The sequence below is a fragment of the Engystomops pustulosus genome, chromosome 8 (assembly GCF_040894005.1).
Source record: "Engystomops pustulosus chromosome 8, aEngPut4.maternal, whole genome shotgun sequence".
NCBI lineage: Eukaryota > Metazoa > Chordata > Amphibia > Anura > Leptodactylidae > Engystomops > Engystomops pustulosus.
This window is the reverse complement of record NC_092418.1, coordinates 105,498,590-105,570,678: the sequence shown is the minus strand read 5'-3', so window position 1 is coordinate 105,570,678 and position 72,089 is coordinate 105,498,590. Positions and strand designations below refer to the sequence as shown.

The 72,089-nt window shown below is 51.7% G+C and overlaps 1 protein-coding gene and 1 pseudogene across 2 annotated transcripts; both read right to left on the bottom strand.

Moving 5' to 3' along the window:
• Window positions 1-37,262: 37,262 nt before the first annotated feature.
• LOC140076168 (uncharacterized) lies at window positions 37,263-40,936 on the bottom strand (annotated as a pseudogene).
• Window positions 40,937-62,282: 21,346 nt separating this feature from the next.
• C1QL2 (complement C1q like 2) lies at window positions 62,283-71,258 on the bottom strand. 2 transcript variants are annotated; one of them, XM_072122173.1, is made up of 2 exons: window positions 70,570-71,258; window positions 62,283-62,892 (listed from the first exon to the last, which is right to left on the bottom strand). In XM_072122173.1, the coding sequence occupies exons 1-2, from the start codon at window positions 71,152-71,154 to the stop codon at window positions 62,713-62,715; spliced, it is 765 nt and encodes a 254-aa protein (XP_071978274.1). In that variant the 5' UTR covers window positions 71,155-71,258; the 3' UTR covers window positions 62,283-62,712. The 2 variants fall into 2 exon arrangements, with proteins under 2 accessions (XP_071978274.1, XP_071978275.1); XM_072122174.1 differs by having other exon boundaries at window positions 70,621-71,258.
• Window positions 71,259-72,089: the final 831 nt, after the last annotated feature.

Sequence of the window (72,089 nt, the reverse complement as noted above, 5' to 3'; positions counted from 1 at the left end):
TGTACTGCCCCTACAACTCCATGTATAGCTATGTACTGCCCATACAACTCCACTTATAGCTGTGTACTGCCTCTACAGCTCCACGTATATCTGTGTACTGCCCCTACATCTCCACGTATAGCTGTGTACTGCCCCTACATCTCCAGGTATAGCTGTGTATTGCCCCTTCAGCTCGACGTATAGCTGTGTACTGCCCCTACAGCTCCATGTATAGCTGTGTACTGCCCCTACAGCTCCACGTATAGCTGTATACTGCCCCTACATCTCCACAAATAGCTTTGTACTGCTCCTACAGCTCCATCTATAGCTGTGTACTGCTCCTACAGCTCCATGTATAGCTGTGTACTGCCCCCACAGCTCCATGTATAGCTGTGTACTGCCCCTACAACTCCACGTATAGCTGTGTACTGCCCCTACAGCTCCATGTATAGCTGTGTACTGCCCCTACAGCTCCACGTATAGCTGTGTACTATCCCTATAGCTCCATGTATGGCTGTGTACTGTGGCTGTAGCTCCTTGTATGGCTGTGTACTGTGGCTGTAGCTCCATGTATGGCTGTGTACTGTGGCTGTAGCTCCCTGTATGGCTGTTTACTGTGGCTGTAGCTCCCTGTATGGCTGTGTACTGTGGCTGTAGCTCCATGTATGGCTGTGTACTGTGGCTGTAGCTCCATGTATGGCTGTGTACTCTGACTGTAGCTCCATGTATGGTTGTGTACTGTGGCTGTATCTCCATGTATGTCCATTACTTCTCCTATGGCGTGGCTATCAGCCTGAAGACTTATCCAGAGGTCCTTTTCCGAAGGGGGCTCTGACTCTTTTTGAGGAGTAGCTGGCGCTGCCTCTGACGGTAAGGAGTAAACTCTCTGGGCATCTTGACGCACAAACCGGGCATAGAACGCTGGCATTTCCACATCTTCCCACTGAGCATCCGTGGAGGGTCCCTCCCACTGGTCAGGGAGACGTGACAGAGCGTCGGCGTTGTCATTGGTCTTACCAGCCCGGTACTTGATAGTAAAGTTGAAGTTGGCAAGTCTGGAGGCCCACCGTTGTTCCAGTGCTCCAAGACGAGCGGTGTTCAGATGCGCCAAGGGATTATTGTCTGTGAAGACAGTGAAAAAGGATGCAGCCAGGTAGTCCTTGAACTTTTCGGTCACAGCCCAGACTAAGGCCAGAAACTCCAACTTGAAGGGACTGTAGTTCTGGTCGTTTTGCTCCGGTTCTCGGAGGGAACGGCTGACGTAGGCTATGACCCTTTCAGTTCCATTTTGGAGCTGGGATAGTACAGCCCCTAAGCTTTGATTGCTGGCATCGGTGTATAGGGTGAAAGGCAGATTGTAGTTTGGATATCCCAACACCGGAGGCTCAGTCAACCGTTGCTTGAGCATCTGGAAGGCAGCTTCTCGTTCGGCCGTCCACTCAATGGATACTCGGGAACGTTGGCTCTCTTTTGGCAGGCCCCTTAGGAGTTCTTGCAGGGGAGCCGCCAGCTGGGCAAACTTCGGGATAAAACGCCTGTAATAACTGGCAAATCCCAGGAAGCTTTTGATGTCCCATATGGTTGATGGGGTAGGCCAGTCATGAACAGCTGCAATCTTCTCTGGATCTGGCTCAATTCCATGAGCGCTCACCACATGTCCCAGGTACTTGACGCTAGGTTGTAGCAGGTGGCACTTGGATGGCTTGACCTTCAACCCATGTTGGGTCAGGGTTTGGAAGACTTCAGCCAGATGGTGGAGGTGGTCTTCATAAGTCTAAGATGATGATGTCGTCCAAATATAGCAGGATGGTCTCGAAGTTGTGATGACCCAAACATCTCTCCATCAGCTGTTGAAATGTGCCTGGGGCGTTGCATAGCCCGAACGGCATGTTGTTGAACTCGAACAGGCCCATTGGGGTGGTGAAAGCCGTCTTCTCTCTGTCTTCCGGCGCCATGGCCACGTGCCAGTAGCCACTGGTCAGGTCCAGGGTAGAGAAGTAGGCAGCTGACCCTAGGGCTGCGAGGGATTCCTCGATTCGAGGCAGAGGATAGGCATCCTTGTGGGTGATATTGTTGATCTTCCTATAGTCAACACAGAATCGAAGGGTTCCATCCTTCTTTTTCACAAGGACCAGCGGGGCAGCCCATGGGCTGTGACTTTCCCGGATAACGTTGGCTGTCTTCATCTCTTGTACCAGCTTCTTCACCTCTTGGTAGCGGGCTGGAGGTATGGGCCGGTATCGTTCCTTGATAGGAGGATGAGAGCCAGTAGGGATGGTATGTTGGATCAGGGTAGTCTGCCCAAAATCCAGTGGGTGTTTGCTGAAGGCCTGATGGTGCTTCATAACGACATCCAGGACACCTTGTACTTGGTCTGCAGGAGTAAAATCGTCGTCTCCAATATTGAGCTCAAGCCACTAGGATTGCTCGGCAGGCTCACCTTCAGCACTTTGCTTCAGTTCCAACTGTTGTGAGGCAGACAGAGAGGTTTCCACCAAGTCTTCAGGATGGACGCTGAAGAGAATGGCTACGGCTTGGTACTTTCTCAGATCCACTGGGGAGTCTCCCACATTTAGTAGTCGAATGGGTACTTGTCCTCGGGATACAGTGACTAGGCGCCTGGCGGCTAGAATAGGCAGGTCTTCATCAGCTGGTAGAGGTTCTACTATCGCCTGGTAGTCTTGACCTTGGACGCCCATGCAGGCTCGACACCATACTAACGTCTCAGTCCCAGGTTGAAGGCGGACAGGTTGGGGATCCTTGATCCGGGCTCTGCAGATTTCTCCATTAGGGCCAGCAAAATTCTGTTGCGCTGCTAGAACCTGCATAGTCTCCTGAATTACCTTCCGGGAACCGTTGGGCACTGTTGTCAAGGAGTCGTGGAGAGCCTTCAGCACTTCAGGGTAGCAGTTGCGGAGGACATTGGTACCCAGTACCAGAGAGAAGTTACCGTTTTCGGGCACTCGTGTCACCACTACGCCCTGTCTGGTTAACTCAGTGTCTCCAATGGTGAGTGTGGGCTCCCAGTAGCCGCGGATGGGTACGGGTTTTCCGTTCGTAGCTATAATGTTCAAGTAAGCCTTGGGAGGCTGGACTAAGGATGCTCCTCCTCGGCATTTCTTGAAGGCAGCACTCCGGAGGGTGGTCACTTGAGAGCCGGTATCAATTAAGGCCGGTAGGGTAACTCTGTTGATGGTTACATGAACCATGGGGCGAGTCCCCACGAACCTGGGCATCCAGTTGGCATCTCGGGGACTTACAGGTTCTTCCCTTGGAGGTCGTCCCTTAGCTCCAAGGGTTTGTCGTTTAACTGACGACATCCATCCTCTTCATGCCCATATTTACGGCAGTAGCTGCACCGCTGGTGGGGTTCCTTCTGACTCCAGGTGCTTAACGACTTCGCTTCTCTTGGGTGCTGTTTGGCCAGGGAGTCACGAGGGGTAGCTGACTGTACAGAGTTCTCTGGAGGTTTCCTCCTCATGGCGGAGGCAGTCACTTCCAACTGGGTCAACCGATCGAGTATTTGATGCAGGGTGTCCGCCAGATTAGGGACATGTCCTGCTAAGCCAGCAACTTCCGTAGCCGCAGGAGTAGGTGATGTTGAGAAGAGATGATCTTTAGTTGACAGCTTTGATTTCTATCAACAAGTCCATTAATTAATTGTTCCCTCAGGGTTTGGTCAGAGGTTTCAGCGTCTTTGGGCTCAAACGGGTTATGGCCTTCCATGTCTCCTGTAGGGAGAGGGAAAAGTCTCTGAGGGACTCTTGGGACTTCTGTCTTTTCCCGAAGAATTGCTGCTTCAACTCTGAGGCAGTACACTTGCCAAAGGTGTTGTGCAGCCAATCAAGAATTTGGACCACATTCTGACGCTGTTCTCGGGGCCAAGACTTGACTCCCCGGAGAGCTGGTCCTTTCAACTGCCCGGTTAGGATGCCGACTTTCTGTTCCTCTGTGAACGGGTACAGGGCGAAGGTGGCTAACAACTTGTCTCTGAATTCAGGGAGAGTGTGTGATTCTCCTTCGTAGTGGGGTACCCAGGGGGCCCCCAGATAGTAGGGCATAGTCAGAGGCATCATGGTGGGGGTCACAGGGACACTAGCTGTAGCAGGGCTGAAGGGACTCTCTGGAGGACTTAACATGCTCCGGTACCCTGAGGAGGGACCAGGGGACGGGACTTGCTCCAGTCCCGTATCTTCGTCCTGGGCGGACATGACTGGCTCAGCTGAGGGAAGTCTACAGGGTTACACAATGTCCGCTGCTATGGGTGATGGCCAGAATGGGACGTGGGCAATAACCTAGCGTCAGAAACAATCTCTACCCCCCTTTAATTTCCCCAGCGGTACTCACTCAGGATCAGCCGCGGTGACAGGACAGCTCCGGTGCATGAAGGACTCCGTTCCCGATGTCCGGCAGGCAGCAGGGGCTCGGTGATGCTCAGCGGTGTTCTCCTCCAGTCGCAGGACACGTGCGCCGGAACTCCGGATGAGGCGCACGCTGCTGGCAGGCTTCAGGCGCGACCTGCGCCGAAATCCAAGATGGCCGATTAACCCTCTTCGTTGCCGGCGGCACACGCTCCAGCTCCTCCTCCACTCACGCAGGGGGCGGAGCCTAGTGACGACTCTGGAGTTCCCGCCAGTGAGGATTTGGCGGGCTGGAAATACTTACTGCGCCACACGCCTCTGAGGTAAACGCTTCAGGCGCAGCAGTGCCGGATGTAGCAGAGCTGACAAACTTCTTTGCAGGGTTTAACCTCTTGAGTGCTGGAGCGGAGCTCGACAGCACGTGGCAGCAATATAACACAGTTCAAAGTAGTAATGCACACAATCACTTGGGCCTAAACCCGCAGCAGGGTTAGACAGCACAGTCTTTGTAATAAAGTACAGTCTATAGTGACAGAATAAGGCACAGAAGTAAATATCCTGTTCGAAGTGCCACTTGCAACATCCCCCACCGGGGCCTAGTCTTTTCTTGGGGCCTGGAGTCAGCCAGGGCCCGCAGTACCTGAGTGGCTGGCGGTTGCGGCCTAGGCACGCTAGTGTCACGGTGCTTGGTATGGGGAACCGGAGGGCTGTCCTATAGCCTGGCAGGTCTCCAGCAGGGTGGTGTTGGCAAGAAATTATTAGGAAGAGGCTGCTATAGCGGTTCTCCCTGGTGCAACCTTTTGGTGTCTAGAGTATGAGTCTCTGTGTGGTGGACAGGGTGTCTATGATGATGATGGCAGCCGTTGTAGCAGGGACCAGGCGGAGGCAAACGTTGAACAAAAACAACTTACAGTTCTTTATTGGAACCGACAGGAACCGTAGCAACGTGCCTTAACAGGATGGTGGAGTGCTGGAGATGTAGTTGGAGGGAGCCACAGGATGTAGATCATCAGCCTGGATGCAAAGGGCAGGCTGAGAGTTAGCTGTGTCCTGGAAGGATGCTTCAGCTTTATCCTGGATTGCTTCAGGTATCACCCTTAAAGGTAGGATGATACCCCTTTCCTCACTAACTAGCTATTAGCTCCACTCTCCAGGCAGGGAGCTGGCTCACCTGCTCTTGGTCTGGTGTGCTAGCTGCACTCCTCTGAGTTTCTAATCTGAGAGAGTGAACTCTCTCCTCACACTGCACTCTCTTCTGAGAGAGAACTGACTTCACTGGATTCATTCCAGTCTTCTTCTGCTTCTAGAAGTTTCCTGACCAGATGTTTTGTTACTCCCACTGGTCAGGTGGTGGCTACTCCTCCAATTACATCTCAGCTCACAGGCATAAGGTGTAACACATGTGATTGGCTGACACATATGACATCACACAAAACACTTAACTCCTGCCTTACCAGGCAGGTTCTACCACTGCAGTGTTCCCCTGTGTTATCTAGAGACTATGTAGTGACATGCTGTGGGGCTAATCAGACCCTACACAGGCTGCAAGCTACATGGTGGGACGCATTCGCAAACACAGCTCTGCCTTACATCGGCGAGGGTGTTGCATATGGCTGTGTACTGCGGCTGTAGCTCCATGTATGGCTGTGTACTATGCTGTAGCTCCATGTATGGCTGTGTACTGCTCCTGTAGCTCCATGTATGGTTGTGTATCTCCATGTATGGCTGTGTATTGCTCCTGTAGCTCCATATATGGCTGGGTGTTGCTCCTGTAGCTCCCTGTGTGGCTCTGTACTGTGGCTTAAGCTCCATGTATGGCTGTGTACTGCGGCTGTAGCTACATGTATGACTGTGCACTGCGGCTGTAGCTCCATTTATGGCTATGTACTGCTCCTGTAGCTCCATGTATGGTTGTGTACTGTGGCTGTATCTCCATGTATGGCTATGTACTGTGGCTGTGGCTCTATGTATGGCTGTGTTCTGTGCTGTAGCTCCATGTATGGCTGTGTACTGTGGCTGTAGCTCCATGTATGGCTGTGTACTGTGGCTGTAGTTCCATGTATGGCTGTGTACTGTGGCTGTAGCTCCATGCATGGTTGTGTACTTTGGCTGTAGCTCCATGTAAGGCTCTGTACTATGGCTGTAGCTCCATGTATGGCGGTGTATTGCTCCTGTAGCTCCATCTGTGGCTCTTTACTGCGGCTGTAGCTCAATGTATGGCTGTGTACTGCTCCTTTAGATCCATGTATGGCTGTGTAGGGTGGCTGTAGATCCATGTATGGCTGTGTAGTGTTCCTGTAGCTCCATGTATGGCTGTGTACTGCTCCTGTAGCTCCATGTATGGTTGTGTTCTGTGCTGTAGCTCCATATATGGCTGTGTACTGTGGCTGTAGCTCCATGTATGGCGGTGTACTGTGGCTGTAGCTCCATGTATGGCTGTGTTCTGCTCCTGAAGCTCCATGTATGGCTGCGTACTCTGGCTGTATGTGCATGTGTGGCTGTGTACTTTGGCTGTAGCTCCATGTATGGCTGTGTACTGTGGCTGTAGCTCCATGTATTGATGTATTCTGCTCCTGTAGCTCCATGTATGGCTGTGTACTGCTCCTGTAGCTCCATGTATGGCTGTGTACTGTGGCTGTAGCACCATGTATGGCTTTGTACTGTGGCTGTAGCACCATGTATGACTGTGAACTGCAGCTTAGCTCCATGTATGGCTGTGTACTGTGGCTGTAACCTCAATGTATGGCTGTGTACTTCGGCAGTAGTGCCATGTATGGCTTTGTACTGCTCCTGTAGCTCCATGCATGGTTGTGTACTATGGCTGTAGCTCCATGTATGGCTGTGTATTGCTCCTGTAGCTCCATCTGTGGCTCTTTACTGCGGGTGTAGCTCAATGTATGGCTGTGTACTGCTCCTTTAGCTCCATGTATGGCTGTGTAGGGTGGCTGTAGATCCATGTATGGCTGTGTACTGCTCCTGTAGCTCCATGTACGATTGTGTACTGTGACTGTAGCTCCATGTATGGCTGTGCACTTCGGCTGTAGCTCCATGTATGGCTGTGCACTGCAGCTGTAGCTCCATGTATGGCTGTGCACTGCTCTAGTAGCTCCATGTACGCTTGTGCACTGTGACTGTAGCTCCATGTATGGCTGTGTATTGTAACTGTAGCTCCATATATGGCTGTGTACTGTTCTTGTAGCTCCATGTATGGCGGTGTGCTGTTGCTGTAGCTCCATATATGGCAGTGTACTGTTGCTGTAGCTCCATGTATGGCTGTGTACTGTGGCTGTAGCTCCATGTATGGCTGTCTACTGTAACTGTAGCTCCATGTATGGCTGTGCACTGTAACTGTAGCTCCATGTATGGCTGTGTACTGTGGCTGTAGCTCCATGTATGGCTGTGTACTGTAACTGTAGCTCCATGTATTGCTGTGCACTGTAACTGTAGCTCCATGTATTGCTGTGTACTATGGCGGCTGTATCTCCATGTATGGCTGTGTTCTGTGGCCGTAGCTCCATGTATGGCTGTGTATTCCTTCTGTAGTTCCATGTATGGCTGTGTACTGTGGCTGTATATGCATGTGTGGCTTTGTACTTTGGCTGTAGCCTCCATGGATGGCTCTGTACTGCTCCTTTAGCTCCATGTATGACTGTGTACTGTGGCTGTAGCTCCATGTTTGGCTGTGTACTGTGGCTGTATCTCCATGTATGGCTGTGTACTATGACTGTAGCCCCATGTATGGCTGTGTACTGCGGCTGTAGCTCCATGTATGGCTGTGTACTGCTCCTGTAGCTCCATCTTTGGCTGTGTACTGCGGCTGTAGCTCCATGTATGGCTGTGTACTGCTCCTTTAGCTCCATGTATGGCTGTGCACTGTGGCTGTATCTTCATGTATGGCTGTGTACTATGACTGTAGCCCCATGTATGGCTGTGTACTGCGGCTGTAGCTCCATGTATGGCTGTGTACTGCTCTTGTAGCTTCATGTACAGCTGTGTACATGCAAGTGTGGCTTTGTACTTTGGCTGTAGCCTCCATGTATGGCTGTGTACTGCTCCTTTAGCTCCATGTATGGCTTAGTACTGTGGCTGTATCTCCATGTATGGCTGTGTACTATGACTGTAGCCCCATGTATGGCTGTGTACTGCGGCTGTAGCTCCATGTATGGCTGTGTACTGCTCCTGTAGCTCCATCTTTGGCTGTGTACTGCAGCTGTAGCTCCATGTATGGCTGTGTACTGCTCCTTTAGCTCCATGTATGGCTGTGTAGGGTGGCTGTAGCTCCATGTATGGTTGTTTACTGTTCCTGTAGCTCCATGTATGGCTGTGCACTTCAGCTGTAGCTCTATGTATGGCTGTGCACTGCGGCTGTAGCTCCATGTATGGCTGTGCACTTCAGTTGTAGCTCCATGTATGGCTGTGTACTGCGGCTTTAGCTCCATGTATGGCTGTGTACTGTAACTGTAGCTCCATGCATGGCTGTGTACTGTGGCTGTAGCTCCATGTATGGCTGTGTACTGTGGCTGTAGCTACATGTATGGCTGTGTACTGTGACTGTAGCTCCATGTAGGGCTGTGTACTGTGACTGTAGCTTCATGTACAGCTGTGTACATGCAAGTGTGGCTTTGTACTTTGGCTGTAGCCTCCATATATGGCTGTGTACTGCTCCTCCAGCTCCATGTATGGCTGTGTACTGCTCCTTCAGCTCCATGTATGGCTGTGTACTGTGGCTGTAGCTACATGTATGGCTTTGTACTGTGACTGTAGCTCCATGTATGGCTGTGTACTGCGGCTGTAGCTCCATGTTTGGCTGTGTACTGTGGCTGTAGCTCCATATATGGCTGTGTACTATGGCTGTAGCTCCATCTATGGCTGTGTACTGTGACTGTAGCTCCATGTATGGCTGCGTACTGTGGCTGTAGCTCCATGTATGGCTGTGTACTGTGGCTGTAGCTCCATGTATGGCTGTGTACTGAGGCTGTAGATCCATGTATGGCTGTGTACTTTGGCTGTAGCTCCATGTATGGCTGTGTACTGTGACTGTAGCTCCATGTTTGGTTGTGTATTATTCATGGCATATACATATGGCGCAGTCTCTGGTGGGCTTCGATGGGATAGGCCAGTGATGGCGAACCTTTTGGAGACAGAGTTCCCAAACTACAACCAAAATCCACTTATTTACTGGGAAGTGCCAACGTAGCATTTTAAGCATTAACTTATTGCTACCTGTTCTTCCACATCTTTCAATCATATCGCCTCTGAGGCAACCAATACCGTTTATAGAAGGGGGGCAAATTCAGACTCTTGTTGTAGCTTCTCTCCAGGGTCTCTCTGTAGAGGTAGAATGGTTGGTACAGCAGGAGGACCTCCAAAGATGTTGCAGTTCTGTCAACATCTTTTCACTTTTCCCACAGTTCCCATCAGCCAATAAAATAGCACTAAAATAGCGACATCTTTCAAGTCGCCTGGGACTGCAGGAAGATTTGGAGGATTTGGTTCTATTTGGTGAACTCTGTCCTGGGATGATGGTCTGAGTGCCCACAGGAATGTCTCCGAGTGCCATCTCTGGCACCCATGCCATAGGTTCGCCACCACTGGGATAGGCAATCATCAGGTCAGATGTTCTAGGGTGATTTTTGCAGGGCTTGTGGCAATTCACGAGTTTGATGGAATCTAATATGGGGTTGCACTAGGAAAGGGCATGATGGAAGCTTGGGCTGCTGTATGTGGTGCAGTGGTTGCACGCTACAAGGATACAGGGGGGACTACAGTGAGTCTCCTAATGAGCAACCACCGCTCGCTCATGGAAACTGGGGTGCAAACTGAGAAGGAAGACAGGTCAAAGCATCTGCTACCGGAGTCTGATGGTGCGAAGGGGAGTTTGTATTGCTTGTCCTTTGGGGGCTCAATTAAAAAAGTAGTGTGGGAGACGATTTTGAAAAGTGGGGAAAAAGAACCCCAAATGTTGCTCTGGGCGCTTCTGATATTTATACACCATGTGGGAGGCACATAGGACAAATGGTGATTATGCTTGGCTTAAGTATGAGGAGCATTTCAGCCACAGGATGATGGTACAGCCATTTTTGCAGTGGGATCACAAGGACAATTCCTTTGTAGATGAGGATGATGTCATCTCCCAGGTTGGCAGGTTGTGGGGGGCAGTTATCACCTCTTGTCTCTTCAAAATGGGGAGACTTTAAGCACAATGATCCCTTGGCTAGAGAGGTACCCAAATAGGGGAAATGCGTTACTACTGTGGAAGGGGTTTAAGGATGGTTTTAGGATTCAGTTTCCGGAAAGTCGGAATCACTCGGATCGTCTGGTGGCACGGCCCCTAACTATTGCATGCAAAACAATCCCAGTGCATACACTTATTATATACCTGTCCAAGCTGTGTAATCCCCTGAAAAAAGTGCATAGTCCGACGAAAGTGTGGGGTAGATATGATATATGTGGGGGCACAGTGTGGTCAGTTGTGGTGTGAGGGGTGTATATGATATATGTGGGGGCACAGTGTGGTCAGTTGTGGTGTGAGGGGTGTATATGATATATGTGGGGGCACAGTGTGGTCAGTTGTGGTGTGAGGGGTAGATATGATATATGTGGGGCACAGTGTGGTCAGTTGTGGTGTGAGGGGTAGATATGATATATGTGGGGGCACAGTGGGGTCAGTTGTGGTGTGAGGGGTATATATAATATGAGTGGGAGCACAGTGTGGTCAGTTGTGGTGGGAGGGGTATATATGTGGGGGGCACAGTGTGGTCAGTTGTGGTGTGAGGGGTATATATGATATATGTGGGGGCGGCACAGTGTGGTCAGTTGTGATGTGAGGGGTAGATATGATATATGTGGGGGCACAGAGTGGTCAGTTGGAGTGTGAGGGGGATATATGATATATGTGGGAGTACAGTGTGGTGTGAGGGGTATATATGATATATGTGGGGGCACAGTGTGGTGTGAGGGGTATATATGATATATGTGGGGGCACAGTGTGGTGTGAGGGGTATATATGATATATGTGGGGGGGCACAGTGTGGTCAGTTGTGGTGTGAGGGGTATATTTGATATATGTGGGGGTACAGTGTGGTCAGTTGTGGTATGAGGGGTATATATGATATATGTGGGGGTACAGTGTGGTCAGTTGTGGTGTGAGGGGTAGATATGATATATGTGGGGGCACAGTGTGGTCAGTTGTGGTGTGAGAGATTTATAATAAATCATAAAGATCATCAATGAATAGAGTTTATATTTAATAAGTTATTGGTAATTCTGGTCTTTGTGTAGAGTTTTGATCCTTATCTTTATGTTGTGGTGATGCTGTAGGTTGTAGCTTGGAGGGATCATTTGCACACAGTGCTCCCACAGTAGCCATTATGGTAACAGTGCTCCCATCATAGCCAATATACTAACAGTGCTCCCGATGTAGCAAGCACAGTAACCATTCCCCTACAGAAGCCAATATAGTAAATGTGCTTCCACAGTAGCCAGTAGAGTGCCCCTAAAGTAGCCAGTAAAGTAGAGTGATTCTAAATTAGCCAATATAGGAACAGTGCCCCTATAGTATTCAAAACAGTAACAGGATCCCCACAGTAGCCAATATAGTACAGTGCCCCAGCAACAACAATGCCCCTATAGAAGCCAATATAGTAGTGGGTGCACTCAAAGTAGTCAATATAGTAAAAGTGCTCACACAGTAGCCAATATAATAACATTGCTCCCACATTTATCCACTACAGTAACAATGTCCCTACATTATCCAATACATAAACAGGGTCCCTACAGAAGCCAATATAGTAAGGGTGCTTCCACAGTACAGTATAGTAATGGGGCCTCTACTGTAACCAATATAGTAAGGATGGCACTAAAGTAGCCAATATAATAACAGTAGCCCTACAATATGGAATATTGTAAAAGGGCTCCCACATAACCCAATGCAGTAACATTACCCACACAGTATCCAATACAGTAACAGTGTCCACACAGTAACCAATATAATAATAGCGTCCCACAGCAACCAATATAGTAACAGTGCCCCTACAGAAGCCAATATAGTAACAGTGCCCCTACAGAAGCCAATATAGTAACAGTGCCTCTACAGAAGCCAATATAGTAACAGTGCCTCTACAGAAGCCAATATAGTAACAGTGCCTCTAAAGTAGCCAGTATGGTAACAGGATCCATAGTAGCCAGTATATTGACAGTGCTTCCACAGTAAGCAATCTAGTAAGTTTCCTGCCAGTAGGCATGAAAGCAGAGTGCCCACACAGTAACCAATATAGTAATAGGCACCCCACGGTAGCCAATTTGTCTATGAAATCCCTGCAGCAACAAGATGGAGTCATCTCAGCTCCCATCATGGAGCAAAGGCTCTAGAATCCTATGGGCCAACAGTGGACTGTGAGGGTCATGTGACTCTTGAGTGTTAGGGCCCACCTGAGGATTCTGGGGTCCCCTCATTGCCAGTCGATGACTGCACATCAGGGACAGTAATGGCACTGGGGGAGCCCTTCAACACCCACTGGAGAGTCAGGAGAACATGTCAAGGAAGATGTGCAATATATAAGGATGTGACATGGATGAAGGGAGTATAGGACATCCAACAAGGAAGGATAATCATGGATGATGAGAGTGATTGTGCTGCTGTCAGGGATTGCTTATGTTAATGAGATGGGATTTATGCGGCTGAAGTTCTCTTTGCTAATCACCTCCATCATACACACAGGACAAGCATCAATTATTTATCAGGTCTGGACGAGTCAAGTTCAAAACGAATCATTTCCTGTGAAGAGAATATTAATTACCAATCATCACATGATGCAGATCCTTAACCCTTAGCGACCAGACAAAAGCATTAGGCCGGTCATGTCTATAGAGGATGTGGTGTCCAGGATCAGTTATGTCTATAGGGGATGTGGTGTCCAGGAAAGGTCATGTCTATAGAGGATGTGATTTCCAGGGGCGTTCATATCTATAGGGGATGTGGGGTTCACGACTGGTCATGTCTATAGAGGATGTGATGTCCAGTACCGATCATGTTACACGTCTATAGGGAATGTGGGGTCCGTTACCGGTCATGTCTATAGAGGACGTGATGTCCATGATCGGTCATGTCTATAGAGGATGTGATGTCCAGGACCAGTCATGTCTATAGAGGATGTGATGTCCAAGACCAGCCATGTCTATAGAGGAAGTGATGTCCAAGACCGGTCATGTCTATAGAGGATGTGATGTCCAAGACCGGTCATGTCTATAGAGGATGTGATGTCCAAGACCAGTCATGTCTATAGGGGATGTGATGTCCAAGACCAGCCATGTCTATAGAGGATGTGATGTCCATGATCGGTCATGTCTATAGAGGATATGGTGTTCAGGACCAGTCATGTCTATAGAGTATGTGATGTCCAGGACCAGCCATGTCTATAGAGGATGTGATGTCCAAGACCAGTCATGTCTATAGAGGATGTGATGTCCAAGACCAGCCATGTCTATAGAGGATGTGATGTCCAGGACCAGTCATGTCTATAGAGGATGTGATGTCCAGGACCAGTCATGTCTATAGAGGATGTGATGTCCAAGACCGGTCATGTCTATAGAGGATGTGATGTCCAGGACCAGCCATGTCTATAGACCAGTGATTTTCAATCTTTTTTGAGCCGCGGCACACTTTTTATACTTTGAAAATCCTGGGGCACACCACCAACCAAAATAGCACAAAATGACACTAAAACAATCATAAAAGACCTCCCTTTAATAATAAAAAAAAAACCCTAGCAGCCTCCCTTTACTAATAAAAACCTCTAGAGGCCTCCCTTTACTAATTAAAAGACCCTAAAGGACCTCCCTTTACTAATTAAAAGACCCTAGCAGCCCCCCTTTACTAATTAAGAGCCCCTAGCGGCCTCCCTTTACTAATTAAGAGCCCCTAGCGGCCTCCCTTTACTAATTAAGAGCCCCTAGCGGCCTCCCTTTACTAATTAAGAGCCCCTAGCGGCCTCCCTTTACTAATTAAGAGACCCTAGCGGCCTCCCTTTACTAATTAAGAGCCCCTAGCGGCCTCCCTTTACTAATTAAGAGCCCCTAGCGGGCTCTCTTTACTAATTAAGAGACCCTAGCGGCCTCCCTTTACTAATTAAGAGCCCCTAGCGGCCTCCCTTTACTAATTAAGAGCCCCTAGCGGCCTCCCTTTACTAATTAAGAGCCCCTAGCGGCCTCCCTTTACTAATTAAGAGCCCCTAGCGGCCTCCCTTTACTAATTAAGAGCCCCTAGCGGCCTCCCTTTACTAATTAAAAGGCCCTAGAGGCCCCCCCTTTACTAATTAAAAGGCCCTAGAGGCCCCTCTTTACTAATTAAAAGGCCCTAGAGGCCCCCCCTTGACTAATAAAAAGCCCCAGCCTCCCTTTACTAATAAAAAAAGACCCTAGCTGCCTTTCCTATACAAATAATAACCTTATATACTTACCCTTGATGTCTTCTTCCGCGTACCTTCACTCCTAATGGCGATCCGCCCACCTTCTGTAGCTCCTGCGTCAGGTCACGTAAGTCACGTGACCAGAGGCGCACGGTGCAGGAGCTACAGAAGATGGGCGGATCGCCGTCACGGGGCTTGTAGATAAGTATGGGGCAGAAACACGGGGTGCGGCGGCAGCACTTCACCGGGGCACCATAGTTTGGGGAAATTTTCCCGCGGCACACTCAACCATGTGTCGCGGCACACTAGTGTGCCACGGCACACAGGTTGAAAATCACTGCTATAGAGGATGTGATGTCCAAGACCGGTCATGTTACACGTCTATATGGGATGTGGTGTCTAGGATCGGTCATGTTACACGTCTATATGGGATGTGGTGTCTAGGACCGGTCATGTTACACGTCTATATGGGATGTGGTGTCTAGGATCGGTCATGTTACATGTCTATATGGTGTGTGGTGTCCAAGATCGGTCATGTTACATGTCTATATGGGATGTGGTGTCTAGGATTGGTCATGTTACACGTCTATATGGGATGTGGTGTCTAGGATCGGTCATGTTACACGTCTATATGGGATGTGGTGTCTAGGATCGGTCATGTTACATGTCTATATGGGATGTGGTGTCTAGGACCGGTCATGTTACACGTCTATATGGGATGTGGTGTCTAGGATTGGTCATGTTACACGTCTATATGGGATGTGGTGTCTAGGATCGGTCATGTTACATGTCTATATGGGATGTGGTGTCCAGAACCAATCATGTTACACGTCTATATGGGATGTGATGTCCAGGATCGGTCATGTTACACATCTACGGGGGGTTTAATCCAGGATCAGTCATGTTACACATCAATAGGGGATGTGTCGGCCAATACCGGTCGTGTTACACGTCTGTAGGGGATGTGATGTCCAGTACTGGTCATGTTACACATCTATAGGGAATGTGGGGTCCAGTACCGGTCATGTCTATAGAGGAAGTGATGTCCAAGATCGGTCATGTCTACAGAGGATGTGATGTCCAGGACCAGCCATGTCTATAGAGGATGTGATGTCCAGGACCAGTCATGTCTATAGGGGATGTGATGTCCAGGACCAGCCATGTCTATAGAGGATGTGATGTCCAGGACCAGTCATGTCTATAGAGGATGTGATGTCCAGGACCAGTCATGTCTATAGGGGATGTGATGTCCAGGACCAGCCATGTCTATAGAGCAGTGGTGGCGAACCTATGGCACGGGTGCCAGAGGTGGCACTCGGAGCCCTTTCTGTGGGCACCCAGGCCATCACTAGAGAGGACTCCAGATATCTTCCTGCAGTCCCAGACAGCCCAGGACTTGCTGTGCGTAGAGCTATTTTAAAGTGACAGTGCTACCTGGGACTACTCGAGGAGTGGGAAGGTGTTGTGACTGAGCAGGGAGTATAAATCACAAATAAAATTTCTGTGTTGGCACTTTGCGATAAATAAGTGGGTCTTGGTTGTAGTTTGGGCACTCGGTCTCTAAAAGGTTCGCCATCACTGCTATAGAGGATCTGATGTCCAGGGCCAGTCATGTCTATAGGGGATGTGATGTCCAGGACCAGTGATGTCTATAGAGGATGTGATGTCCAGGACCAGTGATGTCTATAGAGGATGTGATGTCCAGGACCAGTCATGTCTATAGAGGAAGTGATGTCCAGGACCAGTCATGTCTATAGAGGATGTGATGTCCAAGACCAGTCGTGTCTATAGAGGATGTGATGTCCAGGACCAGTCGTGTCTATAGAGGATGTGATGTCCAGGACCATCCATGTCTATAGAGGATGTTATGTCCAGGACCAGTTATGTCTATAGAGGATGTGATGTCCAAGACTGGTCATGTTAGAAATCTATATGGGATGTGTTGTCCAGAACCGGTCATGTTACATGTCTATATGGGATGTGATGTCCAGGATCGGTCAGGTTACACATCTATAGGGGGTTGTGAAGGGGATGTGAAGTCCAGTACTGGTCATGTTACACGTCTATAGGGGATGTGATGTTTAGCACCGGTCATGTTACATGTTTATGGGGCATTTGGGGTCCAGGACCTCAGATACACCTGTGGTTATAATAATGACATCTCTCTGACAGTTTTGTTTTTCTTCTGCTGAAGATTCCGGCAGGAAAATTAGGAATTCCTTGCGGCTGTCACTTCTCTAACATTGGGGAATCAATCTCCATCTGCAGACATCAGCCGCCTGGATAATGATCCTGCTTCAGGATGGATGGAAAAGATGTCACAGTGTAATGACACGCCTGCGACCCCTCACACTACGACAATACATCATTACACTGGGGACTGAGAACTAAGCGGAGTGCAGGTGTGTGTGCGCCCCCCATGACATCACAGGGGAGTCTCCCATAGCGTAATAGCGGAGGCCAGGGATGGACGCCATAAAGCCGCATCCACATTACATCATACGCTGCGATGGCCTTGCTCACATACACTGCACTCCCCAAGCCGACTGCGGCATCTTTGGATTTTGCATCTCCTACTAGATGCCACATCTACCTAAAGGACGCCACCACTGCCCTGCGCATCACCATGGGCACGTCCGGTGTACACAGCAGGAGCTTTCCAGACATAAGCGCAGAGCAGGTGTGAATGTAGTTGTATAACTTATCTAGGGGATGAATTGTACTTCCTAGTGGCACCATCTAACATCCAGTGCCATCCAGTCAACACATCCCTTTTAATATTTGGGTCAGTATAATCATAAATACTACATTTATATCGTTGGGTTATACCCTCAACATTTTTAAAATACTTCTGCAAATAAAATAAAAAATGTATATCCCCATATCCCGCCACCCAGAGCTTCTTCATACGTTGCTGTATAGAGCTGGGTGAGGGCTCTCAATTACATGTAGTTGAGAAAGGCTTCAGTTACAAGCCGAAACACGTCCTATTGTTACTGTGATGCGGCTGTTCTGATGCACAAATAAATCTACTTTCTTAAGAAGACAACGAGTGCCGGGACTTCAATTTTCTGAACTATATATCGGCTCGGTCCAGACCCTGAGCACCATTGGAGCTGCGGAGTGCAGTCTACCTTTATTGATCTAATCCAAAATGTTAGTCTCTAGACGTGGAGAAGTTCTGCTCGGTGACGTCACCTCGGGAAGGTCACTAAACCAACACTTTTCGAAGACTTCTTCCTCAGGTCATGTCTCCTTGCTTGGTGAGTGACTTATATAGACTTCTGTTGTCGGGTTCTATTGTTAGTGGAATTAGAAAGCAGAATGTACTGGGCAATATGGATCCAAGCACAGTAAATTCTATGTACATTCTAGGACCTGATTAAAAACGTGAACTTTATTTAAGTAAATGTGCCCCTATATGTTCTAACAAGTACCTCTATAATATCCAAGGAACATAGGAGGACATCTCTGTAACCAGCAGGTATTGCCTTCTATCGCTGACTCCATTCCTTTGAGTCCATTGGCAATCCCTTTATATCAGGTTTGGGTTGAGTTGTTATGTCGGCTACTTGACGTTATCATCAACTCTTTGGGTGCTGATATGTTTGCAAGGCTACATTAGTGATGTCTGTGTGTTGTGGTTCTCTTTTGTGGCTGGCACAGCCAATATTATTTTTTTGAACATATGAACCAACATCATCATATACAAAATTCTCTCTTTTTTCTATACATTCTACTTGCCATTATTATATTTAATAGTCAAATATCTCCTCCAATGGCAGATCTTCATGTAGGCGTTATGGGCAGTCGATAGGGCTTTTGGCTTGCAAGGGGCCCACGCCCACCCATACCCAGGCCCTATATGAATATCCGCCATCAAGCTTAAAAAAAAAAAATCTATACTCACCTTCCAGCTTCTTCTCCCCAACCCTGCGTCTCCATCTTACCCTCTTTGCTCTGACTTCTGCTTTTCTGTATGTGCCTGGGCCAGAACAGCAGAAGACTGAGCCGCGAGGAAAAGACGGAGCCGCGAGGAAAAAACGAAGCAACAAGGAAAAGACAGAGCCACGAGCCTGGGAGAAAAAGCCGAAAGGTGAGTATATATTTTTTGTCTTTCAAGCGGGCCCTACTTTTCATTAACAGTGCCCATCTGTGGACATCTGCTTAGTTAAACAAGGCATCTGGGGTAGACATTTCCTTAAAATGGGCATCTGGGTTTAATATTTCATTAAGTGGGGCATCTGAGGTGGACAGTTCGTTAAAATGGGGCATCAGGGGTGGACATTTCATTAAAGGGAACCTACCACCACGAATTTACCTATAAAGGTAGATCGGGTGGTAGGTGGATGTATGGGACGTGAGGATAGCCCTTTTTAGAGCTAATCCTCACGTCCCCGCTAGCGTAGCATAAACTTTATTGCCCTAATATGTTAATTTAATTAAGCGGCTACCGGGGCGTGGAGTAGCCGGACACGAGGCTACACGGCGCGGCTACTCCACGCCCCAGTAGCTGCTTTCCCCCGCCTACCCTGTGATCTTCGGCGCGCAGCTCCTGGCAGCTGCGCGCCCTCGTCCGAGAAGCCGGAGTTCTGCGCATGCGCAGTAACTCCGGCCTCGTTCCCGAGATTGCGCATCTTGGCCGGAGTTACTGCGCATGCGCAGAACTCCGGCTTCTCGGACGAGGGCGCGCAGCTGCCAGGAGCTGCGCGCCGAAGATCACAGGGTAGGCGGGGGAAAGCAGCTACTGGGGCGTGGAGTAGCCGCGCCGTGTAGCCTCGTGTCCGGCTACTCCACGCCCCGGTAGCCGCTTAATTAAATTAACATATTAGGGCAATAAAGTTTATGCTACGCTAGCGGGGACGTGAGGATTAGCTCTAAAAAGGGCTATCCTCACGTCCCATACATCCACCTACCACCCGATCTACCTTTATAGGTAGATTCGTGGTGGTAGGTGCCCTTTAAATGGGGCATCTGCACACTTTATTTTTATAGAATCTTGCTCATTTTTGGGGGAGTAGCGCAGCCGCAGGAGTTGAGATTGAACGGGTAATGGTTCCTTCATATCCCCTAAACCCTTAACCCATTTTCCATCCCCTCTCCATTTATCTTTAATATTCCAGTAATTTTCACAGTTTAAATTGTGGTGAAGAAGAGCAGAATATATTCCTGGCAAACCGACCTCCTTTCCCAAGGATTACAGAACCGGACCAATAGTTACAGATGGACCTTCCAGCTCCACTTTTCTACTATTCTTTTGTTTCCCCAAATTCTGAATATCCCGTCCCTCTTTAACCTTCCTTCCCATAACCTTCTATCCTCATCAGGTTTCATTTCTTTCCAAACCCAATTCATTAGATAGAGATTGGGGCAATAAGTGTTTCTAATATTTCTAAAATTTCACAACTCCTGTGTAGCTTAGACATTTTATCCTTTATCACTTCATTGTGAGCTCCTTATCTCATTTCAAAATATATCTAATCTGAGCCGTTACGAAATATGCTCTGAAATTAGGGATCCCAAACTTCCATTTTTTACCGGTAAATATAATAATTCCAATTTCATTCCAGGCCAAATCTAAACTTTCAATTCTTCTAAAAATAAATGTTCTTTTTAGTGTAAGCTGCTTACACAGGTATAAGAAGTAACTGCGCCACGTTTGTGTCACACGTGACCGTTTTGTGGCACGGCTGCTCTATTCTTCATGCGACACATGTTTCAGCACTGAAAGCAGCATCCGCTGATCAGTCAGACCTTGCGCCAGATTTATCCTGTAGTCCAACAGAATTGTGTCATGCTCCCCATGTTGAAGGTGCACAAAAAAAAATAGCTGCAGTGCAGGGAGCACCAGATTCATGAAGAATGTGCACCAGAAATCCCCAATCTGGCGCCCCCTGCACTATACACCGGACACTGCACATAGTACACACCCTGCACATAGTACACACTACACATAGTACAGAGGACACTGCACATAGTACACACTATACATAGTACACACTCTACATAGTACACACTGCACATAATACACACTGCACATAATACCCAGGACACTGCACACTACACAGGACATTGCACATAGTACACAGGACACTGCACATACTACACACTGCACATAGTACACAGGGAGCTGCACATAGTACACACCCCCTGCACATAGTACACACTGCTCATAGTACCAAGGGCACTGCACACTACACAGGACACTGCACATAGGACACAGGACACAGCACAGTACACACTGCATATTGTACACACTGCACATAGTACCCAGGACACTGCACATAGTACACATTGCACATAGTACACACTGCACATAGTACACACTGCAGTGTGCAACGTCCCTGCCAATGCGCATGGCAGAGGAGAAGTTGCGAATAAGCCCTTTCACTACCCAGTACATATAGAGGTAATTGAGCAGCGTTAGATTCTGCCTGGATAGGCAAGGGTTAAGCATGTTAATGTTATCATCAAATGATGTTCCACTATTGTAACTGGAGTGTGACTGGAGAATCCTCCTGGAATCCAGCTCTTTTACCAGAGACACCTCAGAGCACAAGCTCTGATCACAGGCCTCCTAAGCCTCAGCTCAATAACTACACACAGAGTGACACAGGGCAAATAGGACAGAGCTGCAGCTTTCAGCATTGGACACAGCTACATCCCAGCCTGCCCCTGCATCCACGCTGGTGAGACAACTCCTGAGGTTCCTCTCCAAGATCACTCCTGTACTGCACTTGTACAGAATCATTTGGCTTGTTGTTACCATTGGTTCGAATAAAGAACTGTACGTTACTTTTATGCACAACATTGCCTCCGTCTGGTCCCTGCTACGGCTGTATCACAATCAAGGGCGCCCCATCCATCTACCAGGGACACATACTACAGACTCTAAGGGCTGCCCCAGGGAGAACCAGTACCTCAGTCTCTCCCTCCATATCATTTCTTGCCAACTCCACCTCCTGAAGACCTGCCAGGCTGTAGGATAGCTCTCCGCTCCCCATACCAAGCATCGTGACACTAGCATGCCTAGGCCGCAACCGCCAGCCACTCTGGTATTCTGGGCCCCGGCTGCCTCCGGGCCCCAAGAAAAGGCTAGGCCCCGGTGGGGAATGTTGCAAGTGGTGTCACAAACAGGATTTCTACTTCTGTGCCTTATTCTGGCACTATAGACTGCACTTTATTGAAAAATTACTGTGCTGCCTAACCCTGCTGCCATCCGGGTTTAGGCCCAAGTGACTTTGTGCTACAGTTTTAAGGGCGTTAGCTACCAACTGTCACATGTTTGTATTTATGTACTTAGTCAAACACCATGGTGCCTGTCTCCAGGACCATGGGCGGTTTGTCCCTTACACTGCATATAGCCAGCACTTCCCCGAAAGTGCAATCTATTCCATCTTTACCCCTACCGGCTATTACACACCTGGACCCTCCGGAGGCCACCTGCTGCTGGACAGCGTTGGTTCTCTTTACTCCCATCCGGTCCATAGTCGAGCCGTGGGCGGCTCTTTTAATTGCCCAGGGGGTATGCAACGTCCCAGCCAATGTGCATGGCAGAGGAGTAGTTGTGAATAAGCCCTTTCACTACCCAGTACATATAGAAGTAATTGAGCAGCGGTAGATTCTGCCTGGATAGGCAAGGGTTAAGCATGTTAATGTTATCATCCAATGATGTTCCACTATTGTAAATGGAGTGTGACTGGAGAAGGAGACCACCTGACCAGGGTTTAACTAAACCCTTAGTCAGGGGAGGAGTCACTCTCTTGGAATCCAGCTTTCTTACCAGAGAAACCTCAGAGCACAAGCTCTGATCACAGGCCTCCTAGGCCTCAGCTCAATAACTACACACAGAGTGACACAGGGCAAATAGGACAAAGCTGCAGCTTTCAGCATTGGACACAGCTACATCCCAGCCTGCCCCTGCATCCAGGCTGGTGAGACAACTCCTGAGGTTCCTCTCCAAGATCACTCCAGTACTGCACTTGTACAGAATCTTTGGGCTTGTTGTTACCGTTGGTTCGAATAAAAAACTGTAAGTTACTTTTATGCACAACATTGCCTCCGTCTGGTCCCTGCTACGGCTGTATCACAATCAAGGGCGCCCCATCTATCTACCAGGGACACATACTACAGACTCTAAGGGCTGCCCCAGGGAGAACCAGTACATCAGCCTCTCCCTCCATATCATTTCTTGCCAACACCACCTCCTGGAGACCTGCCTGGCTGCAACCACCAACCACTCCGGTATTCTGGGCCCCGGCTGCCTCCAGGCCCCAAGAAAAGGCTAGGCCCCGGTGGGGGATGTTGGACCTGCTCTTAGTAAATATGCCTGGTTTGGGGGTGCCAGTTAATGTCAAATTGACAACAGTATCCAATGGATCTTTACAGGGAACTTATTAAGGATGTAATACAAGGAAATATACATAAAGAGTTAGCTAACTTAAAGGGGTTGCCCACTTTCAGCAAATAGTTAATATGGTTTGTTTAAGGAAAAGTAATACAATTTTCCAATATACTTTCTGTATAAATTCATCTAGGTTTTCTCATCCTCTGCACAGTGCTGCACCTCATCCACATCCTCTGTACAGTGCTGCACCTCATCCACATCCTCTGTACAGTGCTGCACCTCATCCACATCCTCTGCACAGTGCTGCTCCTCATCCACATCCTCTGCACAGTGCTGCTCCTTATCCACATCCTCTGCACAGTGCTGCTCCTCATCCACATCCTCTGCACAGTGCTGCTCCTCATCCACATCCTCTGCACAGTGCTGCTCCTCATCCACATCCTCTGCACAGTGCTGCACCTCATCCACATCCTCTGCACAGTGCTGCACCTCATCCACATCCTCTGTACAGTGCTGCACCTCATCCACATCCTCTGCACAGTGCTGCTCCTCATCCACATCCTCTGCACAGTGCTGCTCCTTATCCACATCCTCTGCACAGTGCTGCTCCTCATCCACATCCTCTGCACAGTGCTGCTCCTCATCCACATCCTCTGCACAGTGCTGCTCCTCATCCACATCCTCTGCACAGTGCTGCACCTCATCCACATCCTCTGCACAGTGCTGCTCCTCATCCACATCCTATGCACAGTGCTGCACCTCATCCACATCCTCTGCACAGTGCTGCACCTCATCCACATCCTATGCACAGTGCTGCACCTCATCCACATCCTCTGCACAGTGCTGCACCTCCTCCTCCACACCCTCTGCACAGTGCTGCTCCTCCTCCACATCCTCTGCACAGTGCTGTTCCTCCTCCACATCCTCTGCACAGTGCTGCACCTCATCCACATCCTCTGCACAGTGCTGCTCCTCATCCACATCCTATGCACAGTGCTGCTCCTCATCCATATCCTCTGCACAGTGCTGCACCTTATCCACATCCTCTGCACAGTGCTGCACCTCATCCACATCCTCTGCACAGTGCTGCTCCTCCTCCACATCCTCTGCACAGTGCTGCACCTCATCCACATCCTCTGCACAGTTCTGCTCCTCATCCACATCTTCTGCACAGTGCTGCACCTCATGCATATCCTCTGCACAGTGCTGCACCTCATCCACATCCTCTGCACAGTGCTGCACCTCATACATATCCTCTGCACAGTTCTGCACCTCATCCACATCCTCTGCACAGTGCTGCTCCTCCTCCACATCCTCTGCACAGTGCTGCTCCTCCTCCTCCACATCCTCTGCACAGTGCTGCACCTCATCCACATCCTCTGCACAGTGCTGCTCCTCCTCCACATCCTCTGCACAGTGCTGCTCCTCATCCACATCCTCTCCACAGTGCTGCACCTCATCCACATTCTCTGCACAGTGCTGCTCCTCATCCACATCCTCTGCACAGTGCTGCTCCTCATCCACATCCTCTGCACAGTGCTGCACCTCATCCACATCCTCTGCACAGTGCTACACCTCATCCACATCCTCTGCACAGTGCTGCTCCTCATCCACATCCTCTGCACAGTGCTGCACCTCATCCATATCCTCTGCACAGTGCTGCACCTCATCCACATCCTCTGCACAGTGCTGCACCTCATCCACATCCTCTGCACAGTGCTGCTCCTCATCCACATCCTCTGCACAGTGCTGCTCCTCCTCCACATCCTCTGCACAGTGCTGCTCCTCCTCCTCCACATCCTCTGCACAGTGCTGCACCTCCTCCACATCCTCTGCACAGTGCTGCTCCTCCTCCACATCCTCTACACAGTGCTGCTCCTCATCCACATCCTCTCCACAGTGCTGCACCTCATCCACATCCTCTGCACAGTGCTGTACCTCATCCACATCCTCTGCACAGTGCTGCTCCTCATCCACATCCTCTGCACAGTGCTGCTCCTCATCCACATCCTCTGCACAGTGCTGCTCCTCATCCACATCCTCTGCACAGTGCTGCACCTCATCCATATCCTCTGCACAGTGCTGCACCTCATCCACATCCTCTGCACAGTGCTGCACCTCATCCACATCCTCTGCACAGTGCTGCTCCTCCTCCACATCCTCTGCACAGTGCTGCTCCTCCTCCTCCACATCCTCTGCACAGTGCTGCACCTCCTCCACATCCTCTGCACAGTGCTGCTCCTCCTCCACATCCTCTGCATAGTGCTGCTCCTCATCCACATCCTCTCCACAGTGCTGCACCTCATCCACATCCTCTGCACAGTGCTGCTCCTCATCCACATCCTCTGCACAGTGCTGCTCCTCATCCACATCCTCTGCACAGTGCTGCTCCTCATCCACATCCTCTGCACAGTGCTGCTCCTCATCCACATCCTCTGCACAGTGCTGCTCCTCATCCACATCCTATGCACAATGCTGCTCCTCATCCACATCCTCTGCACAGTGCTGCACCTCATCCACATCCTATGCACAGTGCTGCTCCTCATCCATATCCTCTGCACAGTGCTGCACCTCATCCACATCCTCTGCACAGTGCTGCACCTCATCCACATCCTCTGCACAGTGCTGCTCCTCATCCACATCTTCTGCACAGTGCTGCACCTCATCCATATCCTCTGCACAGTGCTGCACCTCATCCACATCCTCTGCACAGTGCTGCACCTCATACATATCCTCTGCACAGTTCTGCACCTCATCCACATCCTCTGCACAGTGCTGCTCCTCCTCCACATCCTCTGCACAGTGCTGCTCCTCCTCCTCCACATCCTCTGCACAGTGCTGCACCTCATCCACATCCTCTGCACAGTGCTGCTCCTCCTCCACATCCTCTGCACAGTGCTGCTCCTCATCCACATCCTCTCCACAGTGCTGCCCTCATCCACATTCTCTGCACAGTGCTGCTCCTCATCCACATCCTCTGCACAGTGCTGCTCCTCATCCACATCCTCTGCACAGTGCTGCACCTAATCCACATCCTCTGCACAGTGCTGCACCTCATCCACATCCTCTGCACAGTGCTGCACCTCATCCACATCCTCTGCACAGTGCTGCTCCTCATCCACATCCTCTGCACAGTGCTGCACCTCATCCATATCCTCTGCACAGTGCTGCACCTCAACCACATCCTCTGCACAGTGCTGCACCTCATCCACATCCTCTGCACAGTGCTGCTCCTCATCCACATCCTCTGCACAGTGCTGCTCCTCCTCCACATCCTCTGCACAGTGCTGCTCCTCATCCACATCCTCTCCACAGTGCTGCACCTCATCCACATTCTCTGCACAGTACTGCTCCTCATCCACATCCTCTGCACAGTGCTGCTCCTCATCCACATCCTCTGCACAGTGCTGCACCTCATCCACATCCTCTGTACAGTGCTGCACCTCATCCACATCCCCTGCACAGTGCTGCACCTCATCCACATCCTCTGCACAGTGCTGCACCTCATCCACATCCTCTGCACAGTGCTGCTCCTCATCCACATCCTCTGCACAGTGCTGCACCTCATCCATATCCTCTGCACAGTGCTGCACCTCATCCACATCCTCTGCACAGTGCTGCACCTCATCCACATCCTCTGCACAGTGCTGCTCCTCATCCACATCCTCTGCACAGTGCTGCTCCTCCTCCACATCCTCTGCACAGTGCTGCTCCTCATCCACATCCTCTCCACATTGCTGCACCTCATCCACGTTCTCTGCGCAGTGCTGCTCCTCATCCACATCCTCTGCACAGTGCTGCTCCTCATCCACATCCTCTGCACAGTGCTGCACCTAATCCACATCCTCTGCACAGTGCTGCACCTCATCCACATCCCGTGCACAGTGCTGCACCTCATCCACATCCTCTGCACAGTGCTGCACCTCATCCACATCCTCTGCACAGTGCTGCTCCTCATCCACATCCTCTGCACAGTGCTGCACCTCATCCATATCCTCTGCACAGTGCTGCACCTCATCCACATCCTCTGCACAGTGCTGCACCTCATCCACATCCTCTGCACAGTGATGCTCCTCATCCACATCCTCTGCACAGTGCTGCTCCTCCTCCACATCCTCTGCACAGTGCTGCTCCTCCTCCTCCACATCCTCTGCACAGTGCTGCACCTCCTCCACATCCTCTGCACAGTGCTGCTCCTTTTCCACATCCTCTACACAGTGCTGCTCCTCATCCACATCCTCTCCACAGTGCTGCACCTCATCCACATCCTCTGCACAGTGCTGCTCCTCATCCACATCCTCTGCACAGTGCTGCTCCTCATCCACATCCTCTGCACAGTGCTGCTCCTCATCCACATCCTCTGCACAGTGCTGCTCCTCATCCACATCCTATGCACAAAGCTGCTCCTCATCCACATCCTCTGCACAGTGCTGCACCTCATCCACATCCTATGCACAGTGCTGCTCCTCATCCATATCCTCTGCACAGTGCTGCACCTTATCCACATCCTCTGCACAGTGCTGCACCTCATCCACATCCTCTGCACAGTGCTGCTCCTCATCCACAACTTCTGCACAGTGCTGCACCTCATCCATATCCTCTGCACAGTGCTGCACCTCATCCACATCCTCTGCACAGTGCTGCACCTCATACATATCCTCTGCACAGTTCTGCACCTCATCCACATCCTCTGCACAGTGCTGCTCCTCATCCACATCTTCTGCACAGTGCTGCACCTCATCCATATCCTCTGCACAGTGCTGCACCTCATCCACATCCTCTGCACAGTGCTGCACCTCATACATATCCTCTGCACAGTGCTGCACCTCATCCACATCCTATGCACAGTGCTGCTCCTCATCCATATCCTCTGCACAGTGCTGCACCTTATCCACATCCTCTGCACAGTGCTGCACCTCATCCACATCCTCTGCACAGTGCTGCTCCTCATCCACATCCTCTGCACAGTGCTGCTCCTCATCCACATCCTCTGCACAGTGCTGCACCTAATCCACATCCTCTGCACAGTGCTGCACCTCATCCACATCCCGTGCACAGTGCTGCACCTCATCCACATCCTCTGCACAGTGCTGCACCTCATCCACATCCTCTGCACAGTGCTGCTCCTCATCCACATCCTCTGCACAGTGCTGCACCTCATCCACATCCTCTGCACAGTGCTGCACCTCATCCACATCCTCTGCACAGTGCTGCACCTCATCCACATCCTCTGCACAGTGCTGCTCCTCATCCACATCCTCTGCACAGTGCTGCTCCTCCTCCACATCCTCTGCACAGTGCTGCTCCTCATCCACATCCTCTGCACAGTGCTGCTCCTCCTCCACATCTTCTGCACAGTGCTGCTCCTCCTCCTCCACATCCTCTGCACAGTGCTGCACCTCCTCCACATCCTCTGCACAGTGCTGCTCCTCCTCCACATCCTCTACACAGTGCTGCTCCTCATCCACATCCTCTCCACAGTGCTGCACCTCATCCACATCCTCTGCACAGTGCTGCTCCTCATCCACATCCTCTGCACAGTGCTGCTCCTCATCCACATCCTCTGCACAGTGCTGCTCCTCATCCACATCCTCTGCACAGTGCTGCTCCTCATCCACATCCTATGCACAATGCTGCTCCTCATCCACATCCTCTGCACAGTGCTGCACCTCATCCACATCCTATGCACAGTGCTGCTCCTCATCCATATCCTCTGCACAGTGCTGCACCTTATCCACATCCTCTGCACAGTGCTGCACCTCATCCACATCCTCTGCACAGTGCTGCTCCTCATCCACATCTTCTGCACAGTGCTGCACCTCATCCATATCCTCTGCACAGTGCTGCACCTCATCCACATCCTCTGCACAGTGCTGCACCTCATACATATCCTCTGCACAGTTCTGCACCTCATCCACATCCTCTGCACAGTGCTGCTCCTCCTCCACATCCTCTGCACAGTGCTGCTCCTCCTCCTCCACATCCTCTGCACAGTGCTGCACCTCATCCACATCCTCTGCACAGTGCTGCTCCTCCTCCACATCCTCTGCACAGTGCTGCTCCTCATCCACATCCTCTCCACAGTGCTGCCCTCATCCACATTCTCTGCACAGTGCTGCTCCTCATCCACATCCTCTGCACAGTGCTGCTCCTCATCCACATCCTCTGCACAGTGCTGCACCTAATCCACATCCTCTGCACAGTGCTGCACCTCATCCACATCCCCTGCACAGTGCTGCACCTCATCCACATCCTCTGCACAGTGCTGCACCTCATCCACATCCTCTGCACAGTGCTGCACCTCATACATATCCTCTGCACAGTTCTGCACCTCATCCACATCCTCTGCACAGTGCTGCACCTCATCCACATCCTCTGCACAGTGCTGCTCCTCCTCCTCCACATCCTCTGCACAGTGCTGCACCTCATCCACATCCTCTGCACAGTGCTGCTCCTCATTCACATCCTCTGCACAGTGCTGCACCTCATCCATATCCTCTGCACAGTGCTGCACCTCAACCACATCCTCTGCACAGTGCTGCACCTCATCCACATCCTCTGCACAGTGCTGCTCCTCATCCACATCCTCTGCACAGTGCTGCTACTCCTCCACATCCTCTGCACAGTGCTGCTCCTCCTCCTCCACATCCTCTGCACAGTGCTGCACCTCCTCCACATCCTCTGCACAGTGCTGCTCCTCCTCCACATCCTCTGCACAGTGCTGCTCCTCATCCACATCCTCTCCACAGTGCTGTACCTCATCCACATCCTCTGCACAGTGCTGCTCCTCATCCAGATCCTCTGCACAGTGCTGCTCCTCATCCACATCCTATGCACAGTGCTGCTCCTCATCCATATCCTCTGCACAGTGCTGCACCTCATCCACATCCTCTGCACAGTGCTGCACCTCATCCATATCCTCTGCACAGTGCTGCACCTCATCCACATCCTCTGCACAGTGCTGCACCTCATCCATATCCTCTGCACAGTGCTGCTCCTCATCCACATCCTCTGCACAGTGCTGATCCTCATCCACATCCTCTGCACAGTGCTGCTCCTCATCCACATCCTCTCCACAGTGCTGCACCTCATCCACATCCTCTGCACAGTGCTGTACCTCATCCACATCCTCTGCACAGTGCTGCTCCTCATCCACATCCTCTGCACAGTGCTGCTCCTCATCCACATCCTCTGCACAGTGCTGCTCCTCATCCACATCCTCTGCACAGTGCTGCACCTCATCCATATCCTCTGCACAGTTCTGCATCTCATCCACATCCTCTGCACAGTGCTGCTCCTCCTCAACATCCTCTGCACAGTGCTGCTCCTCCTCCTCCACATCCTCTGCACAGTGCTGCACCTCCTCCACATCCTCTGCACAGTGCTGCTCCTCCTCCACATCCTCTGCATAGTGCTGCTCCTCATCCACATCCTCTCCACAGTGCTGCACCTCATCCACATCCTCTGCACAGTGCTGCTCCTCATCCACATCCTCTGCACAGTGCTGCTCCTCATCCACATCCTCTGCACAGTGCTGCTCCTCATCCACATCCTATGCACAGTGCTGCTCCTCATCCACATCCTCTGCACAGTGCTGCACCTCATCCACATCCTCTGCAGTGCTGCTCCTCATCCACATCCTCTGCACAGTGCTGCACCTCATCCACATCCTCTGCACAGTGCTGCACCTAATCCACATCCTCTGCACAGTGCTGCTCCTCATCCATATCCTCTGCACAGTGCTGCTCCTCCTCCACATCCTCTGCACAGTGCTGCTCCTCCTCCACATCCTCTGCACAGTGCTGCACCTAATCCACATCCTATGCACAATGCTGCACCTCATCTACATCCTCTGCACAGTGCTGCTCCTCATCCACATCCTCTGCACAGTGCTGCAACTCATATATATCCTCTGCACAGTTGTGCACCTCATCTATTTCCTCTGCACAGTGCTGCACCTCATCCACATCCTCTGCACAGTGCTGCACCTCATCCACATCCTCTGCACAGTGCTGCTCCTCCTCCACATCCTCTGCACAGTGCTGCCCCTCCTCCACATCCTCTGCACAGTGCTGCTCCTCATCCCCTGCACAGTGCTGCACCTTATCCACATCCCCTGCACAGTGCTGCACCTCATCCACATCCTCTGCACAGTGCTGCTCCTCATCCACATCCTCTGCACAGTGCTGCACCTTATCCACATCCCTTGCACAGTGCTGCACCTCATCCACATCCTCTGCACAGTGCTGCTCCTCCTCCACATCCTCTGCACAGTGCTGCTCCTCCTCCTCCACATCCTCTGCACAGTGCTGCACCTCCTCCACATCCTCTGCACAGTGCTGCTCCTCCTCCACATCCTCTGCACAGTGCTGCTCCTCATCCACATCCTCTCCACAGTGCTGCACCTCATCCACATCCTCTGCACAGTGCTGTACCTCATCCACATCCTCTGCACAGTGCTGCTCCTCATCCACATCCTCTGCACAGTGCTGCTCCTCATCCACATCCTCTGCACAGTGCTGCTCCTCATCCACATCCTATGCACAGTGCTGCACCTCATCCATATCCTCTGCACAATGCTGCACCTCATCTACATCCTCTGCACAGTGCTGCACCTCATCCATATCCTCTGCACAGTTCTGCATTTCATCCACATCCTCTGCACAGTGCTGCTCCTCCTCCACATCCTCTGCACAGTGCTGCACCTCCTCCACATCCTCTGCACAGTGCTGCACCTCCTCCACATCCTCTGCACAGTGCTGCTCCTCCTCCACATCCTCTGCATAGTGCTGCTCCTCATCCACATCCTCTTCACAGTGCTGCACCTCATCCACATCCTCTGCACAGTGCTGCTCCTCATCCACATCCTCTGCACAGTGCTGCTCCTCATCCACGTCCTCTGCACAATGCTGCACCTCATCCACATCCTCTGCAGTGCTGCTCCTCATCCACATCCTATGCACAGTGCTGCACCTCATCCACATCCTCTGCACAGTGCTGCTCCTCCTCCACATCCTCTGCACAGTGCTGCACCTAATCCACATCCTATGCACAATGCTGCACCTCATCTACATCCTTTGCACAGTGCTGCTCCTCATCTACATCCTCTGCACAGTGCTGCTCCTCATCCACATCCTCTGCACAGTGCTGCAACTCATATATATCCTCTGCACAGTTGTGCACCTCATCTACTTCCTCTGCACAGTGCTGCACCTCATCCCCTGCACAGTGCTGCACCTTATCCACATCCCCTGCACAGTGCTGCTCCTCCTCCACATCCTCTGCACAGTGCTGCTCCTCCTCCACATCCCACATCAGTCAGTGATCTAAGAGTATTCTCTACCTTAATTCAAACCTCCCTCTCCCATCTCCAGGACTTCTCCCAAGCTGCACCAATGCTCTGGAGTGCCCTAATCCTGTCTATCAGACTGACACCCAACCCCCAAAGCTTCAAACTGGTGTTATAACCCACCTCTTTGGCAGATGAATCACATCTCTTCCTGCATGAAATATCTTATCACTGACTTCCCCTGCATCCCCCTAACATCTATGTGACCCTCATTAAACTGTTTCATATTCTTACTTTTTGTGTCTTGTTTCCTTTGTATTTGCCCCCTGTACAGCGCAGCACAGCATGATGATGCTACAGATTACAGGTCGGATTGCTGGTACTCTATTATCTTCAGCGTTGTCCACGTATGATACAGCGCTGAGTCTCCTCTCATCACTGGGGGGGTCAGTTCTGTATTTGGCATGGGAGGCGGATACTGATTTGACCGGGGACATAGTGTTGCGCTGTTATTAGTCAGTGATGTCCCCGGAGCAGTGATCCATCAGCGACCCTCCATCCTATGTGGCAGCTATTAGTGTCATTTATTGTTTGATAATGATGATAAAGGGGACAGTGTCAGAGTAAAGGATGATCCCCACAATGTGGCGCCCCCTGAGACCCCACTCATCTGTCCTGTGCTGTCAGTATGTCCTCAAAGTCATCCAAGCACAAGTCAGAACAGGAGGAAAGGAACTTCCCCTGTAATCCCTATAGGGCCCCCATCCTATCTATAGGGGCCCTGTTGTTTCTATAGGGGCTTTGCCCTGTCTATACGGGTCCTATCCTTTCTATGGTGACTGTGCCTGGTCTATAGGGGTCCTGTCCTATCTATAAGGGCTGTGCCATATCCATCATAGCTGTGTCTTCTATATGGTGCCCACACCATTTCTATAGGGAGTGTGCTCTGTCTATAGGGGTCGTGTCCAACCTATAGAGGCTGTGCCTTGTCTATTGGTGTTGTGCCCAGGAGCAAACTGGGAAATTAAAGTGGCCATGGAAAAAAAGAGGCCCATGCTTTGGGTAGAGTCAAAACCAGTAGGTGGGGACATGCAATATGGGGGGAGTCAGCAAAACATGTGTCCCAGCCATATTGTTGGTAGATGTTCTTAAGGCAAAACAAAAACTACAATAATACTGCCCCCTATGTACAGGAATATAACCACTATAATACTGCCCCCTATGTACAAGAATATAACTACTATAATACTGCCCCCTATGTACAGGAATATAACTATATAACTATAATACTGCCCCTTATGTACAAGAATATAACTACTATAATACGGCCCCTATGTACAAGAATATAACTACTATAATAGTGCCCCCTATGTACAAGAATATAACTACTATAATACTGCCCCCTATGTACAAAAATATAACTACTATAATACTGCCCCCTATGTACAAGAATATAACTACTATAATACTGCCCCCTATGTACAAGAATATAACTACTATAATACTGCTCCCTATGTACAAGAATATAACTACTATAATACTGCCCCCTATGTACAGGAATATAACTACTATAATACTACCCCCTATGTACAAGTATATAACTACTATAATACTACCCCCTATGTACAGGAATATAACTACTATAATACTGCTCCCTATGTACAAGAATATAACTACTATAATACTGCCCCCTATGTACAAGAATATAACTACTATAATACTGCCCCTATGTACAGGAATATAACTACTATAATACTGCCCCCTATGTACAAGAATATAACTACTATAATACTGCTCCCTATGTACAGGAATATAACTATAATACTACCCCCTATGTACAGGAATATAACTACTATAATACTGCCCCCTATGTACAGGAATATAACTACTATAATACTGCCCCCTATGTACAAGAATATAACTACTATAATACTGCCCTCTATGTACAATAATATAACTACTATAATACTGCCCCCTATGTACAGGAATATAACTACTATAATACTGCCCCTATGTACAAGAATATAACTACTATAATACTGCCCCCTATGTACAAGAATATAACTACTATAATACTGCCCCCTATGTACAAGAATATAACTACTATAATACTGCCCCCTATGTACAGGAATATAACTACTATAATACTGCCCCCTATGTACAAGAATATAACTACTATAATACTGCCCTCTATGTACAAGAATATAACTACTATAATACTGCCCCCTATGTACAAGAATATAACTACTATAATACTGCCCCCTATGTACAAGAATATAACTACTATAATACTGCCCCTATGTACAGGAATATAACTACTATAATACTGCTCCTATGTACAGGAATATAACAACTATAATACTACCCCCTATGTACAAGAATATAACTACTATAATACTGCCCCCTATGTACAGGAATATAACTACTATAATACTGCCCCCTATGTACAAGAATATAACTACTATAATACTGCCCCCTATGTACAAGAATATAACTACTATAATACTGCCCCCTATGTACAAGAATATAACTACTATAATACTGACTCTATGTACAGGAATATAACTACTATAATACTGCCCCCTATGTACAAGAATATAACTACTATAATACTGCTCCTATGTACAGGAATATAACTACTATAATACCGCCCCCATGTACAAGAATATAACCACTATAATACTGCCCCCTATAATTCAGTATATTGTAAAATCACTGGATCGGTAAAAGTGATTGCTAATGGTCGGCTCCTTTACAGATCCTGCTGTAACAGACCCAGTTAGGGTCCTGGCTGTTGTAGCAAGTGTCTGGATCCTAGATGGAGCTGCCCATGATACGTTGTCATTTAAGTGCCGCAATTGAGTTTGATGGCAGCACTTAAAGGGTTTACACCTGCGGTTGGGGCTTGCACTGATTGCAGGTGTTAGCATAATGCAGTTGACCCGTATGTGAATGGAACAAGCTCGGTTTGTGGACCTTCTCCATACAACCTCACAGACATGTGGTGTATGAGTTACGTCATTAAGGGAATACTGACAATGCACAAGAACCATGGGCTGGACACAGACTGGAGAGGAACAGAGCACCTAATGTAACCACCTATAAGGGCACTTTTAATAAATTACCCGTAACCGTATTTTTCGGACTATAAGGTGCACTAAAAATCCTTTGATTTTCTCAGAAATCAAAGGTGCGCCTTTTAGTCCGGTCCGCCTTATATATGAACCGTACTGACAGACAACAGCTGCCTTGTACTGTGCACAGGTCTGCCATCTGCTGGTCATTCATCCTTATAATCAGGTGCGCCTTATACTCTGGTGCGCCTTATATATGAACCTAGATGTTTTAGCAGGCATTTATTGATGGTGCGCCTTATATTCCAGTGCGCCTTATAGTCCGAAAAATACTGTAGGTCACATCATTATTTTTTGATATATTAACCTGTAATATCCTGAAAGGAAGCTGCTGCAGCCGTCTGCTATGGCAGAGAGGAGATTCCAGCAGGGGAGCTGCTGCAGCTGTCTGCCAGGGCAAAGCTATGATTCCTGCAGGGGAGCTGCTGCAGGTGTCTGTCGGTGCAGAGACGAGATTCAAGTAGGGGAGCTGCTGCGGATGTCTGTCAGGGCAGAGATGACTTTCATGCAGGAGGAGCTTGTGCATGAGGAGCTGCTGCAGCTGCTGTCAGGGAAGCAATAAGATTCATGCAAGGCGTTGCTGCTGTGCTGTCTGTGAGGGCAGAGATGATATTTAAGTAGGGTATCTTCTGCAGCTGTCTGTCAGGGCAAAGAAGAGATTCAAGTGGGGGAGCTGCTGCAGCTGTCTGTCACGGTAGATATGAGGTTCATGCAGGGGAGAGATGAGACACTGCCCCTATGTATGAGCTTATGTGCTGTCTGTGAGGGCAGAGATGAGATTTAAGTAGGGGATCTGCTGCAGCTGCCTGTCAGGGCAGAGATGAGATTCATGCAGGGGAGTTGCTGCTGTGTGTAGGGGCGGAGATGACATTCATGCGGTGGAGCTGCTGCAGCTTTCTGTCAGGGCAGAGATGAGATTCATGCAAGAGGCGTTGCTGCTGCCTGTCAGGGCAGAGATAAGGTTCATGCAGAGGAGCTGCTGCAGCTGTCTGTCAGAGCAGAGATAAGATTCATGCAGGAGGTGCTGCTGCAGCTTTCCGTCAGGGCAGAGATGAGATTCATGCAGGAGGCGCTACAGCATGAATCTCAACATCTTTAACCTCCACCCCATCCTCTCCACCCTCTTCATTCTCTCCATCCTCCCCAACCTCTTCATCCTCTCCTTAATCTCCAACCTCTTCATCATTCCCAACCTCTCGATCCTCCCCAACCTCTCTGACCTCCCCATCTTCACCCTACCCATCCTCTTCATTCCCCCCCACCCTCCTCATCCTTCGCATCCTCTTAACCCTCCCCAACCTCTAAAGCCTCTCCATCTTTTCCAACATCTTTGTCCTCCCCATCCTCTTCATCATATCCAGCTTCTTCATCCTCCGCAACTTTTTCATCCTCTCCAACTTCTCCATCTCTCCATCCTCTGCTTCCTCTCCATCCTCCCCAAACTCTTCAACCTTTTCAACCTCTTCATACTCTTCATACTCTCCATCCTCTTCATCATTCCCATCCTCTTCATCCCCCATCCTCTTCAACCTCCTCATCCTCTTCATCCTCCCCATCTTCGTAATCCTCCCATTTTCTTAATCCTCCCCATCCTCTTCATTCTCCCCCACCTCCTCATCCTCTTCATACTCCCCAACTTCTTCATCCTCCCCAACCTTTTCATCCTATCCAACCTCCCCAACCTCTTCATACTCTCTATCCTCCGCTTCCTCTCCACCCCCCCAACCTCTTCAACCTCTTTATCCTCTACATCCTCCCCAACAACTCCAACCCTCCAACCTCTTCATCCTCTTCATCCATTGCTTTCTCTCAATCCTCCCCAACCTCTTTATCCTCTTCACCCTCTCCATCCTCCTCAACCTCTTCAACCTCTCCAACCTTCCATCCACTCCAATCTCCACAATCTCTTCATCCTCCCTATCCTCTTTGTACTCTTTATCTTCTTTATCCACCCCATCCTTCCCAACTTCTTCATCCTCCCCATCCTCTTCAGCCTCCCCAACCACCTCATCCTCTTTTTCCTCCTCATTCTCTTCATCCTCAACATCCTCTTCATCATATTTATCCTCTCCATCCTCTTCATCCATTTCATCCTCCCCATCCTCTTCATCCTCCCCATCCTCTTCATCCTCTCCATCCTCTTCATCCTCCCCATCCTCTTCATCCTCCCCATTCTCCGCATCCTCTTCATCCTACCCATACTCCTTGTCCCCCCATCATCCTCATCCTCTTCATTCTCTTCATCCTCCCCATCCTCTTCATCGTCTCCAGCCTCTTCATCCACTAATCCTACCCAACCTCTTCAACCTCTCAAACCTCTTTATCCTATTTATTCTCTCCATTCTTTGCTTCCTCTCCATCATCCCCATCCTCTTCATCCTTTTCATGCTCCACATTCTCTTCATCCTCCTCATCCTCTTCATTCTCCCCATCCTGTTCATCCTCCCCCTCCTCATCATCCTCTTCATACTCCCCAACTTCTTCATCCCCTCCATCCTCTCCAACCTCTTCATTCTCTTTAACCTCTCTCTCCACCCTATTCACCCTCTTAATCCTACTCATCCTCCCCATTGTCCTCAATCTTCCCGATATTTTCAACTTCTCTCAATAAACTCCATCCTCTTCATCCTCTCCATCATCTACATCCTCCCAAATCTCTTTAACCTCTCCAGCCTCTTATCCTCTTCATCCTCCAAATCCTCTCCATCCTTTTCGTCCTCTACAACTTCTTCATCCTCTCCAACCTCTAAATCCCCTCCATCTTTTCCAACTCCTTCGTCCTCCCCATCCTCCCCAACCTCTTCATCCTCACCATCATCTCCAATTTCTTCATCCACCCCATCCTCTCCACCCTCTTCATTTTCTCCATCCTCCCCAACCTCTTCATCCTCTCCTTAATCTCCAACCTCTTCCACCTTTTCATCATTCCCAACCTCTTGATCCTCCCCAACCTATTTGACCTCCCCATCTTCATCCTACCCACCCTCTTTAACCTTCCTATACTCTTCATCCTCCCCATCCTCTTCATTCCCCCCACCCTCATCATCCTTCCCATCCTCTTAACCATCCCCAAACTCTAAAGCCTCTCCATCCTTTCCAACATCTTTGTACTCCCCATCCTCTTCATCCTATCCAACTTCTTCATCCTCTCCATCCTCCCCAACTTTTTCATCCTCTCCATCATCTCCAACTTCTTCATCCACCCCTCTCTCTCCATCCTCTTCATACTCTTCATCCTCTCCATCCTCTTTATCATTCCCATCCTCTTCATCCCCCATCCTCTTCCTCCTCCTCTTCATTCTCCCCATCCTCTTCATCCTCCCCATCTTCGTAATCCTCCCATCCTCTTAATCCTCCCCATCCTCTTCATCCTCCTAATCCTCTTCATTCTCCCCATCCTCCCCAACTTTTTCATCCTCTCCATCATCTCCAACTTCTTCATCCACCACTCTCTCTCCATCCTTTTCATCCTCTCCATCCTCTGCTTCCTCTCTATCCTCCCCAAACTCTTCAACCTTTTCAATCTCTTCATACTCTTCATCCTCCCCATCCTCTTCATCATTCCCATCCTCTTCATCATTCCCATCCTCTTCATCCCCCATCCTCTTCCTCCTCCTCTTCATTCTCCTCATCCTCTTCATCCTCCCCATCTTCGTAATCCTCCCATCCTCCCCATCCTCTTCATTCTCCTAATCCTATTCATTCTCCCCATCCTCTTCATCCCCCCTCCTCCTCATCCTCTTTATACTCCCCAACTTCTTCATCCTCTCCATCTCCCCCAACCTCTTCATCCTATCCAACCTCCCTAACCTCTTCATACTCTCTCTCCTCTGCTTCCTCTCCATCCTCCCAACCTCTTCAACCTCTTTATCCTCTCCATCCTCTCCAACCTCTCCAACCCTCCAACCTCTTCATTCTCTTCATCCATTTTTTTCTCTCAATTCTCCCCAACCTCCTTATCCTCTTCACCCTCTCCATCCCACCCAACCTCTTCAACCCCTCTAACCTTCCATCCTCTCCAACCTCCCCAATCTCTTCATCCTCCCCATCCTCTTTGTACTCTTTATCTTCTTTATCCACCCCATCCTTCCCATCCTCTTCAGCATCCCCAACCACCTCATTCTCTTTGTCCTCCTCATTCTCTTCATCCTCCCCATCCTCTTCATCATCTTTATCCTCTCAATCCTTTTCATCCATTTCATCCTCCCCATCCTCTTCATCCTCCCCATCCTCTTCATCCTCCCCATCCTCCTCATCCTCTCCATTCTCCGCATCCTCTTCATCCTATCCATACTCCTTATCCTCCCCATCATCCTCATCCTCTTCATTCTCTTCATCCTCTCCAGCCTCTTCATTCTCTGCATCCTCGCCAACCTCTCCAACCTCTTCATCCTCTCCATCCTATGCTTCCTCTACATCCATCCCAACCTCTTCAACCTTTTCATGATTTTCAACCTTTCCAACCTCCCCAACCTCTTCAACCTTTATACCCCCCAACCTCACCATCTGCCCCGTCCTCTTCATCCTCCCCATCCTCTTAATCCCACCATTGTCTTCATCTTCTTTATCCACCCCATTCTTCCCATCCTCTTCATCTTTCCCATTCTCTTCATCATTCCCATCCTCTTTATCATTCCCATCCTCTTCATCATCCCCATCCTCCTCATCCTCTTAATCCTCCTCATCCTCCTCTTCATCCTCTCCAACCTCTTCATTTTCTCCAACCTCTCCATCCTCCTCATCCTCCCCAACCTCTCCAACCTCTTCATTTTCTCTGTCCTCTGCTTCCTCTCCATCCTACCCAACCTTTTCAACCATTCATCCTTTCATTCTTTCATCCTTTCATTCTTTCATCCTTTCATCCTCTTCATCCTCTCCATCCTACCAAACCTCTTCAACTTCTCAAACCTCTTCATCCTCTTTATTCTCTCCATCCTTTGCTTCCTCTCCATCATCCCCATCCTCTTCATCCTTTTCATCCTCCCCATTCTCTTCATCCTCTTCAACCCCCTCATCCTCTCCAACTTCTCCGTCCTCCCAAACCTCTTCATCCTCTACATCCTCCCTAACCTCTTTAACCTTGCCAAGCCTTCAACCTCTCAAACCTCTTCATCCTCTTCACCCTCCTCATCCTCCTCATCTTTTTCATCCTCATAATCCTCCCCACTCTCCTCATCCTCTTCATCCTTCTCATCCTCTTCATCTTCTTCCTCCTCCCTATCATTTCACGCCCTTCATCCTCTTATCCTCCCCAACCTCGTCATCCTCTCCATCATCTCTATCCTCCCTATCCTTTGATCCTCTTGATCCTCCCCATTCTCTTCATCCTCTTCATCCTCCCCACCCACTTCATCCTCCATATCCTCTTCATCCTTTCCATCCTCTTCAACCTCTCCAACCACTTCATTCTCTGCATCCATGCCGACCTCTCCACCCTCCCCAACCTCTTCATCCTCTCCATCCTATGCTTCCTCTCCATCCTTCCCAGCCTCTTCACCTTTTTATCCTTTTCAACCTTTTCAACCTCCCCAACCTCTTCAACCTTTTCATCCTCTTCATCCTCCCCAACCTCACCATCCTCTTCATCCTACCCATCCTCTCCATCCTACCCATCCTCTTCATTATCTTCATCTTCTTTATCAACCCCATCCTCCCCAACCTCCTCAATCTCTCCATTCTATGCTTCCTCTCCATCCTTCCCAGCCTCTTCAACCTTTTTATCCTTTTCAACCTCCCCAACTTCTTCATCCTTTTCATCCTCTTCATCCTCCCCAACCTCACCAACTTCTTCATCCTCCCCATCCTCTACATCCTACCCATCCTCTTCATTCTCTTCATCTTCTTTATCCACCCCATCCACCCCAACCTCCTCAATCTCTCCATCCTATGCTTCCTCTTCATCCTTCCCACCCTTTTCATCCTCCCCAACCTCTTCAACCTTTTCATCCTTTCCATCCTCCCCAAACTTACCATCCTCTTCATCCTCCTCATACTTTTCCTCCTCCTTATCCTCCCCATCTTCTCATCCTCCCCCTCCTCTCATCCTCCTCATCCTTTTCATCCTCCTCATCCTCCTTATTCTCTTCTTCATCCTCCCTATCATTTTCATGCTCTTCATCCTCTCATCCTCCCCAACCTCGACATCCTCTCCATCCTTCCTATCCGTTGATCCTCTTCATCCTCCCCATTCTCTTCATACTCTTCATCCTCCCTATTCTCTTCATCCTACCATCCTCCCCATACTCTTCACCCTCTCCATCCTCCCTATGAATTTATCCTCTTCATCCTCCCTATCCTTTCATCTTCTTTATCCTCCCCATTCACTTCATCTTCTTCATCCTCTCCATCCTTCCTCTTCATCCTCCCCATCCTCTTTAGCCTCCTCATCCTCTTTATCTTTATCATCTTCTTCATCCTCCCATCTTGTTCATCAACCCCCTCCTCTTCATCCTCCCCATTATCTTCATCCTCCTCATCCTCCCTATCCTCTTTATACTTTTCACCATCCTCTTCATCCTCCCCATCCTCTTTATCCACCTCATCCCCTTCATCCTCCCCATCCTCTTCATCCTCTTTATCCTCCTCATCCTCTTCATCCTCTTTATCCTCCTCATCCTCTTCATCCTCTTTATCCTCCTCATCCTCTACATCCTCCCCACCCTCTTTATCCGCCTTATCCTGTTTATCCTCCCCATCCTCCTCTTATTCATCCTCTTAATTTTCATCCTCTTCATCTTCTTCATCCTCATCATCCTATTCATCTTCTCCATCCTCTCCATCCTCCCCAATCTCTTCAACCTTACCAAGCCTTCAACCTATCCAACCTCTCAAACTTCTTTATCCTCCTCAACCCCCTCATACTCCCAATCTTCTTGATCCTCCCCATCTTTTCATCCTCTTTATCCTCCTTATCCTCCTCAACCTCCCCATCCTCTGATCCTCTTCATTCTCTCCATCATCTTTATCCTCCTCATCCTCTTCATCCTCCCTATCCTCCTCATCCTCTTCATCCTCCCTATCCTCTTCATCCTCTCCAACCTCCCCAATCTCTTCAACCTCACCAAGCCTTCAACCTCCTTATCCTCTTCATCCTCCCCAGCCTTTCATCCTCTCCATCCTCCCTATCCTTTCATCCTCCCCATCCTCTTCCTCCTCCCCATCCATCATTAGCAGTGCAGTTGGGAGGTCTGCAGAGCTGCTGTAATCCTGGGTGACTGATCCCCTTCCTCTGATAAGACGCAGCTTAGACACAAAGCCTTCGATTTAAGTGCAAGAAATGGAAATTGACAAGATAACACAAGTCGGAGCCTGGGACCCAGAGAGGTGTCAGCTCTGCTCATCCTCTGCATTAACATCCAATCTGCACTTCCAGCTTTGCGCGATGTGGCTCTGCTCAACACTTAACCAGATCTCAATGTTCAGCTCCGTAATCTGTATTCCCGGGAGGAAGGTTCTTCTGCGATTCTGATGCTGAGAGAGTCTGCAGTGTCAGGAGCTCCGAACCGCAGACAATAATGAGACCAGGGGCACACAGGTCCCCAAGACCAGAGGTCACAGATGGCGGATGACCCCTATACACAGGACAGGGGCAGCAGCCAATACACAGGACAGGAGGAGCCCCTACACACAGGATAGGAGGAGCCCCTATACAAAGGACAGGAGGAGCCCCTATACACAGGATAGGAGGAGCCCCTATACACAGGACAGGAACAGCCCCCTATACACATAACCGGAAAAGCCTCCTATACACAGGACAGGAGGAGCCCCCTATACACGACCGGAACAGCCCTTATACAAAAGACATTAACAGCCCCTATACACAGAACAGGAAGAGCCCATATACACAGGACAGGAACAGCCCCCTATACACATAACCGGAAAAGTCCCTATACACCGGACAGGAACAGCCCCCTATACACAGAACAGGAGCAGCCCCTATACACAGGATAGGAGGAGCCCCTATACACAGGACAGGAGGAGCCCCTATACACAAGATAGGAGGAGCCCCTATACACAGGACAGGAGGAGCCCCTATACACAGGATAGGAGGAGCCCCTATACACAGGACAGGAACAGCCCCTATACACATAACCGGAAAAGCCTCCTATACACAGGACAGGAACAGCCCCCTATACACAGAACAGGAGCAGCCCCTATACACAGGATAGGAGGAGCCCCTATACACAGAACAGGAGGAGCCCCTATACACAGGATAGGAGGAGCCCATATACACAGGACAGGAGGAGCCCCTATACACAGGATAGGAGGAGCCCCTATACACAGAACAGGGGGAGCCCCTGTACACAGGACAGGAGGAGCCCCCTATATACAGGACAGGAGGAGCCCATATACACAGGACCAGAACAGCCGTTATACAAAAGACATTAGCAGCCCCTTTATACAGGACAGGAGCAGCCCCTATATACAGGACAGGAAGAGCTCCTATACACAGGACAGGAGGAGCCCCTATATACAGGACAGGAGGAGCCCCTTTACACAGGACAGGAAGAGCCCCTATACACAGGACAGAAACAGCCCTTATACAAAAGACATTTGCAGCCCCTATATACAGCGCAAGAGCAGTCCCTATACCCATGAAGATCAACGCCCCCTATACACAGAACAGCAGCAGCCCCTATACACAGGACAGGTGGAGCCCCTATACACAGGACAGGAGGAGCCCCTATACACAGGACAGGAGGAGCTCCTATACACAGGACAGGAGGAGCCCCTATACACAGGACAGGAGGAGCCCCTATACACAGGACAGGAGGAGCTCCTATACACAGGACAGGAGGAGCCCCTATACACAGGACAGGAGGAGCTCCTATACACAGGACAGGAGGAGCCCCTATACACAGGACAGGAGGAGCCCCTATACACAGGACAGGAGGAGCTCCTATACACAGGACAGGAGGAGCCCCTATACACAGGACAGGAGGAGCTCCTATACACAGGACAGGAGGAGCCCCTATACACAGGACAGGAGGAGCCCCTATACACAGGACAGGAGGAGCCCCTATACACAGGACAGGAGGAGCTCCTATACACAGGACAGGTGCAGCACCGTATACACGGGACAGGAAGAGCCCCTATACACAGGACCGGAACAGCCCTTATACAAAAGACAATAGCAGCCCCTATATAAAGGACAGGAGCAGACCCTATACACAGGACAGGAAGAGCCCCTATACACAGGACAGGAGGAGCCCCTATACACAGGACAGGAGGAGCCCCTATACACAGGACAGGAGGAGCCCCCTATACACGACCGGAACAGCCCTTATACAAAAGACATTAACAGCCCCTATACACAGGACAGGAGGAGCTCCTATGCACAGGACAGGAGGAGCCCCTATACACAGGATAGGAGGAGCCCCTATACACAGGACAGGAGGAGCCCCTATACACAGGATAGGAGGAGCCCCTATACACAGGACAGGAACAGCCCCCTATACACATAACCGGAAAAGCCTCCTATACACAGGACAGGAACAGCCCCCTATACACAGAACAGGAGCAGCCCCTATACACAGGATAAGAGGAGCCCCTATACACAGAACAGGAGGAGCCCCTATACACAGGATAGGAGGAGCCCATATACACAGGACAGGAGGAGCCCCTATACACAGGATAGGAGGAGCCCCTATACACAGAACAGGAGGAGCCCCTGTACACAGGACAGGAGGAGCCCCCTATACACAGGACAGGAGGAGCCCCTATACACAGGACAGGAGGAGCCCCTATACACAGGACAGGAGGAGCCCCCTATACACGACCGGAACAGCCCTTATACAAAAGACATTAACAGCCCCTATACACAGGACAGGAGGAGCCCCTATACACAGGACAGGAGGAGCTCCTATACACAGGACAGGAGGAGCCCCTATACACAGGATAGGAACAGCCCCCTATACACAGAACAGGAGCAGCCCCTATACACAGGATAGGAGGAGCCCCTATACACAGAACAGGAGGAGCCCCTATACACAGGATAGGAGGAGCCCATATACACAGGACAGGAGGAGCCCCTATACACAGGATAGGAGGAGCCCCTATACACAGAACAGGAGGAGCCCCTGTACACAGGACAGGAGAAGCCCCCTATATACAGGACAGGAGGAGCCCATATACACAGGACCAGAACAGCCGTTATACAAAAGACATTAGCAGCCCCTTTATACAGGACAGGAGCAGCCCCTATATACAGGACAGGAAGAGCTCCTATACACAGGACAGGAGGAGCCCCTATATACAGGACAGGAGGAGCCCCTTTACACAGGACAGGAAGAGCCCCTATACACAGGACAGGAACAGCCCCCTATACACAGAACAGGAGCAGCCCCTATACACAGGATAGGAGGAGCCCCTATACACAGAACAGGAGGAGCCCCTATACACAGGATAGGAGGAGCCCATATACACAGGACAGGAGGAGCCCCTATACACAGGATAGGAGGAGCCCCTATACACAGAACAGGAGGAGCCCCTGTACACAGGACAGGAGAAGCCCCCTATATACAGGACAGGAGGAGCCCATATACACAGGACCAGAACAGCCGTTATACAAAAGACATTAGCAGCCCCTTTATACAGGACAGGAGCAGCCCCTATATACAGGACAGGAAGAGCTCCTATACACAGGACAGGAGGAGCCCCTATATACAGGACAGGAGGAGCCCCTTTACACAGGACAGGAAGAGCCCCTATACACAGGACAGGAACAGCCCTTATACAAAAGACATTTGCAGCCCCTATATACAGCGCAAGAGCAGTCCCTATACCCATGAAGATCAACGCCCCCTATACACAGAACAGCAGCAGCCCCTATACACAGGACAGGTGGAGCCCCTATACACAGGACAGGAGGAGCCCATATACACAGGACAGGAGGAGCTCCTATACACAGGACAGGAGGAGACCCTATACACAGGACAGGAGGAGCCCCTATACACAGGACAGGAGGAGCTCCTATACACAGGACAGGAGGAGCCCCTATACACAGGACAGGAGGAGCCCCTATACACAGGACAGGAGGAGCTCCTATACACAGGACAGGAGGAGCCCCTATACACAGGACAGGAGAAGCTCCTATACACAGGACAGGAGGAGCCCCTATACACAGGACAGGAGGAGCCCTTATACACAGGACAGGAGGAGCCCCTATACACAGGACAAGAGGAGCTCCTATACACAGGACAGGTGCAGCACCGTATACACGGGACAGGAAGAGCCCCTATACACAGGACCGGAAAAGCCCTTATACAAAAGACAATAGCAGCCCCTATATAAAGGACAGGAGCAGACCCTATACACAGGACAGGAAGAGCCCCTATACACAGGACAGGAAGAGCCCCTATACACAGGACAGGAACAGCCCCCTATACACAGGACAGGAGCAGCCCCCTATACACAGGATAGGAGGAGCCCCTATACACAGGACAGGAGGAGCTCCTATACACAGGATAGGAGGAGCCCCTATACACAGGACAGGAGGAGCTCCTATACACAGGACAGGAGCAGCCCCCTATACACAGGATAGGAGGAGCCCCTATACACAGGACAGGAGGAGCTCCTATACACAGGACAGGAGGAGCCCCTATACACAGGACAGGAGGAGCCCCTATACACCGGACAGGAGGAGCCCCCTATACACGACCGGAACAGCCCTTATACAAAAGACATTAACAGCCCCTATACACAGAACAGGAAGAGCCCCCTATACACATAACTGGAAAAGCCCCTATACACCGGACAGGAACAGCCCCCTATACACAGAACAGGAGCAGCCCCTATACACAGGACAGGAGGAGCCCCTATACACAGGACAGGAGGAGCCCCTATACACAAGATAGAGGAGTCCCTATACACAGGACAGGAGGAGCCCCTATACACAGGATAGGAGGAGGCCCTATACTCAGGACAGGAACAGCCCCTATACACAGGACAGGAAGAGCCCCTATACACAGGACAGGAGGAGCCCCTATACACAGGACAGGAGGAGCCCCTATACACAAGATAGGAGAAACCCCTATACACAGGACAGGAAGAGCCCCTATACACAGGACAGGAAGAGCCCCTATACACAGGACAGGAGGAGCCCCCTATACACAGGACCGGAACGGCCCCCTATACACAGAACAGAAGCAGCCCCTATACACAGGAAAGGAGGAGCCCCTATACACAGGACAGGAGGAGCCCCTATACACAAGATAGGAGGAGCCCCTATACACAGGACAGGAGGAGCTCCTATACACAGGACAGGAGCAGCCCCCTATACACAGGATAGGCAGAGCCCCTATACACAGGATAGGAGGAGGCCCTATACACAGGACAGGAACAGCCCCTATACACAGGACAGGAGGAGCCCCTATACACAGGACAGGAACAGCCCCCCTATACACATAACCGGAAAAGTCCCTATACACCGGACAGGAACAGCCCCCTATACACAGAACAGGAGCAGCCCCTATACACAGGATAGGAGGAGCCCCTATACACAGGACAGGAGGAGCCCCTATACACAAGATAGGAGGAGCCCCTATACACAGGACAGGAGGAGCCCTTATACACAGGATAGGAGGAGCCCCTATACACAGGACAGGAACAGCCCCCTATACACATAACCGGAAAAGCCTCCTATACACAGGACAGGAACAGCCCCCTATACACAGAACAGGAGCAGCCCCTATACACAGGATAGGAGGAGCCCCTATACACAGAACAGGAGGAGCCCCTATACACAGGATAGGAGGAGCCCATATACACAGGACAGGAGGAGCCCCTATACACAGGATAGGAGGAGCCCCTATACACAGAACAGGAGGAGCCCCTGTACACAGGACAGGAGGAGCCCCCTATATACAGGACAGGAGGAGCCCCTGTACACAGGACAGGAGGAGCCCCCTATATACAGGACAGGAGGAGCCATATACACAGGACCAGAACAGCCGTTATACAAAAGACATTAGCAGCCCCTTTATACAGGACAGGAGCAGCCCCTATATAGAGGACAGGAAGAGCTCCTATACACAGGACAGGAGGAGCCCCTATATACAGGACAGGAGGAGCCCCTTTACACAGGACAGGAAGAGCCCCCTATACACAGGACAGGAACAGCCCTTATACAAAAGACATTTGCAGCCCCTATATACAGCGCAAGAGCAGTCCCCTATACCCATGAAGATCAACGCCCCCTATACACAGAACAGCAGCAGCCCCTATACACAGGACAGGTGGAGCCCCTATACACAGGACAGGAGGAGCCCCTATACACAGGACAGGAGAGCTCCTATACACAGGACAGGAGGAGCCCCTATACACAGGACAGGAGGAGCCCCTATACACAGGACAGGAGGAGCTCCTATACACAGGACAGGAGGAGCCCCTATACACAGGACAGGAGGAGCTCCTATACACAGGATAGGAGGAGCCCCCTATACACAGGATAGGAGGAGCCCCTATACACAGGACAGGAGGAGCTCCTATACACAGGACAGGATGAGCCCCTATACACAGGACATGAGGAGCCCCTATACACAGGACCGGAACAGCCCTTATACAAAAGACAATAGCAGCCCCTATATAAAGGACAGGAGCAGACCCTATACACAGGACAGGAAGAGCCCCTATACACAGGACAGGAAGAGCCCCTATACACAGCAAAGGAACAGCCCCCTATACACAGGACAGGAGCAGCCCCCTATACACAGGATAGGAGGAGCCCCTATACACAGGACAGGAGGAGCCCCTATACACAGGATAGGAGGAGCCCCTATACACAGGACAGGAGGAGCCCCTATACACAGGATAGGAGGAGCCCCTATACACAGGACAGGAGGAGCCCCTATACACAGGATAGGAGGTGCCCCCTATACACGACCGGAACAGCCCTTATACAAAAGACATTAACAGCCCCTATACACAGGACAGGAGGAGCTCCTATACACAGGACAGGAGGAGCCCCTATACACAGGATAGGAGGAGCCCCTATACACAGGACAGGAGGAGCCCCTATACACAGGATAGGAGGAGCCCCTATACACAGGACAGGAACAGCCCCCTATACACATAACCGGAAAAGCCTCCTATACACAGGACAGGAACAGCCCCCTATACACAGAACAGGAGCAGCCCCTATACACAGGATAGGAGGAGCCCCTATACACAGAACAGGAGGAGCCCCTATACACAGGATAGGAGGAGCCCATATACACAGGACAGGAGGAGCCCCTATACACATTATAGGAGGACCCCTATACACAGAACAGGAGGAGCCCCTGTACACAGGACAGGAGGAGCCCCCTATACACAGGACAGGAGGAGCCCCCTATACACGACCGGAACAGCCCTTATACAAAAGACATTAACAGCCCCTATACACAGGACAGGAGGAGCCCCTATACACAGGACAGGAGGAGCCCCTATACACAGGACAGGAGGAGCCCCTATACACAGGACAGGAGGAGCCCCCTATACACGACCGGAACAGCCCTTATACAAAAGACATTAACAGTCCCTATACACAGGACAGGAGGAGCCCTATACACAGGACAGGAGGAGCTCCTATACACAGGACAGGAGGAGCCCCTATACACAGGATAGGAGGAGCCCCTATACACAGGACAGGAGGAGCCCCTATACACAGGATAGGAGGAGCCCCTATACACAGGACAGGAACAGCCCCCTATACACATAACCGGTAAAAGCCTCCTATACACAGGACAGGAACAGCCCCCTATACACAGAACAGGAGCAGCCCCTATACACAGGATAGGAGGAGCCCCTATACACAGGATAGGAGGAGCCCATATACACAGGACAGGAGGAGCCCCTATACACAGGATAGGAGGAGCCCCTATACACAGAACAGGAGGAGCCCCTGTACACAGGACAGGAGGAGCCCCCTATATACAGGACAGGAGGAGCCCATATGCACAGGACCAGAACAGCCGTTATACAAAAGACATTAGCAGCCCCTTTATACAGGACAGGAGCAGCCCCTATATAGAGGACAGGAAGAGCTCCTATACACAGGACAGGAGGAGCCCCTATATACAGGACAGGAGGAGCCCCTTTACACAGGACAGGAAGAGCCCCTATACACAGGACAGGAACAGCCCTTATACAAAAGACATTTGCAGCCCCTATATACAGCGCAAGAGCAGTCCCTATACCCATGAAGATCAACGCCCCCTATACACAGGACAGGTGGAGCCCCTATACACAGGACAGGTGGAGCCCCTATACACAGGACAGGAGGAGCCCCTATACACAGGACAGGAGGAGCTCCTATACACAGGACAGGAGGAGCCCCTATACACAGGACAGGAGGAGCCCCTATACACAGGACAGGAGGAGCTCCTATACACAGGACAGGAGGAGCCCCTATACACAGGACAGGAGGAGCCCCTATACACAGGACAGGAGGAGCTCCTATACACAGGACAGGAGGAGCCCCTATACACAGGACAGGAGAAGCTCCTATACACAGGACAGGAGGAGCCCCTATACACAGGACAGGAGGAGCCCTTATACACAGGACAGGAGGAGCCCCTATACACAGGACAAGAGGAGCTCCTATACACAGGACAGGTGCAGCACCGTATACACGGGACAGGAAGAGCCCCTATACACAGGACCGGAACAGCCCTTATACAAAAGACAATAGCAGCCCCTATATAAAGGACAGGAGCAGACCCTATACACAGGACAGGAAGAGCCCCTATACACAGGACAGGAAGAGCCCCTATACACAGGACAGGAAGAGCCCCCTATACACAGGACAGGAGCAGCCCCCTATACACAGGATAGGAGGAGCCCCTATACACAGGACAGGAGGAGCTCCTATACACAGGATAGGAGGAGCCCCTATACACAGGACAGGAGGAGCTCCTATACACAGGACAGGAGCAGCCCCCTATACACAGGATAGGAGGAGCCCCTATACACAGGACAGGAGGAGCTCCTATACACAGGACAGGATGAGCCCCTATACACAGGACATGAGGAGCTCCTATACACAGGACAGGAGGAGCCCCTATACACAGGACAGGAGGAGCCCCTATACACAGGACAGGAGGAGCCCCTATACACAGGACAGGAGGAGCTCCTATACACAGGACAGGTGCAGCACCGTATACACGGGACAGGAAGAGCCCCTATACACAGGATAGGAGGAGGCCCTATACACAGGACAGGAGGAGCCCCTATACACAAGATAGAGGAGTCCCTATACACAGGACAGGAGGAGCCCCTATACACAGGATAGGAGGAGGCCCTATACACAGGACAAGAACAGCCCCTATACACAGGACAGGAAGAGCCCCTATACACAGGACAGGAGGAGCCCCTATACACAGGACAGGAGGAGCCCCTATACACAAGATAGGAGAAACCCCTATACACAGGACAGGAAGAGCCCCTATACACAGGACAGGAAGAGCCCCTATACACAGGACAGGAGGAGCCCCCTATACACAGGACCGGAACGGCCCCCTATACACAGAACAGAAGCAGCCCCTATACACAGGAAAGGAGGAGCCCCTATACACAGGACAGGAGGAGCCCCTATACACAAGATAGGAGGAGCCCCTATACACAGGACAGGAGGAGCTCCTATACACAGGACAGGAGCAGCCCCCTATACACAGGATAGGAAGAGCCCCTATACACAGGATAGGAGGAGGCCCTATACACAGGACAGGAACAGCCCCTATACACAGGACAGGAGGAGCCCCTATACACAGGACAGGAACAGCCCCCTATACACATAACCGGAAAAGCTTCCTATACACAGGACAGGAACAGACCCCTATACACAGAACAGGAGGAGCCCCTATACACAGGACCAGAACAGCCGTTATACAAAAGACATTAGCAGCCCCTTTATACAGGACAGGAGCAGCCCCCTATACACAGGACAGGAGGAGCCCCTATACACAGGACAGGAGGAGCCCCCTATACACAAGATAGGAGAAACCCCTATACACAGGACAGGAGGAGCTCCTATACACAGGACAGGAGGAGCCCCTATACACAAGATAGGAGAAACCCCTATACACAGGACAGGAGGAGCTCCTATACACAGGACAGGAGCAGCACCGTATACACGGGACAGGAAGAGCCCCTATACACAGGACCGGAACAGCCCCTATACACAGGACAGGAGCAGCCCCCTATACACAGGACAGGAGGAGCCCTTATACACAGGACAGGAGGAGCTCCAATTCACAGGACAGGAGGAGCCCCTATACACAGGACAGGAGGAGCTCCTATACACAGGACAGAAGGAGCCCCCTATACACAGGACAGGAGCAGCCCCCTATACACAGGATAGGAGGAGCCCTTATACACAGGACAGGAGGAGCTCCTATACACAGGAAAGGAGGAGCTCCTATACACAGGACAGGAGGAGCCCCTATACACAGGACAGGAGGAGCCCCTATACACAGGACAGGAGGAGCTCCTATATACAGGACAGGAGGAGCCCCTATACACAGGACACAGCCCTTATACAAAAGACATTAGCAGCGCCTATATACAGCGCAAGAACAGTCCCTATACCCAGGAAGATCAAAGCCCCCTATACACAGGACAGGAACAGCCCCCTATACACAGGACAGGAGGAGCCCCTATACACAGGATAGGAGGAGCCCCTATACACAGGATAGGAGGAGCCCCTATACACAGGACAGGAGGAGCCCCCTATACACAGGACAGGAGCAGCCCCTATACAGAGGACAGGAACAGCCCCCTATACACAGGATAGGAGGAGCCCTTATACACAGGACAGGAAGAGCCCCTATACACAGGACAGGAACAGTCCCCTATACACAGGACAGGAGCAGCCCCCTATACACAGGATAGGAGGAGCCCTTATACACAGGACAGGAGGAGCTCCTATACACAGGACAGGAGGAGCTCCTATACACAGGACAGGAGGAGCCCCTATACAAAGGACAGGAGGAGCCCCTATACACAGGACAGGAGGAGCCCCTATACACAGGACAGGAGGAGCTCCTATTACACAAGACAGGAGGAGCCCCTATACACAGGACACAGCCCTTATACAAAAGACATTAGCAGCGCCTATATACAGCGCAAGAACAGTCCCTATACCCAGGAATATCAAAGCCCCCCTATACACAGGACAGGAGGAGCCCCTATACACAGGACAGCAACAGCCCACTATACAGGGGTAGATAAGGGGTCACCAGTCTCATGTGTTGGGTTTTCCCTTGTACCTCCTGCAGGTGGGGGGGGGGGGTGGGTAGATGAGGGGTCACCATTCCCATGTGTTGGGGTTTCCCTTGTACCTCCTGCAGGTGGGGGGGGGGGGGGTAGATGAGGGGTCACCAGTCCCATGTGTCGGGGTTTCCCTTGTACCTCCTGCAGGTGGGGGGAGGGGTAGATGAGGGGTCACCAGTCTCATGTGTTGGGGTTTCCCTTGTACCTTCTGCAGGTGGGGGGGGGGGGGTAGATGAGTGGTCCAGTCTCATGTGTTGGGGTTTCCCTTGTACCTCCTGCAGGTGGGGGGGGGGGGGTAGATGAGGGGTCACCAGTCCCATGTGTTGGGGTTTCCTTTGTACCTCCTGCAGGTGTGGGGGGGGTAGATGAGGGGTCACCAGTCCCACATGTTGGGGTTTCCATTGAACCTCTGGCAGGTGGGGGGGGGGGGGGGTAGATGAGGGGTCACCAGTCTCATGTGTCGGGGTTTCCCTTGTACCTCCTGCAGGTGGGGGGGGGGTAGATGAGGGGTGACCAGTCTCATGTGTCGGGGTTTCCCTTGTACCTCCTGCAGGTGGGGGGGGGGGGTAGATGAGGGGTCACCAGTCTCATGTGTTTGGGCTCCCTGGTACCTCCTGCAGGTGGGGGGAGGGGTAGATAAGGGGTCACCAGTCCCATGTGTTGGGGTTTCCCTTGTACCTTCTGCAGGTGGGGGGGGGGGGGGTAGATGAGGGGTCACCAGTCCCATGTGTTGGGGTTTCCTTTGTACCTCCTGCAGGTGTGGGGGGGGTAGATGAGGGGTCACCAGTCCCACATGTTGGGGTTTCCATTGAACCTCTGGCAGGTGGGGGGGGGGGGTAGATGAGGGGTCAACAGTCTTATGTGTTGGGGTCTCCCTTGTACCTCCTGCAGGTGGGGGGGGGGGTAGATGAGGGGTCACCAGTCTCATGTGTTGGGGTTTCCCTTGTACCTCCTGCAGGTGGGGGGGGTTAGATGAGGGGTCAACAGTCTCATGTGTTGGGGTCTCCCTTGTACCTCCTGCAGGTGGGGGGAGGGGTAGATAAGGGGTCACCAGTCCCATGTGTTGGGGTTTCCCTTGTACCTTCTGCAGGTGGGGGGGGGGGGTAGATGAGGGGTCACCAGTCTCATGTGTTGGGGTTTCCCTTGTACCTTCTGCAGGTGGGGGGGGGGGGGTAGATGAGGGGTCCAGTCTCATGTGTTGGGGTTTCCCTTGTACCTCCTGCAGGTGGGGGGGGGGGTAGATGAGGGGTCACCAGTCCCATGTGTTGGGGTTTCCTTTGTACCTCCTGCAGGTGTGGGGGGGTAGATGAGGGGTCACCAGTCCCACGTGTTGGGGTTTCCATTGAACCTCTGGCAGGTGGGGGGGGGGGTAGATGAGGGGTCACCAGTCTCATGTGTCGGGGTTTCCCTTGTACCTCCTGCAGGTGGGGGGGGGGTAGATGAGGGGTCACCAGTCTCATGTGTTGGGGTCTCCCTTGTACCTCCTGCAGGTGGGGGGGGGGTAGATGAGGGGTCACCAGTCTCATGTGTTGGGGTCTCCCTTGTACCTCCTGCAGGTGGGGGGGGGGTAGATGAGGGGTGACCAGTCTCATGTGTTGGGGTTTCCCTTGTACCTCCTGCAGGTGGGGGGGGGGGGGGTAGATGAGGGGTGACCAGTCTCATGTGTTGGGGTTTCCCTTGTACCTCTGGCAGGTGGGGGGGGGGGGGTAAATGAGGGGTGACCAGTCTCATGTGTTGGGGTTTCCCTTGTACCTCCTGCAGGTGGGGGGGGGGGTAGATGAGGGGTCACCAGTCTCATGTGTCGGGGTTTCCCTTGTACCTCCTGCAGGTGGGGGGGGGGGTAGATGAGGGTTCACCAGTCTCATGTGTTGGGGTCTCCCTTGTACCTCCTGCAGGTGGGGGGGGGGTAGATGAGGGGTCACCAGTCTCATGTGTTGGGGTCTCCCTTGTACCTCCTGCAGGTGGGGGGGGGGTAGATGAGGGGTGACCAGTCTCATGTGTCGGGGTCTCCCTTGTACCTCCTGCAGGTGGGGGGGGGGGGGATAGATGAGGGGTCACCAGTCTCATGTGTTGGGGTCTCCCTTGTACCTCCTGCAGGTGGGGGGGGGGGGTAGGTGAGGGGTGACCAGTCTCATGTGTCGGGGTTTCCCTTGTACCTCCTGCAGGTGGGGGGGGGGTAGATGAGGGGTCACCAGTCTCATGTGTTGGGGTCTCCCTTGTACCTCCTGCAGGTGGGGGGGGTAGATGAGGGGTGACCAGTCTCATGTGTCGGGGTTTCCCTTGTACCTCCTGCAGGTGGGGGGGGGGGGTAGATGAGGGGTCACCAGTCTCATGTGTTGGGGTTTCCCTTGTACCTCTGGCAGGTGGGGGGGGGGGTGTAGATGAGGGGTCACCAGTCCCATGTGTCGGGGTTTCCCTTGTACCTCCTGCAGGTGGGGGGGGGGGGTAGATGAGGGGTCACCAGTCTCATGTGTTGGGGTCTCCCTTGTACCTCCTGCAGGTGGGGGGGGGGGTAGATGAGGGGTGACCAGTCTCATGTGTTGGGGTTTCCCTTGTACCTCCTGCAGGTGGGGGGGGGGGGGGTAGATGAGGGGTCACCAGTCTCATGTGTTGGGGTTTCCCTTGTACCTCTGGCAGGTGGGGGGGGGTGTAGATGAGGGGTCACCAGTCTCATGTGTTGGGGTCTCCCTTGTACCTCCTGCAGGTGGGGGGTAGATGAAGGGTCACCAGTCCCATGTGTCGGGGTCTCCCTTGTACCTCCTGCAGGTGGGGGGGGGGGTAGATGAGGGGTCACCAGTCTCATGTGTTGGGGTCTCCCTTGTACCTCCTGCAGGTGGGGGGGGGTAGATGAGGGGTCACCAGTCTCATGTGTTGGGGTCTCCCTTGTACCTCCTGCAGGTGTGGGTGGGGGTGGGGTAGATGAGGGGTCACCAGTGTCATGTGTCGGGGTTTCCCTTGTACCTCCTGCAGGTGGGGGGGGGGGGGTAGATGAGGGGTCACCAGTCTCATGTGTTGGGGTTTCCCTTGTACCTCCTGCAGGTGGGGGGGGGGGGAGCGGTAGATGAGGGGTCACCAGTCTCATGTGTTGGGGTCTCCCTTGTACCTCCTGCAGGTGGGGGGGGGGGGGTAGATGAGGGGTCACCAGTCTCATGTGTTGGGGTTTCCCTTGTACCTCCTGCAGGTGGGGGTAGATGAGGGGTCACCAGTCTCATGTGTTGGGGTTTCCCTTGTACCTCCTGCAGGTGTGGGTGGGGGGGGGGGGGGGTAGATGAGGGGTCACCAGTCCCATGTGTTGGGGTTTCCCTTGTACCTCCTGCAAGTGGAGGGAGCGGTAGAAGAGGGGTCACCAGTCTCATGTGTTGGGGTTTCCCTTGTACCTCCTGCAGGTGGGGGGGGGGGGAGCGGTAGATGAGGGGTCACCAGTCTCATGTGTTGGGGTTTCCCTTGTACCTCTTGCAGGTGTGGGTGGGGGGGGGGGGGGAGATGAGGGGTCACCAGTCCCATGTGTTGGGGTTTCCCTTGTACCTCCTGCAGGTGGGGGGGGGGGGGGGAGCGGTAGATGAGGGGTCACCAGTCTCATGTGTTGGGGTTTCCCTTGTACCTCTTGCAGGTGCGGGGGGCTAGATGAGGGGTCACCAGTCTCATGTGTTGGGGTCTCCCTTGTACATCGTGCAGGTGTGGGTGGGGGGGGGGTGGGTAGATGAGGGGTCACCAGTCCCATGTGTTGGGGTTTCCCTTGTACCTCCTGCAAGTGGGGGGAGCGGTAGATGAGGGGTCACCGGTCCCATGTGTTGGGGTTTCCCTTGTACCTCCTGCAGGTGGGGGGGGGGGAGCGGTAGACGAGGGGTCACCAGTCTCATGTGTTGGGGTTTCCCTTGTACCTCCTGCAGGTGGGTGGGGGGGTGGGTAGATGAGGGGTCACCAGTCTCATGTGTTGGGGTTTCCCTTGTACCTCCTGCAGGTGGGGGGGGGGGGGTAGATGAGGGGTCACCAGTCTCATGTGTTGGGGTTTCCCTTGTACCTCCTGCAGGTGTGGGTGGGGGGGGTAGATGAGGGGTCACCAGTCCCATGTGTTGGGGTCTCCCTTGTACCTCCTGCAGGTGTGGGTGGGGGGGGGTAGATCAGGGGTCACCAGTCCCATGTGTTGGGGTTTCCCTTGTACCTCCTGCAAGTGGGGGGAGCGGTAGATGAGGGGTCACCAGTCTCATGTGTTGGGGTTTCCCTTGTACCTCCTGCAGGTGGGGGGGGGGGGTAGATGAGGGGTCACCAGTCCCATGTGTTGGGGTCTCCCTTGTACCTCCTGCAGGTGGGGGGGGGGGGGGGTAGATGAGGGGTCACCAGTCTCATGTGTTGGGGTTTCCCTTGTACCTCCTGCAGGTGGGGGGGGCAGATGAGGGGTCACCAGTCCCATGTGTTGGGGTTTCCCTTGTACCTCCTGCAGGTGTGGGGGGGGGGGGTAGATGAGGGGTCACCAGTCTCATGTGTTGGGGTTTCCCTTGTACCTCCTGCAGGTGTGGGGGGGGGGGTAGATGAGGGGTCACCAGTCTCATGTGTCGGGATTTTCCCTTGTACCTCCTGCAGGTGGGGGGTTAGATGAGGGGTCACCAGTCCCACGTGTTGGGGTTTCCCTTGCACCTCCTGCAGGTGGGGGGAGGGGTAGATGAGGGGTCACCAGTCCCATGTGTTGGGGTTTCCCTTGTACCTCTTGCAGGTTGGGGGGGGGGGGTAGATGAGGGGTCACCAGTCTCATGTGTTGGGGTCTCCCTTGCACCTCCTGCAGGTGGGGGGGGGGGGGGTAGATGAGGGGTCACTAGTCCCATGTGTTGGGGTTTCCCTTGTACCTCCTGCAGGTGGGTGGGGGGGTGGATAGATGAGGGGTCACCAGTCCCATGTGTTGGGGTTTCCCTTGTACCTCCTGCAGGTGGGGGGAGGGGTAGATGAGGGGTCACCAGTCCCATGCGTTGGGGTCTCCCTTGTACCTCCTGCAGGTGGGGGGTTAGATGAGGGGTCACCAGTCCCACGTGTTGGGGTTTCCCTTGTACCTCCTGCAGGTGGGGGGGGGGGAGGGTAGATGAGGGGTCACCAGTCTCATGTGTTGGGGTTTCCCTTGTACCTCCTGCAGGTGGGGAGGGAGGGGTAGATGAGGGGTCACCAGTCTCATGTGTTGGGGTTTCCCTTGTACCTCCTGCAGGTGGGGGGTTAGATGAGGGGTCACCAGTCCCACGTGTTGGGGTTTCCCTTGTTCCTCCTGCAGGTGGGGGGGGGGGAGGGTAGATGAGGGGTCACCAGTCTCATGTGTTGGGGTTTCCCTTGTACCTCCTGCAGGTGGGGAGGGAGGGGTAGATGAGGGGTCACCAGTCTCATGTGTTGGGGTTTCCCTTGTACCTCTGGCAGGTGGGGGGGGGGGTAGATGAGGGGTCACCAGTCTCATGTGTTGGGGTCTCCCTTGTACCTCCTGCAGGTGTGGGGGGGGGGGTAGATGAGGGGTCACCAGTCTCATGTGTTGGGGTTTCCCTTGTACCTCCTGCAGGTGGGGGGGGGGGTAGATGAGGGGTGACCAGTTTCATGTGTTGGGGTTTCCCTTGTACCTCCTGCAGGTGGGGGGGGGGGGAGGGTAGATGAGGGGTCACCAGTCTCATGTGTTGGGGTTTCCCTTGTACCTCCTGCAGGTGGGGAGGGAGGGGTAGATGAGGGGTCACCAGTCTCATGTGTTGGGGTTTCCCTTGTACCTCTGGCAGGTGGGGGGGGGGGGGTAGATGAGGGGTCACCAGTCTCATGTGTTGGGGTCTCCCTTGTACCTCCTGCAGGTGTGGGGGGGGGGGGGGGTAGATGAGGGGTCACCAGTCTCATGTGTTGGGGTTTCCCTTGTACCTCCTGCAGGTGGGGGGGGGGGTAGATGAGGGGTCACCAGTTTCATGTGTTGGGGTTTCCCTTGTACCTCCTGCAGGTGGGGGGGGGGGCGGTAGATGAGGGGTCACCAGTCTCATGTGTTGGGGTTTCCCTTATACCTCCTGCAGGTGGGGAGGGGGGGTAGATGAGGGGTCACCAGTCTCATGTGTTTGGGCTCCCTGGTACCTCCTGCAGGTGGGGAGGGGGGGTAGATGAGGGGTCCACCAGTCTCATGTGTTTGGGCTCCCTGGTACCTCCTGCAGGTGGGGAGGGGGGGTAGATGAGGGGTCACCAGTCTCATGTGTTGGGGTTTCGCTTATACCTCCTGCAGGTGGGGGGGGGGGCGGTAGAAGAGGGGTCACCAGTCTCATGTGTTTGGGCTCCCTGGTACCTCCTGCAGGTGGGGAGGGGGGGTAGATGAGGGGTCCACCAGTCTCATGTGTTTGGGCTCCCTGGTACCTCCTGCAGGTGGGGGGGGGGGGGTAGATGAGGGGTCACCAGTCTCATGTGTTTGGGCTCCCTGGTACCTCCTGCAGGTGGGGTGGGGGGGGTAGATGAGGGGTCACCAGTCTCATGTGTTGGGGTCTCCCTTGTACCTCCTGCAGGTGTGGGTGGGGGGGGGGTAGATGAGGGGTCACCAGTTCCATGTGTTGGGGTTTCCCTTGTACCTCCTGCAAGTGGGGGGAGCGGTAGATGAGGGGTCACCGGTCCCATGTGTTGGGGTTTCCCTTGTACCTCCTGCAGGTGGGGGGGGGAGCGGTAGATGAGGGGTCACCAGTCTCATGTGTTGGGGTTTCCCTTGTACCTCCTGCAGGTGGGGGGGGGGTAGATGAGGGGTCACCAGTTTCATGTGTTGGGGTTTCCCTTGTACCTCCTGCAGGTGGGGGGGGGCGGTAGATGAGGGGTCACCAGTCTCATGTGTTGGGGTTTCCTTTATACCTCCTGCAGGTGGGGAGGGGGGGTAGATGAGGGGTCACCAGTCTCATGTGTTTGGGCTCCCTGGTACCTCCTGCAGGTGGGGAGGGGGGGTAGATGAGGGGTCCACCAGTCTCATGTGTTTGGGCTCCCTGGTACCTCCTGTAGGTGGGGAGGGGGGTAGATGAGGGGTCACCAGTCTCATGTGTTGGGGTTTCCCTTATACCTCCTGCAGGTGGGGGGGGGGGGCGGTAGATGAGGGGTCACCAGTCTCATGTGTTTGGGCTCCCTGGTACCTCCTGCAGGTGGGGAGGGGGGGTAGATGAGGGGTCCACCAGTCTCATGTGTTTGGGCTCCCTGGTACCTCCTGCAGGTAGGGGGGGGGGGGTAGATGAGGGGTCACCAGTCTCATGTGTTTGGGCTCCCTGGTACCTCCTGCAGGTGGGGTGGGGGGGTAGATGAGGGGGTCACCAGTCTCATGTGTTTGGGCTCCCTGGTACCTCCTGCAGGTAGGGGGGGGGGGGGGTAGATGAGGGGGTCACCAGTCTCATGTGTTTGGGCTCCCTGGTACCTCCTGCAGGTGGGGTGGGGGGGTAGATGAGGGGGTCACCAGTCTCATGTGTTTGGGCTCCCTGGTACCTCCTGCAGGTAGGGGGGGGGGGTAGATGAGGGGTCACCAGTCTCATGTGTTTGGGCTCCCTGGTACCTCCTGCAGGTGGGGTGGGGGGGTAGATGAGGGGTCACCAGTCTCATGTGTTTGGGCTCCCTGGTACCTCCTGCAGGTGGGGTGGGGGGGTAGATGAGGGGTCACCAGTGTCATGTGTTTGGGCTTTCTGGTGGGCCCTGAGGTCACCTGTTACAAAATCAATGAAAGTAGATTCATAGTTATTGTCTAAAAACATGTTTATTGAGTTTGTGAGAGATGGTGGGGCAGGTGTCGGGGAGACTCCATAGCGCCGCCAGGTGTCGCCTCTACAGATTGTGAAGATACATCTGCATGTGCAATAGAACAATGAAACTACAAACCCTAAAGGAAGAAGGCGATGATGAGGTCGCAGCGGGCGCGCTTCACCCCTTGTTCCCACAATCCTCCAGTCTCTGATTCATAAAGATGACACCAGAAATCCTACAAGCGCCACGTGACATAGGCCCAGATTTATCTTCCTGCCGCACTTTGCGGACGTCGCTTGCTCGTGCAAGTGTTTGCGCCAGTTTTGTGTCGCGGACACTCTGTTTCCTGCACATACAGGGGCCTTCCGGTGCCGATTCCAAAAAAACTGGTGTAAGTGGTATCAGAGGGTGCAGGAGGCACCCGATTACCGTGCGCCAGTGCTCTATAATCTGCCGCATTATTGATAGATCTGGGCCAGTATGTCCTAGGAGGGGAAGCCATTGTATATGGCCGCTCCCCCCACCTCCTCAACGAGTGAGCGTCATCCCAGCACAGAAGGACCTCCAAATACTGTCCAATCTACAGGGAAAGGTGTCAAGAGGCCACCACTAGCCAGTGGAGAGTGGGTGCAGCCGATGGAGGATGGGTGCAGTCTGTAGGGTGGATACAATGTGGAAGATGGATGTAGTCAGTGGAGTATGGGTGTAGTCAGTGTATAACGGGTGCAGTGTGGGTGCAGCCGGTGAAGGATGGGTGCAGTGTGGAGAGTGGCTGCTGCCAGTGGAGGGTGGGTATAATGTGTAGGATGGGTGTAATGTGTAGGATGGGTGTAATGTGAAAGAAGGGTTAGGGTGGGAGCAGCCAGTGGAGGATGGAAGTAGTGTGGAAGATGGGTGTAGGGTGGGTGCAGCCAGTGGACAGTGGGTGTAGTGTGGAGGATGGGTGAAGCCAGTGGAGGATGTGTGTAGTGTGGGTGCAGAGTGGAAAATGGGTGTAGTCAATGAAGGATGAGTGTAGTCAGTGAGGAGTGGGTGTAGTGTGGATGATGGGTGTAGTCAGTGGAGGATGGGTGTTGTCAGTGAAGGACGAGTAGTCAGTGGAGGGTGGGTGCAGTGTGGAGGATGTGTGTAACATGGATGTAGTCATTGGGTATCATCTTCTCCTTGGGGGTCACTGTTCTTTATGGAGCTCTGTAGATACCAGATATAAACCCCCCGCCCCAGTGGGTGTCCAGATGATGGCGCTCATGTGTTAGTCGGGGTACAGGATGAATCCAGAGAAGGTGCTGTACTTGTTATTGTTCCCGCCATGAGCTTTCCCACCATCCAGCTTTACGTAAATCTCATCTCCAGAGTCCAGGTGCAGCACCACACTGTTACTGGCATAGTCATAGTTCTGATCCGCATCCTGAGCGATGGCGCTGGCCCGAACCTGTGGAGAAAGCGACAGAGACATCAAGCAGTCGCCAACACATCTATAATCTATGACGGGAAAGAACCCCTTTCACCAGGAGGCTCCCAAACACAGCACCTAGAATATTATCATTACCCCTCCAGATACAACACTACTATGCAGGATGAGGAGAGTAGTGCTGTATGTAGTGCAGGATGAGGAGAGTAGTGCTGTATGTAGTGCAGGATGAGGAGAGTAGTGCTGTATGTACTGCAGGATGAGGAGAGTAGTGCTGTATGTACTGCAGGATGAGGAGAGTAGTGCTGTATGTAGTGCAGAATGAGGGGAGTAGTGCTGTACATAGTGCAGGATGAGGGGAGTAGTGCTGTACATAGTGCAGGGTGAGGGGAGTAGTGCTGTATATAGTGTAGGATGAGGGGAGTAGTGCTGTACATAGTGCAGGATGAGGGGAGTAGTGCTGTATGTAGTGCAGGATGAGGGGAGTAGTGCTGTATGTAGTGCAGGATGAGGAGAGTAGTGCTGTATGTAGTGCAGGATGAGGAGAGTAGTGCTGTATGTACTGCAGGATGAGGAGAGTAGTGCTCTATGTAGTGCAGAATGAGGGGAGTAGTGCTGTATGTACTGCTGGATGAGGGGAGTAGTGCTGTATATAGTGCAGGATGAGGGGAGTAGTGCTGTATATAGTGCAGGGTGAGGGGAGTAGTGCTGTATATAGTGTAGGATGAGGGGAGTAGTGCTGTACATAGTGCAGGGTGAGGGGAGTAGTGCTGTACATAGTGCAGGGTGAGGAGAGTAGTGCTGTATATAGTGTAGGATGAGGGGAGTAGTGCTGTATATAGTGTAGGATGAGGGGAGTAGTGCTGTACATAGTGCAGGGTGAGGGGAGTAGTGCTGTATATAGTGCAGGATGAGGAGAGTAGTGCTGTATATAGTGTAGGATGAGGGGAGTAGTGCTGTATATAGTGTAGGATGAGGGGAGTAGTGCTGTATATAGTGTAGGATGAGGGGAGTAGTGCTGTATATAGTGTAGGATGAGGGGAGTAGTGCTGTATATAGTGCAGGATGAGGGGAGTAGTGCTGTATGTAGTGCAGGATGAGGAGAGTAGTGCTGTATGTAGTGCAGGATGAGGAGAGTAGTGCTGTATGTACTGCAGGATGAGGAGAGTAGTGCTGTATGTAGTGCAGGATGAGGGGAGTAGTGCTGCATGTAGTGCAGGATGAGGGGAGTAGTGCTGTCTGTAGTGCAAGATGAGGGGAGTAGTTCTGTATGTAGTGCAGGATGAGGGGAGTAGTTCTGTATGTAGTGCAGGATGAGGGGAGTAGTGCTGTATGCAGTGCAGGATGAGGGGAGTAGTGCTGTCTGTAGTGCAGGATGATGGGAGTAGTGCTGTATATAGTGCAGGATAAGGGGAGTAGTGCTGTATATAGTATAGGATGAGGGGAGTAGTGCAGGATGAGGGGAGTAGCGCTGTACATAGTGCAGGATGAGGGGAGTAGTGCTGTATATAGTGCAGGATGAGGGGAGTAGTGCTGTATATAGTATAGGATGAGGGAAGTAGTGCAGGATGAGGGGAGTAGTGCTGTATGTAGTGCAGGATGAGGGGAGTAGTGCTGTATGTAGTGCAGGATGAAGGGAGTAGTGCTGTACATAGTGCAGGATGAGGGGAGTAGTGCTGTATATAGTGTAGGATGAGGGGAGTAGTGCTGTATATAGTGCAGGATGAGGGGAGTAGTGCTGTATATAGTGCAGGATGATGGGAGTAGTGCTGTATATAGTGCAGGATGAGGGGAGTAGTGCTGTATATAGTGCAGGATGAGGGGAGTAGTGCTGTATATAGTGCAGGATGAGGGGAGTAGTGCTGTACATAGTGCAGGGTGAGGGGAGTAGTGCTGTACATAGTGTAGGATGAGGGGAGTAGTGCTGTATATAGTGCAGGATGAGGGGAGTAGTGCTCTATGTAGTGCAGGATGAGGGGAGTAGTGCTGTATATAGTGCAGGATAAGGGGAGTAGTGCTGTATATAGTGCAAGATGAGGAGAGTAGTGCTGTATGTAGTGCAGGATGAGGAGAGTAGTGCTGTATGTACTGCAGGATGAGGAGAGTAGTGCTGTATATAGTGCAGGATGAGGGGAGTAGTGCTGTATATAGTGCAGGATGAGGGGAGTAGTGCTGTATGTAGTGCAGAATGAGGGGAGTAGTGCTGTATATAGTGCAGGATGAGGGGAGTAGTGCTGTATATAGTGCAGGATGAGGGGAGTAGTGCTGTATGTAGTGCAGAATGAGGGGAGTAGTGCTGTATATAGTGCAGGATGAGGGGAGTAGTGCTGTATATAGTGCAGGATGAGGGGAGTAGTGCTGTATGTAGTGCAGAATGAGGGGAGTAGTGCTGTATATAGTGCAGGATGAGGGGAGTAGTGCTGTATATAGTGCAGGATGAGGGGAGTAGTGCTGTATGTAGTGCAGAATGAGGGGAGTAGTGCTGTATATAGTGCAGGATGAGGGGAGTAGTGCTGTATGTAGTGCAGGATGAGGGGAGTAGTGCTGTATAAAGTGTAGGATGAGGGGAGTAGTGCTGTATATAGTGTAGGATGAGGGGAGTAGTGCTGTATATAGTGCAGGATGAGGGGAGTAGTGCTGTATGTAGTGCAGGATGAGGAGAGTAGTGCTGTATGTAGTGCAGGATGAGGAGAGTAGTGCTGTATATAGTGCAGGATGAGGGGAGTAGTGCTGTCTGTAGTGCAAGATGAGGGGAGTAGTTCTGTATGTAGTGCAGGATGAGGGGAGTAGTTCTGTATGTAGTGCAGGATGAGGGGAGTAGTGCTGTACATAGTGCAGGATGAGGGGAGTAGTGCTGTATGCAGTGCAGGATGAGGGGAGTAGTGCTGTCTGTAGTGCAGGATGATGGGAGTAGTGCTGTATATAGTGCAGGATAAGGGGAGTAGTGCTGTATATAGTATAGGATGAGGGGAGTAGTGCAGGATGAGGGGAGTAGCGCTGTACATAGTGCAGGATGAGGGGAGTAGTGCTGTATATAGTGCAGGATGAGGGGAGTAGTGCTGTATATAGTATAGGATGAGGGGAGTAGTGCAGGATGAGGGGAGTAGTGCTGTATGTAGTGCAGGATGAGGGGAGTAGTGCTGTATGTAGTGCAGGATGAAGGGAGTAGTGCTGTATATAGTGCAGGATGAGGGGAGTAGTGCTGTATATAGTGCAGGATGAAGGGAGTAGTGCTGTATATAGTGCAGGGTGAGGGGAGTAGTGCTGTATATAGTGCAGGGTGAGGGGAGTAGTGCTGTATGTAGTGCAGGATGAGGGGAGTAGTGCTGTATGTAGTGCAGGATGAAGGGAGTAGTGCTGTATATAGTGCAGGATGAGGGGAGTAGTGCTGTATATAGTGCAGGATGAGGGGAGTAGTGCTGTATATAGTGAAGGATGAGGGGAGTAGTGCTGTATATAGTGCAGGGTGAGGAGAGTAGTGCTGTATATAGTGTAGGATGAGGGGAGTAGTGCTGTACATAGTGCAGGATGAGGGGAGTAGTTCTGTATATAGTGCAGGATGAAGGGAGTAGTGCTGTATATAGTGCAGGATGAGGGGAGTAGTGCTGTATATAGTGCTGGATGATGGGAGTAGTGCTGTATATAGTGCAGGATGAGGGGAGTAGTGCTGTATATAGTGCAGGATGAGGGGAGTAGTGCTGTATATAGTGCAGGATGAGGGGAGTAGTGCTGAACGTAGTGCAGGATGAGGGGAGTAGTGCTGTACATAGTGCAGGATGAGGGGAGTAGTGCTGTATGTAGTGCAAGATGAGGGGAGTAGTGCTGTATGTAGTGCAGGATGAGGGGAGTAGTGCTGTATATAGTGCAAGATGAGGGGAGTAGTGCTGTATGTAGTGCAGGATGAGGGGAGTAGTGCTGTATATAGTGCAGGATAAGGGGAGTAGTGCTGTATATAGTGCAAGATGAGGAGAGTAGTGCTGTATGTAGTGCAGGATGAGGAGAGTAGTGCTGTATGTACTGCAGGATGAGGAGAGTAGTGCTGTATATAGTGCAGGGTGAGGGGAGTAGTGCTGTATGTAGTGCAGAATGAGGGGAGTAGTGCTGTATATAGTGCAGGATGAGGGGAGTAGTGCTGTATATAGTGCAGGATGAGGGGAGTAGTGCTGTACATAGTGCAGGATGAGGGGAGTAGTGCTGTACATAGTGCAGGGTGAGGGGAGTAGTGCTGTATATAGTGCAGGATGAGGAGAGTAGTGCTGTATATAGTGTAGGATGAGGGGAGTAGTGCTGTATATAGTGTAGGATGAGGGGAGTAGTGCTGTATATAGTGCAGGATGAGGGTAGTAGTGCTGTATATAGTGCAGGATGAGGGGAGTAGTGCTGTATATAGTGCAGGATGAGGGGAGTAGTGCTGTATGTAGTGCAGGACGAGGGTAGTAGTGCTGTATGTAGTGCAGGATGAGGAGAGTAGTGCTGTATGTACTGCAGGATGAGGAGAGTAGTGCTGTATGTAGTGCAGGATGAGGGGAGTAGTGCTGTATGTAGTGCAGGATGAGGGGAGTAGTGCTGTCTGTAGTGCAAGATGAGGGGAGTAGTTCTGTATGTAGTGCAGGATGAGGGGAGTAGTTCTGTATGTAGTGCAGGATGAGGGTAGTAGTGCTGTACATAGTGCAGGATGAGGGGAGTAGTGCTGTCTGTAGTGCAGGATGATGGGAGTAGTGCTGTATATAGTGCAGGATAAGGGGAGTAGTGCTGTATATAGTATAGGATGAGGGGAGTAGTGCAGGATGAGGGGAGTAGCGCTGTACATAGTGCAGGATGAGGGGAGTAGTGCTGTATATAGTGCAGGATGAGGGGAGTAGTGCTGTATATAGTATAGGATGAGGGGAGTAGTGCAGGATGAGGGGAGTAGTGCTGTATGTAGTGCAGGATGAGGGGAGTAGTGCTGTATGTAGTGCAGGATGAGGGGAGTAGTGCTGTATGTAGTGCAGGATGAAGGGAGTAGTGCTGTACATAGTGCAGGATGAGGGGAGTAGTGCTGTATATAGTGCAGGATGAGGGGAGTAGTGCTGTATATAGTGCAGGATGAGGGGAGTAGTGCTGTATATAGTGCAGGATGATGGGAGTAGTGCTGTATATAGTGCAGGATGAGGGGAGTAGTGCTGTATATAGTGCAGGATGAGGGGAGTAGTGCTGTATATAGTGCAAGATGAGGGGAGTAGTGCTGTATGTAGTGCAGGATGAGGGGAGTAGTGCTGTATATAGTGCAGGATGAGGGGAGTAGTGCTGTATATAGTGCAGGATGAGGGGAGTAGTGCTGTATATAGTGCAGGATGAGGGGAGTAGTGCTGTATGTAGTGCAGGATGAGGGGAGTAGTGCTGTATATAGTGCAGGATAAGGGGAGTAGTGCTGTATATAGTGCAAGATGAGGGGAGTAGTGCTGTATATAGTGCAGGATGAGGGGAGTAGTGCAGGATGAGGGGAGTAGTGCTGTATGTAGTGCAGGATGAGGGGAGTAGTGCTGTACATAGTGCAGGATGAGGGGAGTAGTGCTGTATGTAGTGCAGGATGAGGAGAGTAGTGCTGTCTGTAGTGCAGGATGAGGGGAGTAGTTCTGCCTGTAGTGCAGGATGAGGGGAGTAGTGCTGTCTGTAGTGCAGGATGAGGGGAGTAGTGCTGTATATAGTGCAAGATGAGGGGAGTAGTGCTGTATATAGTGTAGGATGAGGGGAGTAGTGCTGTATATAGTGCAGGATGAGGGGAGTAGTGCTGTACATAGTGTAGGATGAGGGGAGTAGTGCTGTATATAGTGCAGGATGAGGGGAGTAGTGCTGTCTGTAGTGCAGGATGGAGGAGTAGTGCTGTATATAGTGCAGGATGAGGGGAGTAGTGCTGTACATAGTGCAGGATGAGGGGAGTAGTGCTGTCTGTAGTGCAGGATGAGGGGAGTAGTTCTGTCTGTAGTGCAGGATGAGGGGAGTAGTGCTGTATATAGTGTAGGATGAGGGGAGTAGTGCTGTCTGTAGTGCAGGATGAGGGGAGTAGTGCTGTACGTAGTGCAGGATGAGGGGAGTAGTGCTGTATGTAGTGCAGGATGAGGAGAGTAGTGCTGTATATAGTGCAGGATGAGGGGAGTAGTGCAAGATGAGGGGAGAAGTGCTGTATATAGTGTAGGATGAGGGGAGAAGTGCTGTATATAGTGTAGGATGAGGGGAGAAGTGCTGTATATAGTGTAGGATGAGGGGAGTAGTGCTGTATATAGTGTAGGATGAGGGGAGTAGTGCTGTATATAGTGTAGGATGAGGGGAGAAGTGCTGTATACAGTGCAGGATGAGGGGAGTAGTGCTGTATGTAGTGCAGGATGAGGGGAGTAGTGCTATATATAGTGCAGGATGAGGGTAGTAGTGCTGTATATAGTGCAGGATGAGGGTAGTAGTGCTGTATATAGTGCAGGATGAGGAGAGTAGTGCTGTATGTAGTGCAGGATGAGGGGAGTAGTGCTGTATATAGTGCAGGATGAGGGGAGTAGTGCTGTATATAGTGCAGGATGAGGGGAGTAGAGCTGTATATAGTGCAGGATGAGGGGAGTAGTGCTGTATATAGTGTAGGATGAGGGGAGTAGTGCTGTATATAGTGCAGGATGAGGAGAGTAGAGCTTTATGTAGTGCAGGGTGAGGGGAGTAGTTCTGTATATAGTGCAGGATGAGGGGAATAGTGCTGTATGTAGTGCAGGATGAGGGGAGTAGTGCTGTATATAGTGCAGGGTGAGGGGAGTAGTGCTGTATATAGTGCAGGATGAGGGGAGTAGTGCTGTATGTAGTGCAGGATGAGGGGAGTAGTGCTGTATATAGTGTAGGATGAGGGGAGTAGTGCTGTATATAGTGCAGGATGAGGGGAGTAGTGCTGTCTGTAGTGCAGGATGAGGGGAGTAGTGCTGTATATAGTGCAGGGTGAGGGGAGTAGTGCTGTATATAGTGCAGGATGAGGGGAGTAGTGCTGTATATAGTGCAGGATGAGGGGAGTAGTGCTGTATATAGTGCAGGATGAGGGGAGTAGTGCTGTATATAGTGCAGGGTGAGGGGAGTAGTGCTGTATATAGTGTAGGATGAGGGGAGTAGTGCTGTATATAGTGCAGGATGAGGGGAGTAGTGCTGTCTGTAGTGCAGGATGAGTGGAGTAGTGCTGTATTTAGTGTAGGATGAGGGGAGTAGTGCTGTATATAGTGCAGGGTGAGGGGAGTAGTGCTGTATTTAGTGTAGGATGAGGGGAGTAGTGCTGTATATAGTGCAGGATGAGAAGTGCTGTATGTAGTGCAGGATGAGGGGAGTAGTGCTTCATATAATGCAGGATGAGGGGAGTAGTGCTGTATATAGTGCAGCTCCCTTGCTCTGCACTTGCCTGTTGTTGTACAGGACCCCCCTGCTCTGCACCTACCCGTTCTTGCACAGGTCCTCTCCCGGCTCCTCCCTCTGGCTCCGCACCTGCCGTTATTTGCACCCGGCTCTTCCCAGGCTCCTGAACATTTCCTGCCCCGGCTCCGCACCTACCCGTTCTTGCACAGTTCCTCCCCCGGCTGCCATCCCACCGGCTACTACTCAGCTCCGCACCTTGCAGTTTTTTCACAAGTCCTTCACTGCTCCTCCCCCTGGCTCCGCACCTACTTATTCTTGCACAAGTTGACCCCCTCGGCTCCGCACCTGCCTGTTGTTGTACAGGTCCCCCCTCGGCTCCTCCCCCTGGCTCCGCACCTGCCCGTTCTTGCACAGGTCCGCCCACATGCTGGTGCCATCGCCCCCGCGCATCAGGATGTGGTAGGTGAAGTAGTAGATCCCCGGAACCTGGACGGTGAATTTCCCGGTGCTCGGGTCGTAGCTGCTGCCGACATTGGTCACGACATCGTCAAACTTGAGGAGTTCGTATCCCTCGTGCGGACTCTTCAGGCCGACATAGAAGGCGATGCGGGGTCCCGGGACAACAGGGGCCACATCCGCCGCGGAGCCTCCAGCTCTGCCCGGCTCTCCGCGCTCTCCCGGGGGGCCCCGCGCTCCTGGGAGTCCAGGCTCTCCAGGGGGGCCCCGCGCTCCCGGTTTGCCGGCTCTGCCGGGGTCGCCCTGTGGCCCCTGGATGAATGGCGGAGGGGCCCCGCTGAGATCCTGAAGAGCCTCCCCGGGTGTGTGTCCGCTATAGGAGTCACAGATCATCCTGCATGTGCCCAACATCTCATAGTGCCCGGAACCGGGTGTCAGCACCGCCAGCAGCGGCAGGAGGAGGACCAGGAGCATGGACACTCAAGAACAGCCAGGAACACCCGACAGCAACACTCGACACCCGCCAGAGAGAGAGACAGAGAAAGGAGCTGCAGCGGCTGCGGAAACACAAGCAGAAGTGAGAGGCGAAACCGGGAGCGGAGAGAGTAGAGGATGAACTGAGCGGGGGCGGGGCACACACACGGGAGGGGAGGGGCTAGAGTGAGGGGGGAGGTAAAGTATCTAAACAGTAGGATGAGGGGGTATAGTGTATACACAGGAGGAGGGGGTATAGTGTATACACAGGAGGAGGGGGTATAGCGTATACACAGGAGGAGGAGGAGGTATAGCGTATACACAGGAGGTGGAGGGGGTATAGTGTATACACAGGAGGAGGGGGGGTACAGTGTATACACAGGAGGGGGGGTACAGTGTATACACAGGAGAAGGGGGGTACAGTGTATACACAGGAGGAGGAGGGGGTATAGTGTATACACAGGAGGAGGAGGGGGTATAGTGTATACACAGGAGGAGGAGGGGGTATAGTGTATACACAGGAGGAAGAGGGGGTATAGTGTATACACAGGAGGAAGAGGGGGTATAGTGTATACACAGGAGGAGGAGGGGGAATAGTGTATACACAGGAGGTGGAGGGGGTATAGTGTATACACAGGAGGAGGAGGGGGTATAGTGTATACACAGGAGGTGGAGGGGGTATAGTGTATACACAGGAGGAGAAGGGGGTATAGTGTATACACAGGAGGAGGAGGGGGTATAGTGTATACACAGGAGGAGGAGGGGGGTATAGTGTATACACAGGAGGAGGACGGGGTATAGTGTATACACAGGAGGAGGAGGGGGTATAGTGTATACACAGGAGAAGGAGGAGAAGGTATAGTGTATACACAGGAGGAGGAGGGGGTATAGTGTATACACAGGAGGTAGAGGGGGAATAGTGTATACACAGGAGG

Bases quoted from the DNA above. Each gene is read 5' to 3' on its own strand.
- C1QL2 (XM_072122173.1), bottom strand. From the start codon at position 71,154: ATGCTCCTGGTCCTCCTCCTGCCGCTGCTGGCGGTGCTGACACCCGGT. The intron at 62,893-70,569 runs GTGCGGAGCCGA...CTTTCTCCACAG, and splicing joins ACCTGTACAACAACAGGCAG to GTTCGGGCCAGCGCCATCGC.